Source organism: Trachemys scripta, chromosome 8 (genome assembly GCF_013100865.1).
Source record: "Trachemys scripta elegans isolate TJP31775 chromosome 8, CAS_Tse_1.0, whole genome shotgun sequence".
In the NCBI taxonomy this organism is placed as follows: domain Eukaryota; kingdom Metazoa; phylum Chordata; order Testudines; family Emydidae; genus Trachemys; species Trachemys scripta.
Genome location: NC_048305.1, coordinates 21,809,562 through 21,860,227, shown reverse-complemented (window position 1 = coordinate 21,860,227; position 50,666 = coordinate 21,809,562). Strand labels below are relative to the sequence as shown.

Below are 50,666 nucleotides of genomic sequence, written 5' to 3'. Positions count from 1 at the left end.
TAAGGTTTTGGGCAGTCAGGGTACAGGTAGGGGGTAGGGTCCTGGGGGACAGTTGGGGGGGTCTTAGGAAGGGGCAGTTAGGGGATAAGGAACAGGGAGGCTTAGGTAGGGGGTGGGGTTCTGGAGGGCAGTTAGGAGCAGGGGTCCCAGGAGGGGGCAGTCAGGGGACAGGGAGCAGAGGGGTTTAGATGGGTCAGGAGTTCTGGGGGGGGGCTGTCAGGGGGTGGGGGTGTGGATAAGGGTTGGGGCAGTCAGGGGACAGGTAGGGGGTAGGGTCCTAGGGGGCCAGTTAGGATGTGGGGAAGGTCTCAGGAGGAGGCAGTCAGGGGACAAGAGGCAGGGAGGCTTAGGGAGGGGGTGGAGTCCTGGGGGGCAGTCAGGGGACAAGGAGTGGGGGGAGGGTTGGGGGTTCTGAGGGGGTAGGAAGTGGGAGGGAGTGGAAGGGGCAGGGGCGGGGCTAAGACAGGATGGGGGCGGGGCTAGGACAGGGGCGGGGCTCCTCCCGTCCTCTTTTTTGATTGTTGAAATATGGTAACCCTAGACTTGATGGCTCAGGCCTAGCTGTGTAATAGGCCAAAACCAGAACCCAAACGCTTCTGAAGTTTGGGGAAGCTTGTATTCTGATCATCCCAACTATGAAATTAGTGCTTCAGCTTTTTCTTGAACACAGTACAGATATGGCATCTTATATACATTATAAAGGCAGCTCTGTCTATTTCTTCAAGCTCTGTTCAATATTGTGGAGTAGAAACTAGGGAAGGGCTTTGTCTTGGTTGATTAGGAATTTTTTTTAATGTGGCCACTGCATCAATTTGATCTTTTTGTGAATGGATTTTTAAACTGAATGGCATATGCACCCTCATGCCTCGGATGGGATCTCTTTTTAAACTGAAATAAATATATGAGAGAGAAAGAGTTTATTCTTATAAACAGCAATGTTAAAAAAACTGAAGAATAAAACTCCTTAATGAGGACACTAACACCCAGCTCTCCCTTAGCTTGGTTAAGCTACATAAGGCATTCACTAGACCTGGTCTGAAACACACCCAGTTAGCTTTCCACCTGTAACTAGTCTTCATCATCCCAAACCAGGGTCCAATGATTCGCTAATCAAGGGCCAGGATTGGTCCCCACATCTTCCCCTCCTCCCTCCCCCACCCTACCCCAGAAGGTATAAAACTATCACATTCCAGCTCATGCTCTCCCAGTTGTTACTGAGTGTCAGTTCCTAGGAAAAGCTTCTAGGTGGGGGGGAGAGAAGTAAATCCTAGGTTGCTAGGAGGAAAACACTGACTATTTAATTGAAATTAGACCTGGGGCTATAGATCCAACTTCTCACTGTGTTACAAAAACAAGCCAGGGTGTAAATGCTGCAGGGAGAGGCTCTGAGCAAAAAGCCCTCAGCAGAGCAGCCACTTCCTGCTGCAATTGGTTTCTCATCTACTTTCCTGAGGGAGAAGCAAAAACATATCATCCACTACGACCTTTGTTCCTTAAACTCCCTACAAGGAGAACTTTAAAGTATCTAAGGGATTTAAACCAACCCAGATGCTGCCTGGGCATAACTAGCAGTTGCACTGTTATCAACCTGTTGTAGCTCAGAAAGCTTTAAAGGAGCAGCCCCCCTGTTTAACATAGCCCTGGAGTGTTCAAGTAATTTTTTTTTTTTTTTTTTTTTTTTTTAGGGTAAGTCAGGGGACAGAGAGACTAGTGACAGACTGAGCAGCACCAGAAAGAGTACAGCTTTGTTCTGATCCGAATCCCAGGGATCTGATCTGCATGACAGTTCAGAGGGACCACAGGCCTGATCCAATATGGCAAGTCCTATGTAAAGCTTCAGAGAAAGGGCCCTCATGAAATGCCCCCACAGTCCTGTTGGTGTCCTTCGCGGTAGATCAAGGCAGGGCTCTGTTATAATGGAAATAAAACACATTCCTTTCTGACACAGACAGGCCCTGGATCTCTAGCTGCCAAGTTAGTGACATAGTCGACAAGCGCCACATGGGGTTTTCCTAAATTCTGGTCTTGGTGGTCCAACCGTGAAAGGGTCTGCTGACTATACCACGCTACCTGTTACATTTGATGCAGTATCTAAGGCTTTAATAGAAAGTTCTCTATGAAGGGGTCCTGCCTAACACTTTACCCAGATGCTCCATCAGTCCTAGCAGTGAGAGAGGCTGCCTGGAGCTGACTGTCACACAGGTTTGGTCAGGACTAATGTTCTAGCAGGATGAGTGCTAAGTAACCTTTACACGCTCCCTTGTATCTGCCAAGAAATGCAGGAAGCGAGGGAAGCCTGACTGATTTCCTAGGGCACTGATAATAAGCTAATCCTTGATCATTCCAGTTCAGCCCATCCTCCCCAGTGTGTGCATCCTCTCCTCTGGGATGTTTCCAGCACAGAAGCATCCAGACAGGGAAGGGACTTACGTAGGAACTGATGTCAAAATGGCCAATGCCCTAGAGCTACTTTAAATGCACAACTCAGAGATCCTGAGGGACAGCGAGTAATGTCAGAGCCAAACTACCACAGCGTTCAGTACCCACAGCACTTTCCCTGGGATGCCTTACAGCTAATAGGCCGTGCAATTTGGGATCATAACCCAGATGGCAAGTGTCAGAGAGACCCCAGGGACTCCAGTAATTGGCCACTGGGGCAAGGGCGCTATGCGACTCTTACCCACATTTGCTGTGAATGGAGATCATTTCCAGGCTCCTTTCTCAGAGATGGAATAAATCACTCCCCGGCTGAGGGATGCCTGCTCACCCGATAATACCCAGGGCCGGCCCTCTCTGCGGAATAAGATTTGTTTCTGAATGGTCTGTCTCTGCATGCAGAGGTGATTAATGTTCAGTTATGAATGTGCTAGAGCACCAGCAGCAGACTGTTCCCTTAGAAAGGGGTGTGAAGCCGCACGGGCCGGAAGGAAGGGGGCTGTTCCTCTTAGACACCAAAGCAAGATGAATATGTCACTCACCAACACGTAAGCACGGCCGGTGCTACCATTAAGGCAAACTAGGCGGTTGCCTAGGGCGCCAAGATTTGGGGGCGCCAAAAAGCGGTGCCTCCAATTTTTTTTTACAGCGTTCCTGGGCTGGGCTGCCAGCGGCACGCTGACATGTGTGGCTCAGACTCCCTCTCCCAGCACAGCAGCCGCTCCACTTCTCCTGCCTCCCAGGCTTGCGGCGCCAATCAGCTGTTTGGGGCCGCAAGCCTGGGAGGGGAGGAGAATTAGAGCGAGGGCGGCAGAGCAGAGGTGAGCTGGGGTGGGGAGCTGCCGCACAGCTCTCTGGGGAGGAGGAGCTGCCACAGGGGGGGCGCCTCAGGGCGGAGGCGGGGAGCTGCCACAGGGTTGGGGGGGCGCAAGGTGGAAGTTTCGCCTAGGGTGCGAAACTTCATTGCACCGGCCCTACACGTAAGGTCTGTGCCCTCTCCTTTGTGGCCTTGGACTATCGCCCTATCTGTAATTATCATGGAGATTTTCTAAATGGAGCTGAAGCTACCATACAGTCATGAAGTATTTAGTCTTTTTTGGTGTCAATGGGGCTGCAGTTCCGAACTAGGATGACCCTGCTTTAATCTGGCTTCCTCTTGTGTACATAGGGGTTATTTCGTTCAGTTTGTCCCCCACCCCTGCCAGTGTTACCAGCCTCAGCCTGCTGTTTGTCTGCTTCCCCAAAGCTACCTGGGTGCCTTCTTCCATACCACCCCCCAGTACATAACACACCCTTCTGCAAGATCGGTCCCCGCTCTGCCTTCAAATCCCTGCTGAAGACCCACCTCTCTCGTGATTTCTACAGCAAGCTAGCCAATTAATAGTAGCTAGGTTGGGTTTAATCTTAACAAAACAATACACCACCGAGATACCAAAATGTGGGCGCTCATGGCCTTCACCACTTTACCCCTTCATCTGCCCTTCAGCTGCCTACATCCAGCCTCTTTTAGATTGACGTGTTCAGGGCAAGGCTCAGATCACCCGTTCTATTTGCAGAGCTCACATTGTCTGAGCTACTAGAAACATACAAATCAGTATCATGAGTATGTTGGGGCTCTCTTTCTCATTGCATCATCAGAGACACGTGGAAATGGAGGATTAACAATAGGGGCATTCCCAGCAGACATAGGCTTAAAGCAGTGGTCCCCAAACTTTTTATCTCGTGCCCCCCTTTCCCGCTGTCCATGCCTGCCCCCAGCCTGGGCCAGGAGCAGAAACACGGCTCCGGGAGGGGGAGGGGGAGCATGGACAGGGTTAAGGGAGCTGAGACTTGGGCCATAGCTGGGGGCGAGACCAGGAGTGGAGCCTCGGCTGGGGGCCAAGGCCGTGCCCCCCTTGAACGTTCCTCCATGCCCCCCTACGGGGTGCGCCCCACAGTTTGGTGACCTCTGGCTTAAAGCCAGTGAGGCACTGGGCTAGTGCCAAGCTCAGTTTCCCAAACTTCCCCCAGTGAAATCTCATAGCCAGCTCATCTGCCATTTCCCTGACTGTGCAGAGGCTGTTTCTTCTTTCTATGGGCAGTTGTTGACGCATTGCTGTGAAATACCCATTCAGCATTCAGACAAGTGTACTGGACTCTCTGCTTAGGTAAAACATCCATTTCCTAAAGCTATGTGGCCCCCTAGGCTGACAACAAATTCATCTGTACTATACTGCATCAAGCTTGTGCCCATGAGTTATTAGGGCTGTTTGTTTCCTGCTGTGGTTTTATGATCCCAATGGGTCATAAATGCATTTAAAGTCTAACTAGGACAATTTAATTTCCCCCATAAAGTGGTCATGTAAGGAAGTAATGGCAGTGCTGTTCCAAAGGGGAAAAGGCTGTGTTCTTGTTACAAGAGACAAGATGCCACTAGTCTAAAGACTTGCTGACTCCGACCCGCCACCCCCCCAGACGCATGGAAGAGCTACCTCATTAGCTGATGTAACCTCCTTGGAAGAACTGCTCAGTGTTCCTGCTGGGAAAAAACTGGAGAAAAACAGCCCCCTCTGCCAATGATCCATCCCAGATCAGGACACATTGATCAGGATTCTGGGATGGGCAGTTAGGATCCTGCAGATCCCCCACTGGTGTGGAAGTTTTCAGTCAAGTTAATTTAATACCGACCGTGCATTACTTCAAGTCGCTGACTACATGACTTTGTGTGTTTGGGGGGGGGGGGGGACTTTAACCAATTCAAGGGAGGCAATAGACCACACAAACAAATTATTCTGATAGAACAGCTGATTGGTCTCTTTTTCTGATGCCTTTCAACCAAGACAGTTTCCTGCCAATCACCCGGGAGATTGTCTAGCATTGAGTTCCCCTGGGCTGGATCTTTCCCAAGTTTCATTCTCCTGTCTCTACTTAAATAAGGCAAGGGAAATGATTGCATGTTGAATGAACGGAAAATGTTGGAAAATTTTTCACAGACATCTCACTAAAGGAAAACTATCATGGTACCCGACAATATCAGGCCTCACAGCATGTATCATAAGAACATAAGTATGGCCATATTGGATCAGACCAAAGGTCCATCTAGCCCACTATCCTGTCTTCCGACAGTGGCCAATGCCAGGTGCTCCAGAGGAAATGAACAGAACAGGTAATCATCAAGTGATCGATCCCCTGTCTCCCATTCCCAACTTTTGGAAAATGGAGGCTAGGGACACCATCCCTGCCCATCCTGGCTAATAGCCATTGATGGACCTATCCTCCATGAATTTATCTAGTTCTTTTTTGAACCCTGTTATAGTCTGGGCCTTCACAACATCCTCTGGCAAGGAGTTCCACAGCTTGACTGTGCATTGTGTGAAAAAATACTTCCTTTGTTTATTTTAAACCTGCTGCCTATTAATTTCATTTGGTGACCCCTAGTTCTTGTGTTATGAGAAGGAGTAAATAACACTTCCTTATTTACTTTCTCCACACCAGTCATGATTTTATAGACCATCAGGGACATCTTAGCTCTCCCAAAAATAAGCATCAGCTGCTAGACCTGTGTCTCTTTTCCCAAGACAGGTAAGCAGTTTACCCAGGATGCTGCTTACCACTGAGATACAGATAAGAAGGAGGGCTTCACTACAGCCTGCCCAGCTGTCCCTTGTCTTATTCTAGATTGACCTTTGTCTCTGTGCTCTTTGACCCTCACTTCTCCCGGGCACCATGTAAACAGAACACTCCCTTCTCTTTGTGCCCAGGAGAGCAAGATGGTGGGCCATCCTTCTGTTCTACTTAAAAGCATACCCATCCTCCGCAGCATGTTGTGGTGTCATTCTGAAGTGCCACATATTTTCCTCACTCTGAGGAGAGATGGGTACCCAGGATTCTGGTGCTATTGCCCAGATCCACCCCATGGTATCTGAAAAGGGCATATATTTGAAAGGCAGCATGATGCTATTCACACCCAAGGAACCCAGACAAGCTGTGGTTTGTGTTGGTTATTGTTAAGGCTACGTTTATGTCACAGAGGTCATGGAAGTGACAGAATCTGTGACTTCCAGAGACCTCCATGACATTCTCTGCTTCAGCCCCTGGGGGCTGCGGGATTCCAGCTCGCAGCCAATGGGGCCCGGGCAGGGTTCCAGTGACAGGCAACAGCAGAGACAGGTGGCCCCCTGCAAGGTTCCAATGACAGGTGACTCCTGACGGGGCCCTCCTCAGGGTTCCAGGGATGGGCGACAGCCTCATGCCAGGGGGGGAGGGAAGAGGACTCCTTGGGTGAGCAGCTGGGGATGTCCCGCTTTCTCTTTGGGAAACATGGTCACTCTGCAGCTCCCAGCTGCCATGGGCAGAGCTTTCCCTCCCCTCTCCCCCACAGCTTCCAGCTGCCCTGGGCAGAGAGGGAACCCCACAGCTCCCAGCCACCACAGAGGTGGGGGAAACCACAGAGCCGTAGCAGCAAAAGTCACAGACAAGTCACGGCTTCTGTGAATTTTTGTTTATTGCCTGTGACCTGTCCATGACTTTTATTAAAAATAACCATGACAAAATCTTAGCCTTAGTTATGGTACAAGTGCTCCTGATTAAGATCTTCACCATGCAGGGAAGGTCACAGCTCCCCAGGAGCCTCTGACTTCTTTTCCTGCTGCTCTTTGTGGTGGGGACCCACCAATCACTTTGTATCACCATCCTTGAAGGGCTTTGTCTCTCCTCATGTGAATGATGACAGACCTCAGCAGCTGAAGCTTGAAGGCATTTGTTTCCCCAAGAAGTGGAAAGCCCTAAGCAACACTTACAGTGTAAACAAGACCTAGTGACTGAGCAAACTCAGGTTTCTAGCTGTTGCTTTTGTTTATTTAAAGGAAGGGAATCAACCTGGCAGTTTGGAGTTTTGTTGTTTGGCTTTGGTTGCTGTCAAGGAACTGATAAAGGGGATAGATTAGTGTGTTGGGAAGAGAGACGGCCACTCTATTAAATACACCCCCACACACTGTCCTTATCTGCTATTTTTATTTTAGCCTGTCATTTTCTTCTTCCCGTTCACTCTGTGTGTCAGCCTGTGAATAAAGCCACCCCGGGCTGTGTGTGGCACTTAACAGCTAGCACCATGACTATCACTCCATGCTGTGAAAGAGGGAATAAACAACACAATTTGTGCCACGAATGAACAAACCAACCTTTGACCACTGAAAAGCCCCTCTCAAAAGCTGGTCCAACCCCTGACATCCTACCTCCTCTTATCTCTCATTTTGACAGATTGTCTAAAGTGGTGAAGGGAACTAGTACACTCAGTGCGTAATCCTACCTTTTATCTGGTTTTCAGGAGGCAGTTCTTGGCTGGTTAGTGCCTTTGGAATGTTACTTTCTCTGATACATTTAGAGCTCATTGACTGTGAGCCAAGGACATTTTGGGTTGTGTGTTTCTCTTTAAGACCCATTTTTTGTGCAACTTCAGTGAATGGCATCATCCTTGAAGCGGATTTTGCTCCTACCTGTGCCTTCACCATGACTAATACATCTGTGCTGGTCTGTCTTGTTGTCCAATCTGAGAACCCAGAAGGGAATTCTTCTCTCAACTAGCTCAGAATTACTGCAGTACCGAATCCTCTAGTATTCACTAACTAGATGGGGCCTTTCCATGGACCTTGGTGGGAGGCAGGACTTTTCTGCAGACCCTGGCAAGAGCTGGGGCCTTTCCCCTGATTTTAGACCGTTCTGTCCTTAAATTCAATCCTATGCATGTTCCTATCATCATCACCCAATAACAGATGCTCCAGGACTTGGGGGAGCTGAATATGTGCAGGCACCACTAACCCCCTCCCCTCTGCTGTTCTCCAGATCTGCCAGCTTTCCTTGGGCAGATTTCACCAGGAAATGTCTCCTTGGCCCTCTGGCAACTAGGTAACCCTAGACAAAGGCAGGGGAAACAAAGGAGGTAACTGACGGCAAACAACCTCACCAGAGAAGTACTCAGGAGGAATATAGTTAGTGACTTCATGCAGGCACACTCCCTCTGGCTGCACACTCAGCAAGAGGGGGGGGAGTGTTTAAGGTGAGAGGGGTTCATCTTTCCTTTTTAGCCTCTTAACATTATATAAGCTATTACACAAAATATTCCCTGTTGTACCCAAGTCCCCTGCTGATGCTAGGAGTGCAGGTGGATCCATGGGGACACTGAAGATCTCCAGACATCTCTCATAAAAGCATGGAGGTTTGTCCCTGACCAGAAATTCCATCCCCCTAATGCCACACTGCTGCGCCTTGCTGTGTGTCCTCCCCACTGAGGTGGTAAGTGAAGCGATTGCTCTCTGAGAACCATCCCTAGGGAAGGTTTTGTATCCATACCATGCTGGATTTGTGCTTTCAAGTCCTCCCAGGGCCGGCTCCGGGCACCAGCATTCCAAGCAGGTGCTTGAGGCGGCAATCTGCAAGGGGCGGCAGTCCATGTGTTTTTGCCGCCCCAAGCAGCGTGCCGAATTGCCACCCGCAGATGGCGGGGGCAGTCAGTGTGCCGTTAGGGCGGCACGTGCGTTTCCACGGCAGCTGCAATTCGGCGGCATCTTCTATATTCAGCCGCCCATGGCGGCAATTCGGCGGCTGAAGACAGAAGCTGCCGCCGAATTGCCACCGCTGCGGAAACGCGTGTGCCGCCTTAACGGCACACGGACTGCCCCCGCCATCCACAGCAGCAATTCGGCGCGCTGCTTGGAACGGCAAAAACAGTAGAGCCAGCCCTGGGTCCTCCTTACATTGGGCCCTATCCAACTGCCATTGATGTCAGTGAAAAAACACCCTCATTGACTTCACTGGGAGTTGGATCCAGGCCCTGTGGGCGCAGCATTTTCAGGGGCTGTGCTGAACTTGTCCATCTGGAAATGTAATAATTTCCCATGCTATTCATGCTAATTATGATTAGAATTGGGCCTAGTTTTGACCCAAATCTGAACATCAACTAAGTGTATGAGGTGGGGGCGGTTGGATCTATGATTTTGGTCAAGGCCCATTGCCCCCTTTTGCTTACCCTGGCAGTGAAGTCACAATATAAAAATCTGTACAAATATAACTCAGCTAACAAAAGGGCTAATCAGATCTCTGACGTTGCTAAGGAACAATGTCCTGATTAGCCAATGACATCTTGTTCTGATGCTGTCGTGCCTCTGTCTTGTGTTTCATTGACTGAGTTTTGTATCAGTCTGTATCCAGCTGGGGAGCTTGGCTGAAATGTTTGCTGCTTGGAGAAGATTCCTGCTCCTGGAGCTGAATGTAGCCTGTTAATAAAGCAGCAGTCATGTTTCTATTCTGCCTCTGGGCTCTAAACTCAAGAAAAGTTACACTGTGTTTGTAGAATTCTTTTCAAGTTTATCCCAGCATAAAATACATTCCTTAAAAGACTCCTACTCTAAATTTCAAGGTGCCTGAACCAACTGTGTTCTTTTTTTACTGCACTGTCCGGTGGGAAATGTGCCCATTTTTCAGTACTTTAAACTCACTAAGTATTTGTGTCTTTAATACATTAAAGGGTCTTACTCTAGCAAAGCAAAACACCCCCACCAAATCAAAAATCCTTTATTTTCTCCCGCGATAATAAAAGGAAATCAATTGTTTGCAAATTTAACTCAAGAAGTGAATGCAATTATTTTATACCGCACTGGGGCATGGGGAAAATGTCACTCTAGCAAGATCCCGCATGACAGATCGCAACTGATGAGAGAGAAGCACAATTCTCATGGATCTCGATGTGTAATGCACTTATGCCCTCTGGTGACCAGCATGCCGTTAATGTCAATCGTGCACCAGGACCAGAGAATAAAATACCCCGGCAGAGTGAGGTGAGGATTTATTTTCTTTTATTTTTTCAAAGGAGATGACCGAAGAGGAAAAGAACAGGGGAGGCACTTAGCAGAGACGTAAATAAATAGGCTTCTTATCAATAACAGGATTCTGTGTCATTGCGCATTACACTGATCATTTTACTGGCTCTTTCCAAATGTCTCTCATTATGAGATAGGAGCATCAGAATTGCCAGACTGGATCAGATCCAAGGGCCATCCCATCCAGTATCCTGTCTTTGATGGTGGCCAGTACGAGATGCAATAGGCAGATGTGGGTCTGACATTAGGTCTCATCCTGATCACTGTACCCCTGAAGCATGAGGTTTAATTCAGATCCACCATTCATTCTAGACCTGGCTCCCTCATTGTGGCCCACTGTGCCCCAAAACAGTACCCTGGAACCCCCATATTCACCACTGTCATATAATTATGATATGTTTTGTACAAAGTATGCCTTGTGGGGTATCATTTTAAAAGTCTTGATCTGTTGAACATTAATATCCTCTTGGATGGTATATGCTATCATTGTATGGGAAGTTATGAAGTTTTAATAAGTGTGTGTTACTGAAATATGTTGTAAGGTTGGGAACACCCACAACCAGCCTTTCAAGTGCAACAATGGAGGAGCCAGATGTTCTGATGACCCATGAAAGGAATCCACACTCCCAAGGACTATCCCAGGAACCGTGTACAATCGAGACTTCTCACCGATAGCACATCGACAATGGAGACTGCTTGACCCGCAAACTGGAAGAAGCTATAAAAGAGGGAAAGTGACATCATCCTCTGTCCTCACTCCCCCCCCACTTCCACCCCACACACATACACAAATAAACACCTGGAAGCACATCTGGAGGAAAAAGACTGAATTGGGAAGGTGGTCCCAGGCTGGAAAGGAGCCTGTGTATTAAGAAACCATCTACCAGGGTGAGACACTGCTTGATTCATATCCTGTCTAGTTTATAGAACTCAGATTGCGATTTTACTTTTATTTCTGAGGTAACCAACTTTGATCTGCACGCTTATTACTTATAATCACTTAAAATCTATCTTTCTGTAGTTAATAAATCTGTTCCATATTTTACCTTAAAACAGTGCATTATGGTTGAAATGCTTGGGAAATCTGCTCAGGGCTGGTGCACATCCATTTTCCTTTGCAGAAGTGGTGGACCGAGTAATAAACTTACTCTGGTCAGGCTTCTGACCAAGGCAAGACAGTACAGCCTGGGGGTCCTAGGCTGGGGAGCTGGGAGAATTGACCAGAGCCTCTCTATTGTTGGTTCATGAGTGGCTAGCAAAAGCATTCATGTAACTCAGCTGGGTGTGTCCCTGTCTGTGTAAGTACAGAACCTGACAGAGGTTTGTGGCTTAACAACAACGTCACAGTATGGGAGGAAGCCCAGGTTGGAGGGACAGACGCTGGTCAATGGGCAATGAAGAATCAGGCCCAATGCTTATTGCAAACGTAGCAACAAAGCTTGTACAACATTTTATTTTTCCATTAGAAAATGTTATTTCATTGAAATTGAAATTTCTCACAGGAATGTGTCGATTTTGAGGAAATTTAGTTGTGGGGAGGGAAAGTTGAAAAAAAGCATTTCAATAAGATCCAAACATAAAGGTCAATATTTTCAGAATGGAGCATCTTGATTTTTCATTTTGAAAGACTTTTCATCTAGAATTTTCTTTTTTCAATGGCCAGTGACGGGACACTAGATGGGGAGGGCTCTGAATTACTACAGAGAATTTTTTCCCAGGTATCTGGGTGGTGGGTCTTGCCCACATTCTCAGGGTCTAACTGATCACTGTATTTGGAATTGGGAAGGAATTTTCCCTCGGGTCAGATTGACAGAGACCCTGGATGTTATGGGTGGCATGTCAACCACCTCTTCGGGGAGGCTAGCCCCCCATCCCTGCTCCTTCAACCGCCTGAGGCCCCGCTCCTTCAACCGCCTGATTCACCAGAATCCCTCCCTTCCCATCCACCGTGGCCAGAGAAGCCCTGGCCAAACTGGCCCAACCTCTGGGCTACACTTGCCGGCCCCAAGTGCTGGACCAACCCCCAGCCATGCCGGTTGGCCCCGAGCTGCCCCAGCCATGCCAGCCAGCCCCAAGCCGCCCCAGGTTGCCGGCTGGCCCTGAGCCACCTACTGGCCCAAGCTGCCCACTGGTCACTAGCCATACCCCAGCTCCAGGCTGCCGGCCGGAGTTGGACCACACCTGGCTTTGGGTGAGGGGGGGGGGCCTCAGGGTGGAGCGTGGGCAGGGTCACGGCCTGGGTTAGGGGAGATTTAGCCTTCTCTGGCCTTTGATACCCACTGTCCATGCAGGAAGGGTTTTGCCTTCCCCTGCGGCATAGGACATGGGTCATTTGCAGGTTTAAACTAGTGTAAATGGTGGATTCTCTGTACCATGAAGTCTTTAAACCATGATTTGAGCACGTCAGCAACTCAGCCAGAGCTTAGGGGTATATTATAGGCATGGGTGGGTGAGGTTCTGTGGCCTGCAATGTGCATGATGTCAGACTAGATGACCACGATGGTCCTTTCTGATCTTAAAGTCTATGAGTCTATTAAAATAAAATTTAATTAAATTTAAAAAGTCAAAATCCAAACAAAATATTTCGACTGTCCCAAAATGATTTTTTTGGTCAGACATTTCATTTCATGGAAAATTTTTGAAATTTTTTGTTTTTGTTTTGATTTGGAGCAGAACAAATTTTGAAATCTTGGAATTCCCTGCAAAATGGAAATTCCAATTCCCACATGGCTCTATGCATTTCTTGGTTAGCAAATCATTTGTGAACCAAACCTGGTTTCTGTTGATGCTTATTACCCGTAGTATTAGTTTTAACTAATAACTTTCAGCCTGTTAGACGCTATTTGGTATTTGTGCTGCATGATTGGCTAACTAAATCATGGGCCATTCCTGATTGGGTACGTGAGTTTTTAAAAAGGGGAATAATGAATAGTGAGTAAGATGTTTTGCTATGAATTGTGATAACATTAGTGAACTTTTTGAGATTTGTGAACATTGTCATGAATGCTCAGTAGTATCTGAACGTCCATATGTGATACATAATATGAACCCATGAATTGTACTGAGCTGGCACTGGTGTTTTTGTTTGCATAAATATTTGTAAATTGGGTTTTTTGTTATCAAGGCAACCAGCTCCACTCTTCTGGCTGCTACTACCTGAGAGTCCAGGGAGTAGGTAAGCACCAGAAAAATCAATCGCAGCCAACAAACCTCTATAACAGAGGAAGAGAGCCCCCTTCTGTCCAAGCGGGTGAAATTAAGTGCTTGTGGTGTTTGATTATGAATGCATCAGAGCTCATTAAAACATGCCAAGTATTTTTGCTGGAAAATTTGAAAACTATTTTCCCCCCATTTTTATCAAATTTTGCTATGAAAAAATTTCCATTTTTTTTTCCTACAAAAGACCAAAACCCCCAAAATGTTGAGTGTTCAAAAAAAGCCTTTTGGTTAAAAAACAAAAGATTTTTGTTTTTTAACTTTTAAACAGGAGCAGATTTACCATGAAACAAACTGTGCAGTGGCACAGGGCCCCCAATGACAGGGGGACCCCCAAAAGGCAGGACAAATATCTAACAACCTGCCCCCCAGTCCCGGCTGATGGCGCAGCAGGGCTCAGGCAGGCAGGCTAACTGTATGCCATGGCCGGTGGCCCCATGCCGTTCCTGGAAGCCAGCTGCTGGCATGTCTCTGCGTGCCCCAGGCGGGGGAAGGAGGGGCAACTCCGCGCACTGCCCCCGCCCTGGCAGCGCACGGAGACTCGCTATCCCCCTCCCCTCAAGGGGCGCACAGAGACGTGCCAGCAGCAGGGCTAAGGCAGCTCCGTGCTTGCTCTGCCTCCCTCCCTCCGCACCGTTTCACATCTGGAAGCGGCCGGCATGTCCCCGTGACCCCTGGGGGGAGCGTGTGTGCGTCTCCGCACACTGCCCCCTCCCCAAGCACCAAATCCGTAGCTCCTATTGACCAGGAACTGCGGCCAATAGGAGCTGTGGGGGCAGCGCCTGCAGGCAGCAGCGTGCGGAGATCCCCTGCTTCCCCCCACCTAGGAGCCGCTGCCAGAGGTATGTGTGTGTGTGTGTGTGTGCCGGTCACTTTGGGAGCCACGCCGCCGGAGGTAAGCGCCTGCCCCCCTCCCGCACCCCAACCCCCTGTCCCATCCCAGAGTCCACATCCTCCACCCAAACTTCCTCCCAGAGCCCACCCCCGCACCCTCTCCTGCACCCCAACTCCCTGCCCCAATCAAGGTACCTCACTTTATTTTCATTTACTTCCCATTACTTATAATATAGGAGGAGGATGAAGAGAAAAAAGAATGAAAAAGCCGGGGGGGGGGGGGGATAAGAGAGAATGTTCTTTTTCTTGGCTGGGTCCCAAGGGGGGAGCCCCAAAAATGAAGCTGTGCACAGGGCCCCACTAACTCTAAATCCGCCACTGCTTTTAAAGAAAGGAAAATTCCATCAAAAATGATTTTTTTCTTGAAAATTTTCATTTTTACAGAAGCCATATTTCATTGAAATTACATTTCTACAGAAAAATTCTGAGCAGTTCTAGAAAGCATGTACATTAATTCAACATCCTAAGGGCATAAGGGGTATTCGTTGCACAGCTGCATACCCACCTGATGGGTAAACTTGAAGACTGAACCCTTTCAAATGCCTTTCGATTCTCAGAGTTTGTCTATATAACATGGGGAATGTGACAGGCTAGCCTAGCCCAAACCCCAAAGGGTTAATGCAGCAGCCAATTAGCCCTGACCTCTAGAGGCAGCCAAAGGGGGAACAGCTGAGCGTGAGCTGGAGTCCTGCTCACAGGTCTGTGTGACTGTTGGTTATAACTGCTGTTTGTGTTTTGTGACTGCTGTTCCGTTCTGTTTGGACTCTATAAATTTTCATAAAGATGTCCCTGGAGAAAAGGGACTGAATGTTGTTTCCCTGGTTTCTTTTTATAGAATCATAGAATATCAGGGTTGGAAGGGACCTCAGGAGGTCATCTAGTCCAACCCCCTGCTCAGAGCAGGACCAATTCCTAACTAAATCATCCCTATTTGCGTAGCTGAAGTTGCGTATCTTAGGTCGACCCCCCCCCCCCAGTGTAGATCTAGCCTAAGACTCTCTTACTTCAGAATAAGAGCAGCCACACATGGAGTTAATCAGGAATAGTTAATTTGCTTTAGGCTACATCTACACTACAGGGGGGAGTAGATTTAAGATACGCAAATTCAGCTATGTGAATAGCGTAGCTGAATTCGACGTATCGCAGCCGACTTACCCCGCTGTGAGGACGGCGGCAAAATCGACCTCTGCGGCTTCCTGTCGACGGCGCTTACTCCCACCTCCGCTGGTGGAGTAAGAGCGTCGATTCGGGGATCGATTGTCGCGTCCCAACAGGATGCGATAAATCGATCCCCGAGAGGTCGATTTCTACCCGCCGATTCAGGCGGGTAGTGTAGACCTAGCCCGAGTCACATCCGACTCTTTTATGGATTAACTTCCATGTGTAGCCAAGCCTTAAATCCTGCTTTGTGGTGAGGTGGCTATTCCTGTTTGGTACTTTCCCAGCAGTCACAGATATTGCCTCACAATTGGTGGAGTAGTGGCAACAAGATTAGCAAATGCCCTTTTGAGCAATGTCACCAGTGGACAATACTCCATAGCAGGTTTTTAGAGGGGAGATGTATTTAGCTAACTGTCTCACTTTCATTTACTCAAAGGGAAATACAACCTTTTTGTAGTTCCCTACAGTATCTATCACTGCTGCACGCAGTAATGCTACTTTATATGAAAACACAGGTGTTCATATTTTCTAGTCGTTTGGCCGGTCTGACCCAATCAAAGCCAGGAAATTCAGAACTAGGGCTCCTCAAGTCACCCCACTGCATCCAGACACTGCAGGGCTGGAATTCTGAAACCAAATGACACTGCCCTCTGGCTCACTTTCCCCCTTCCCTGTTGCATTGTTTCAGCGCTCTGGCTTCCTTCTGTGGAACCCCATGACAACTTACCTCTGGTCTCACGAGGAGCAGGGGATGCCTTTGCGACAGCAGTGACAATGTACGTACACCTCCGTGACCATGAGCTACCTGAAGGGAGATCTTCTGCATTGCCAATATCAAAAGATTTTAATTGGTAAACAAGGGGAATTGTGCCAAAGGAATCTCTCTCTACTTCCTACTGTGTCTCCCCTCCAAGTGTGGAAGGAGTCCTCTTAGTGGGCCAGCCAAGGTGGGTCTTGCAGGGTAGACATAGCCAGGGATACCAATTACATCACAGTAACATTGTGAGAATTAAATAGTGTTACAAAGCACTATACTCTGAGTATACAGTTGTATTCAGAAATTTGGATAACACTATTCCACTCACTCCTCGGGAGGCATGGATCAGCGTTCACGTTGCACTCCATGACAGTACCCAGCCTGGGTTAGGGAAGCTAATGATCCAACCAGTGGATCAAACTGGGTGATGAATGCACCTGAGGCACCTTGCACATACGCTAAGAAGACTCACTCATCTCTTGCACTGAATTATGATCCAGTTTGGGGATTTGAGCCTGGTCAGTGGGGGTCATTTATGCACATTGCAAAACAACCACCTAATGTGTCATAAATGACCATATCTGCAGAGGAGATGCATAGTGGCATAGCAACATGGAGCACTGAAGGCTTCTGCCCATGCAGCATTAGCCAGGCACCTGCAATGAGCTCTTTCTAATACACTCTGATTCATGTTCATATAGAACTGTGTGTATATATAACATTAAACATAGGTGATTGTGCTATTACATTCTGAATATGAAAATGTTACTTTGTTACTAAATTTTTAACTAATTTAGGAAAAAAATTAGCTGACAAATTTGTCTGGATGAAAACTGCTGTCTAGAGAATAAGGACCCAGTGGCTCATGTAACATTTGTATCTGTACTTGCTTAATACCCAAATGAAAAGAGTTAAATATCAAGAACAGAAAAATTATAAACATCCTTGTTTTAAATGTGGACAAAAATGTTTATTAAAACTGATACAATTCTTGTGTTGATGATTTCTCCGCAGCCACTCTTTCATAAGGCACATTGGCATTAAAAAAATACTATCAGTACTGTTTAACAGCTGGAGATAATACAAAGAGTTTGACAATCTACAAAACAAACACAAACATTTTTTCTATAGTAAGGCAAAATACAGAGACTGACGAAATATAACCCACCATATACAAACGTTTGGTAAATTTGTACAGCTTTTTGGTGAAAAGTAAGATGTTCAAACACCAGGTCTCCTCTCTTTTGATGCACAGGCATAGTTTATGTTAACAAGTTACATGTGCAGAACGTAGTGAGACTAGATCACTTAATGGCTCTCCCCAGCTATCTAAAGTCTTCTAATCTTGATTTCTGGTTAATGTTGTAGATCATCAGGTCAGTATCAAAACATCCATTGTGCAAATAGTTTGTGGTAAAAAAATGTTATTTGGTTCGTAGTACAGTACCGTTCAAAACCTACATGTTAAACATAAAACATTTTTTGTAAAGTGGGAAGATCTACTTCCTATTGTGAAATGTTTGGCTACTTGAGGTCTTGTTTACTTAAATTTATCCCCAAATTTGAAAAGGGTAGTGATAAAACTTGTCATTTCCACTTAGGAAAATGTCGCTTTGATTTGTTGTGTGATACAAAATTCCAAAAGAAGAGTCCAATGAACCAAGAAGCTGGTAAGCCTCTCAGTCTCCACAATGAAGCTTTAGCTACCTTTGACCATTTCCCAGCCCATAACCCCCTCCCCCCCATAAAAGTTTTTCTTCCTAAAGCTAGAAGTTAGCTAATTAAAACAAAAACAGAGATAATTTTGGCAGTAAATCTAATCAATGCAAGCCTCTTAAATGCACTAACATTTTATATATTCCCAGTTTAGAGAGGCAGGCATCTGTCTGACATTACCTATGGAATATGAAGCACAAAGGTACTAACTACATCATCTCATTAAACAGTCTATCTTTGTTTTAAAAAGGAGTTATTTCACCTAACTCCAGGCCCAGTTTTCTATTATTTAATGGCATCAAAAGTAAAAGTGAGTCCAAAAATTAGTTTTCTGCTCAGGTTGGAGCTTGATTGGAACAGAGAACTGTTCACAGTGTATAAAGTAAAGCACATGCATAACCCCTTGTCTACACTTAAAAGTTTTGCTGCTTTAACTATGCCAACGTAGTTTAGGGTGGCAAAACTCCCCTAGTGTGGATGCAAGTGTACCATTATAAAAAACACTTATACCAGTATAGCATATTCGGATTCAGCAAAGCAAAATAAGATATAAACTATACTGATATAAAGGGCCTTACACCAGAATATCTCTGTCTACAGTAGGGCTTTTAGTGGCATAACTAGATCAGTATAAGAAAATGACCCCTTTCATGATACCTCACATAGATATGCCATTGAAACCTTTTAAGTGCAGGTTCTCCCACTGTAGTTAATCCACCTACCCAAGAGGCAGTAGCTAGTGCGGTCTACACGGGGGATTTGCTCAGCTTAACTATGTCACTCAGGCATGCTATGCAGCTGAGTCAACCTAACTTTTTAGAGTAGACCTGGCCTTTGTCATCATTTCATTGCCTCTCCGAAAGCAGAGAGAAAAAACCCTACATTGTCTGAGAGGATTCACTCAATGACCTAATGCAGGGGTAGTCAGTAGGCGGACCGCAGGACAAATCCAGACGACCAGACGCTTTTGAACGGACCCCAAAATCTTTTTACTTAGTATTATTTATTTTATTTAAATTATTTTCTCTGGAGTCTGGACCTTGACTATACATTGACAAAAAATAATTGACTACCCCTGACCCAATGGATCTCTTCTTGCTTTAAATTTCTATGGTCTTTTTCTAGCACTAAAAACCATGGAGATTTAGGATCCAATGCAGCCAGAATTCACAGTGGAGTTCAGCACGAGAGAAAGGTAAAATGGGATTTTTATTGAATCACAGTCCCTGGGTTCCAAATCCTTTTAGAGGTACCTTGCCACCTGTCATGTCTTGATTGAGCATGTTAGACTCACCGTCATATGATGAGTTTTAAACGGTTTGTTAGTAACTCAGACGGCAGCAACAATAGATATGGAGGTACCACTTGACACTTTGCCAGGCTTGGAGTATAACTTTCCATTGGTTGCTGCAACCTGACAGAGAGTGCAGGAGAAATGCAAGCCCAGCAGTCTAGGCCGGGAGAGCTGAGGGTACAGAATTATGCACAAATAAATAAGCCTGAAAACAAAGAAACCCTACTGTACATAGTACATATGTAATGAGACACTGTGACCCACACAGCAGCATTAAACAACAACTACTAGAGACCCTGCATTGTTCCTACACTGACTGTGGAATAAGGCACAGAGCTATGCACACATGGAGAAGCCAATTTCATAATAGCCTCCATAATAAAGACACTTATGATTTGACCTTCCTGGGCAACATATTATTTGTGATACTCTATAAAATTTCTCAAATCCTTACGCTGCCATGTGAGGGTACAGAACGTTCCCTCTGATCTAAAGATAGGGAGAAATTATGAATAATGGTATGTCTAGAGCTTTCAACTCCCTAACACCCAATAATTTCCTCCCCCTTTTCTTCAGGTGTCAGATTCATTTCTTCTTTTAAACTCTTCATCCAGGTGCTTTGGATCACAGTATCAAAAGATTTAGCATTGAAAATAAGAACATAAGAACGGCCATACTGGGTCAGTCCAAAAGTCCATCTAGCCCAGTATCCTGTCTACCGACAGTGGCCAATGCCAGGTGCCCCAGAGGGAATGAACAGAACAGGTAATCATCAAGTGATCTATCTCCTGTCACCCATTCCCAGCTTCTGGCAAACAGGGTAAAATGTGTAAAAGGTCATAGGTAACAGTAGTATCTCCAAAGACAATGGGTGTCCTATTCACAGTCAGTCATATGCTATCTCTTTTTACAATAAAACGTGGGAAACAAATGCCAAAATGGGTTATGGCCCACATTTTGCAATGAATTAGAAAAAAAAAAAATGGATGGGGCTGCAGTGATTTACAAGGAAATTATTCCACTGAGGGTCATTACAAACCACAAGACCAGGGTTAACAATGTGGTCATAAATCCAGGATTAAAATTAGTGCTATGTAACTCGCTGCAGTACATTTGTCATTTATTTTTATTAATAAGTAGATTGAAAACAGTTTGAGTTTCAAAACATTTAAACAACTAAAGCGTTTATTAGTGCAATACTTACATTAGGAGCAATTGAAATTGCTATAAATAGCAGCTCTAAGTAAAAGCAGAGATTAAGTCTCTTGGCAGGTATATAACTGAGACTGTGAATATTAATTTCCATAGTGCCATGTCATTAAAATGAATTAATGTGCTAATGATTTCATAATCCATCATTCAGATTGGTGATTGCTGTATTAAGGGTTTCTGGTATCAGAGTACTAAATTCTCAGCTGGTGTAGCTCAGCCTTGCTCTGGTCAAATGAATCTAGGCCGATTCACAACAAATGAGAATCTGGCCCAGAGTTTTGGAGGTATTATCTAGAATTATTGCTACAAGCTAGAGTGGAGGATATATTCTCACATGCTGACACAAATGATTTCCTCTTTTCTTTTATGTATCACTAAAGTACTAAAAGTCCAACATACACACACACACACACACAATTGGGTTTTAGTGCATTAGACCTTCTTCCTCATCAGTAGTGCAACAAGTACAGTAAATACCCTGGTAATTGTGTTTCACATAACATGCAAAATGGTAAACTCTAATCTTTATTTAGTGCCCATGTACACTTAAATGTATTATTTGTAGTTTTCCAGTTCTCTTTGTTGACATTTATCTATTTATCTTCTGAGTGGGGTTGTGTGTATTAATATACAACCTGCACATAAGCTATGGCCCTCAGGACACTTTTGTATTACACAAAATTGTTCAGAAGGGTGTATTTCTGTTTAGCTGCTGTTTTTTGTTTTGTCTATAATGGTATTTGGGTATAAGAGGAAAAAACCCATTGTTGTCCATGTAGAAGAATAGCACTTATTTGTGTCCAAATAACATGCATTTTAGTGGAACATAAATTAGTTCTAGATGTGTCTTAATCACACTGCATTAACAGCTTTAAACTGTATTTCCTGACCTTTTTATGGTTCTCTTATGAAAGCTAATAAGCAACAGTTTTGAACAAGTGTTCTGCAACTTTGTGGGAACCTCACACTTACTAGGAAGTGAAAGTATACCAAAGGACAATGTTTCTCCAACACTGGTCTGTTCTCCTGAAATATGTTGCTGTTCTAATCAGTATTTAAAACTAAACAGTTTAACATTTAACAGTTTAACGGGGGGGTTGGGATAAAATCAATGTTCCTGTCACACTTTATGGTCCTGTGAACAATCATATTGAAAGCAATTCAGTCAAGCCTCTGAGATGGCTGATATTGGGCTCTCTCATCATTTACTCTCATGCTTAGTTCCTCCTCTAGTGCTTAACCTCTACATTTATCAATATATGCTGGCTTTTTCTTCCTACAATATGTAAACATGCAGAGCCCCCTGCTGGAATATACAGGCTTTTACACTTAGTCTCAAGTCTTCAAGAAAGTGTCATTGTGCATACGATAAAATTGTTGTCTCTTGACATTAGCCTAAATGTTGTGAGCTATAGAAGCATGCTTAGGTTTCTAAGCGCTCTGGAGGCTTAACATTTTCCTACTGATGTCCAGACAAGAGCTACTCTTTCTTGTTGCAAAACTGATGCTTTACACTGCCAAGGAAATTTTTCCTGGAACTTCATGAAAAACTGACTTGAGGGGAGCATGGCCATGGAAACTACTGCAGGACAGCAGGATCTGGTCAATTGCAATTTCTTATCTAAACAACCCAAGCTCAAGCCTTTAAAACAGATGAATTTTGCTTGTATTTCCCTCTCTCAAAGCTGTGCAGGACTGTAAACTTTGTGGGAAGATCATAAATTGTATTCTTCTTAAATCCTCTGAAAAAAGGAACTAGTTTAGTGTAGTTTATTTGGGAATGCATTTTTGTACTCTTTGCATATAAAATAATTCTAATCTAATGTATCATGTATTCCTGAACTTACCTATAGTATTTTATGTTCTGGTCAATCAAGTACATTTCTCTGAAAAAATATTTAAAAAAAAAAAAAAAAAAAAAGCTTTAAACAGTGCTAAAGCTCTTAACTCAGGAACCTGAAAAATCCTCATCCGATCACACCTTGTCTAAATGCCTGTATGCTACCGCAGAAGATTTGAGGATTCTGAGTTCCAGTATTGCCAAGTCTTGTGATTCTATCACAAGTCTTGCGATATTTGGTGTTTTCTTAAAGCTCCTGCTCTTAGAGTCAAGTGATTACACAATCATCTCACATTCATGTTAAAAAATAAAGAAGTTTCAACCCCTCATGGTTGCAGAGAAAAGTTTGAAAATATGGACCAAGTATACCCTAGAGGCTCAGAAACCAGAAGACAAAATGTATTTTTATTTAACCTCCTAATTTTTAAGCCAGTCGTGATTTATTTATTTATTTAGTTATTGGAATGACTCTTGATTTTTGAATGTGTGGAGTTGGTGATCCAAATAAATAGAACTCAGCTGAAGATCTGTTACTGGTTTCCATTTCTTTTGTATTAACCCTTTCCTGTTACATAGAGACAGTTACTTTGCATGTGTGAAGGACAAGTTACTAGTTTCTACTGAACAGCACATGAAGTTTGCATTAAAATTGCAAAATTAGGGATGGGACGGATAATCTAAAAGGCCTTCTTCATTTCTGCTTGCAATATTGTGGTAGCTATGTTGGTCCCAGCCTATTAGAGAGACAAGGTAAAGAAGAGCTGGGGTGGCTTGTCTCTCACCAATAGAAGTTGGGTCAATAAAAGATATTACCTCACCCACCTTTTCAATTTCTAACATATATGATTCAACCTGCATGGCACACAATACTGACTGCAGGGGACAATCCTTTACAGAAAATAATAGATTAGGTCTAATTCCTATGATTCTGTAGGGCTCTGTCTATAGCATGCCACTGCTCTTAAGTGCTAGGCAAATAACTGAATAAAAGCAAATAATTAAATACAAGCATGAGTCAAAACAAAGAGGAGTACTTGTGGCACCTTAGAGACTAACAAATCTATTTGGGCATAAGTTTTCGTGGGCTAAAACCCACTTCATCAAGCTTTTGTGGACTAAAACCCACTTCATCAGATGAAGTAGGTTTTAGCCCACGAAAGCTTAAGCCCAAATAAATTTGTTAGTCTCTAAGGTGCCACAAGGACTCCTCGTTGTTTTTGCTGATACAGACTAAAACGCCTACCACCCTGAAACCTGTCAAGCATGAGTCAGGCTACACTGAGCCTGTCTTGCAGCTTCCCATCTATAATCCATTCCTGGTACTGTGCTCTAAAAATCTTTAAATAAAAATCTGTCAAGATTGTCCAAAGGAACTCAACATACAAAGACAAACTTCCCCGACAAACATACAGCCATGTGTGTAAATAAGAAAACCATTGCTCCAATCCTTATCTACTAGATAAGAGTAATAGGTGGCAAGGTCAGAGAGTAGGTGGCAAGGCATCTTTGGTTAGAAGTGGTTATGAGGAGTTACTTATTAAAGCATTTCATTCTGATCTGCCTGTATAATATATACCCAACTCATGCAAGGTAGAAAGGCATCAAGTTGTAAAAAAAAAAATTTCTGAAAAGACGCTTAAACTCTGTGCAATCAGAGGTGTAATCAAAGGTGTATGAACATACAGAGTACCTGCTCTGCAGATCTCTCCGATAACAGCAATAGAATGTGACAGTGAGATCAAATGTAATGCTTTCCCATTAGGGATGAAAACTCACACCCTCAGAGTCATGCACTCAGCCTGAACTCAAACAAATCAAGGCAGCAAGTCTCAGAGCCTGAGTCTACAGACTTGGGCTTGTGCTAAAACACTAAAAATAGACATTCCAGCTCAGGCTGGAGCTTGGGCTCTGAAACCCAAGGCAAGGGGGATTCAGAGCCTGAGCTCCGGCCCGAACTCAAACATCTATACTGCTGGTTTTAGCATCATAGTGCGAGCCCAAATCTGCAGACCCAGGCTCTGAGACTCGCTGTCTTGATTTCAAATCACTCCGAGTCCTGAAGTTCTTTCAGTGCCTGACTTGCTGCATACGTAACATGCACAAGTCACACACCTCAAGGAATCTACTTATCACTTCCTTTTTCTCAGAGTGAACTGAGTGTAACTCTTTGTGAAAGTCAGGCCCAGGTCCTCATCCAGCAAAAAAATCTCTCTCCATTGTCATGTCAGAGAACAACCCAACAGAGCTGGGTATCTGTTCCTGCTCACTCATTCCTTGGCCAGCACAAGGACTGAGTGATATGGAGGCAGGGCCGGCTCTAACTTTTTTGCCACCCCAGGCAAAAAAGAAGAGTGCCGCCCCGCCATAACACCCCCCCTGCCCCAGCGCCACGCCGCCGACCCCACCCCCACTGCCGCGCCGCCCAACCCCTCCCCCCTCCGAGCGCCGCATTGGGCCACCCAAACCCCTGCCTCCACACACCCCCCAAGCGCCACACCGGGCCACCCAAACCCCCGCCCCCCGAGTGCCGTGCCACCCAACCCCATTTCCCCCCCGAGCGCCGGGCCGGGCAAACCCCCGAGCGCCACGCCAGGCCGGCCAAACCCCCACCCCGAGTGCCTCACCAGGCCGGACCACCCAATCCCCCCAATCGCTACGCTGCACCACCCAAACCCCCGGAGCACCAGGCCAGGCCGCCAAAGCCCACGCCCTCCCCAGCACCGGGCCACCGAAACACCTCCCGCGCTGCCCGGCCAAAACAAAACAAAAAATCCCTCAAGGGCCGCCCCGCCGAACAAAAAAAAAATAAAAACCCACCGTGAGTGCTCCCCGCCACCCCAACATTGACCGCCCCTTCTAAGGTCCCCCCCCTTCTAAGGTGCCGCCCCAAGCACGTGCTTGGTCGGCGGGTGCCTGGAGCCAGCCCTGTAAGGAGGCAGCATGCCCAGTCCTGGAACTGGGGAGGAAAAGTGTAGTTGCCTCAAACTATGCACTAAGGGGAAGCACTGACAGCTGTCAAAGGAAGTCCAACCCAGAAAGATGGTGGCTGTAATAAAGGTCTCGGGGATGCAGATCTAAATGTGGGGTAAATACTGGGATATGGAGAGCCCAACAGGGAATACACAGAAGGATCATGAAAAACATTGGTTTAACAAGTTAATCACGATCACATTGAGGATGCCTATATTCAGCACTACTTATATATATGAAATCACCCTATCCAGTAGGGCAAGATTAAAGCATTAAAGCACACTGTATGCGCTACACTACAGTTTTTGAACAATATCCCTGTACTTTGGTGCATTTTACCTATGTGAGTGCACGCACATTATGTATACATCCACAATTTTTTTCCCTCAGCCTACACACAATTGTTGCCTTCCCAGCACCCATTTTGCTTATGTGCACCCAATGCAAAGTCCACAGCCTGGTGCACACTGTGGAAGAGGAGGTTCTGTTCCTCTTTTTTAAAGTACTCTCCCCGGTGCAGGGAACTCCTCACAGAGGCATTGCACTGGGCCAGCAGCACCTGGATGCCTATCTCCCCATAATCTTTGCAGATCTCTTTAAGCGTGTGGATCCCGGCTGTGTCCAAGAACTGTATTGCGCAACAGTCAATCACCAGGGTGTGAAACACCAGTGGCTCGGTGACAAGCTGCACTGCGACGTCCACCTGGCTGCCACCAGAATTCACCATTTTCTCTTTAAGCATTCGCTTTGCTGCCTTCTTCTTGGCTGCCTTCACCCAGGCTGGGTTGACTCCAGTCCGCTTATACAGAGTGGATTTAAAGCATTCTTTGTTGATATAGTAGAGAGGCGCTTCGAAACGGAAAACCACGATGCCTGGCTTAGTCTTCAGGTTCTTGTAGGCAGACAGGGATTCATACATTTCAGTCTCTACCACCCAGCCGAGCAACGGTGCCTCTGGTCTCTGAGTCCTCACAATGACGCACAGCATCGAGAAGCAGACACCAATCAGCAGGCCAATTTCAGTACTTAGCAGTGCCGAAGCGGCCATTGTGACTAACCAGATCACTGTGTCCACTTTGCTCAGATGCCACATTTTGGGAAGATCCCTGAACTTCCGCAGGGCTCCTCTGAGGTTCACAATGGTTATGACCCCCAGGACACATTTCTGAAGGGAGTAAAAGAGAGGCGCAATCAAAAGCAGAACTAATAGGATGACCAACGCCGTCACCACCCCAGAGATCTGAGTTCTGCAGCCCGTTGACTCTTTGACAAGAGTCTTGGCAAGAGCTGCACTAGTTGTGAAGCAGTGGAAGAAAGAGGGAATAATGTTGCAAAAGCCAATGGCGTACATTTCTTGATTGGCCTTAACTGTGTAACCATGCTTCTTGGCAAACATCTCTGAGAGGGACACAGTGATAGCAAAGCCAATAATGGCTATGGCAACAGCATCCATCGCCACGCTAGGAATCAGATCCCATTTGGGTGGCTGGGGTGGCAGGAACCCAGTTGGAATGTGTCCAGCAACACTAGAGCCATAATTCTCCTTCAGCTTCCCAAAGTGAGATGCCAGCGTAGCTGCCACAACCACAACCAGTTCAATGGGTATGGGGGCCTTGAGCCTGGATTTAAAGTGCTCATTCAGCTCTTTGGTTGGGATGAGGACAAGGAGACACAAGAAGCTGGTGATGAGGTCGCAGATGTTGGTCTTGTGGATGTTTTTGAAGATGTTTATCCAAGTGGTTATGAGGGAGCCAATGCCATTGCTGCGTGGAATGTCCAGGCCCAGGAGATACTTCGCTTGGGATGTTAGGATAGTAAAGGAGGCACCTGTGACAAATCCGCCGAGTAAGGAATCAGAGAGGTACACTGAGACAAAGCCCACCTGAAAGAAGCCCATAGCAACCTGAAAGGAATCAACCACACACAATAGATTAGAGTACAAATCTTAGCATTATGGAAATTAGCAGGAAAGTTAGATAATGTAGGTAATACAGCACAATATGTGACTTTGCAGGATATTGTACCATCTGATGAGCAAAATGAAATGCAAGCCAGAATCCCTAGCCACTCATTTATGCATCAGCTTTAAATGAGATGCATAATTGCTAATCAGACATTGGCTTTCAGACAAGGTCTTCATTTTTTGAACTCATTTCTAGATCATGGTTTCTTTCAACTCTCAGTAATAGCTTAAAGGATAAGAGAGGAAACACAGGAAAAAAGCTTTTTTACATTTTTGGTAACTTTTGTTGCTTCTCCCTCAAATTTTTGAAAGCCCCTTGGCTTTAGGCCTTACAGAAGCCCAGCGCTGATGTTCGAGTCTCTCTTGCATGTCTCCTCGTAGCCTGCAATAAGTTATCAACCCAGTCATTTACCAGCTTGCCCTTTTCACTGACTAACCCATGGCATGTCTAATTCAGCAAAAGAGTACAGAAACTCCCGCAATGCCTAGGTTACACAAGTAAAAGTAAATTTTTAAAAGTATCTTTTTATTCATATTTATGAATTCTGGTTCCAATTAAATCTTTGGTGCTGTCTATAGTCAGCTCATGATGGACAGATGCACAGATTCCTGCAGTCCCCTGTATGTACACAGCCACAGTGGTGGTGGCTAAGTGTCCCTGCTTCCCCATTTAACTTTCTGTAAGTTAAACACAGGCCTCCCTTACAACCAAGCTCAGTTATTTCTCCCTTTGAACACCCAACTAAAAGCCCTTTAATGCTTTTCACCAGCCAAACTGGGCTTTTCCGTGCTGGTATCTTAGAAACTGCCATGCCAGGATCCCACAAGCTGCCAGCTATGGTACTTTTATACTACTTGGCTCAAACAAAGTCACACGTGTCATCAGGTAGCAGAGGCAACACAAAGAAAATATAGGCCTGGCTGGAAACTGGCCTAACTGCATAAGACCTGCATAAATTTACTGAGAAGAAGGATGTCTTGAGGTTTGACACTGGACTGGGACTCGAGGGCTGAGTTCAGTTCCTGACTCTATCACCGACTCCCTATGTAACCTTGGAAAAGTCACTCAACTCCTCTCTTTCATAGTTTCTTGTCTATAAAATGAGGATAATAATACTTCCTCTCCCTCACCCTCTCTCTCTCTTGTCTACTTAGACTGCAAGCAACCTTGGAGCAGAGCTTGTCTTTTATTATGTGTCTGTATACAATAGAACCTCAGAGTTACAAACACCAGAGTTACAAACTGATTAGTCAACCACACACCTCATTTGGAACCGGAAGTACACAATCCAGCAGCAGCAGAGACCAAAAAAAAAAAAAAAGCAAATATAGTACAGTACTGAGTTTAAACATAAACTACTAAAGAAATAAGGGAAAGTTTGTCAAAGCTCTTCTTTAAAGGAAGGAAACTGTTTCTGTGCTTGTTTCATTTACATTAAGGCTACGTCTTCACTACCCGCCTGAATCGACGGGTAGAAATCGATCTCTTGGGGATCGAATTATCACATCTCGTCGGACCCTTAACCAGAAGAGCAATGTGGGACACTACTGCTATAAACAACACTGCCACTGTCTCTAGGCTGGTCTCAGAAGGCTTCAGTAAAGAGTTAAACTACAGCTAAGAGGAGAGGAAGAGAATTAGAAGCATTTCCACAGAATATCCATTTACCCTGCCCCCTCTTACCTGATAAACTCCAGCTATGAAGGTCACCGTGGCTCCCACAGTAATTGCATAGCAACTTCTATCACATAACAGCGGTTGTGACATCTGGTTCACAGCCAAAGTGGTGGTATTTACATAACTGACCATATCTCTCTGAAGGCCACTATGAACACTGGGCTCTATGTCATACCCAGCTCTCTGTACCTCACGATCCACCACCTGTCCCACCATCAGGCAAAGCACCCCAAAAATACCAACTGATATATGACGAGAGGTACCAAATAGGAAATAAATAATGCTGGCAAAAAAGGATGTGTAAAGACCATATATAGGTTCCTGACCGGCCAATAGGGAATAGGCAATGGACTGTGGGACCAGCAGGATGCCCACTATCACACCAGACATTATATCTCCCAGGATGTACTCCCTCAGTTTATATTTGGGGAGCCACTGCAAGACAGGGAGAAAACTGAAAATCAGGTCTTTAACTTTGGCTGGGGTGCAGCTGCAAGTTTTCTTCATTTTCTTGACCAGAAGTGCCTTCATATCAATGCTCGTCTCTTGAGGCTCCAGGAACATCATGGGTTGAAAAATGTGTTGGTCATCCTCTCCCTCTGCCATTTCAGATGCTGATTGGACATGGTTGAGTTCCACTTCTGCTGCCATCCTGAAAGCTCCCTACCAACACAAACATAATCAGGTAAGTCAGTTAACCTTAAACTAATTTATCGATTATTCCAGACTTCTTTTTTTTTTTTTTAATGGCAGTGAATTTAATTCTCATGAAAGGCAAGGACTAATAGTACTAGCTTAAGCCAACAATTGTACAAGCAAGGTCTCTGCAAATGTTCCACACGACCTGTTGTGATACAACTCAATCTTGCCCAGCAGCATCAGCTGTTATTCCCGTCCTCAGCCAGGCATAGGTGGCTTTATAAACCTAATCTGATTCCTTTTATTGTCACTAAAATAAACTTTGTTTATGATCAGACAGAGCCCCTCCATGAATATGACTCTGATTAAAACACAGCTATGCACGTACTGCAAGAAGAGAACATGCTTCTTTTCGTGTAATCAGCCCAACTGTGACATATGCACACCACCATAACGACACTTTTTCTTGGAGCACCTTCCTTGATGAGTTCACTCACGGTTTCTGGTCTATTCTATTCAGCAAAATTAGAAACAGTAGGCTGTACGAGCTGAACATTCATTACAATTCAGTTTGTGAACCACACCCATTGCAACTCAATTTCTGGTATAGCAGTTGAGGTCTAAGTCTTTCATTAATGTTTTCTTTCCAGTGCAGTTAGGATGCCAGCCAGTTATACTGGAGCTTCACTTGTTATCTAAAAAGCAGCAATCTTTATCCAAATGGTTTTGTTTCAGCCCGTGATATAGCACAGGAACACTTTGCATGCACTTTTCCATTTTTTTTTTTTTTTTTAAGAAAAAGAAAGTTTGGATTTCAAGCAAATTATATCCAATCAAAGGAACAGAAACAAGCATCTTAACTGGAAATATGGGTACTAGATGACATGATGCTCCCACCAACAGGTTTCTCCTACTGTAGATTGAACTGCAGACGATATATGAGCAAGGTGATCATAATAAAGAACATTCTTATAATAAAAACTTGCTTCCTCAATTTGTGAAAGCAAAATAGTTGAGCAGACAAGCAAATCAAAAACAACCTGAAAAAGACATCTCTAAAGATATGTCTTCACATCCCGTATCGGCGGGTAGCACTCAATTTATCTGGAATTGATATATTGCGTCTCGTTAAGACGAGATATATCGATCCCCGAACGGGCCCACCGTAAACTCCGGAACTCCACCAGAGCTAGCGGCGGTAGCGCAGTCGACAGGGGAGCCGCGGCCGTCAATCCCGTGCTGTGTGGACCCCAGGTAATTCGATCCAAGATACTTCGACTTCAGCTACGCGAAGTTGCGTATCTTGGATCGATCCCCCCCCAGTGTAGACCAGCCCTAACACGTATGCAATTTGGCGCTTTCTTCTGCTTCAGAGCCTTTTGCAAACATTACTTCCTTCACAGACGGCTAGCAAGGATGAATTAAATATTATCACTCATATTTTACATAGGGTGAAACTCAGCCAGAAACTGACTTGCTCAATGCCACAAAGGAGTCAGAGTCAGAGGTGGTTTTAGAAGTCCAGAGTTTCTAGCTCCCAGTCCTCCACCTTCAAAACCAGATCACACCTCTTTACCAGGTTAGCTCTACTAATAACAAAAACAGAATCATAGAATATCAGGGTTAGAAGGGACCTCAGGAGATCATCTAGTCCAACCTCCTGCTCAAAGCAGGACCAATCCCCAGACAGATTTTTGCCCCAGATCCCTAAATTGCCCCCTCAAGGATTGAACTCACAACCCTGGGTTTAGCAGGCCAATGTTCAAACCACTGAGCTATCCCTCCTCCTCCTCCTCATTTATGTAGTAATTTGCACCTTTAATGTGTAGTTCAGACATTAACAAATGCAGAACTCATATTCTACGTAATGTCAACTTCTGAATTAATTAGCAGAAGCGTATTTGAGATAGGCTTGCTGAGAATATATTACAGGATTCTCACTGGGAATTCTTTCACCTTATTAACACTTTGCAAAGAGCTATAAAATGTTTATTACTACTACTACTTCAGGATGAATCTCTTAGAAACTGTGTACACGTGGGTGAAGCAGGAGTCAGACTTTGGAGTTTAGACAGCTTGTTTCTCCTATGGTCTGTTACAAGACACTGCTCTTTGGAGTTGTGGAAATGGTTCAGCTGTGGAACTAATTTCAGTTTACAGGGCGCATTATCTACACCTCTTCATTCTGTGTTTGAAGGCTCTTAAGCAGGGGTGGTCAACGTGCAGTCCACTGGCCTCTAATGCCATGGTCCATGTCCATAGTTGTGTTTAATAGTCTGTTAATGCAGACAAACAACTCAGACTAATTGTCTCTAGGACGTTCAGGCAGGATTTGGGTGATAATTTTGACAATGCCAAAAAACGTAAATGGTGAAGTATCTGCTTTCTTGAACTACCCAGACCTGCCCATCGCACCAGAAGCCGTGATAGCATTTAATCTTCAAAGTGGCCTCCATTTCCAACTAGCAGTATTCAATGCACATCTATAATGAAGTTCCAATTAGGAATCAATATATTCTTATTAGTTCAGTTACTCCATATTACACTGCAATGTATTTCACTTTGGATCTTCTGTTTTGTATTAACCTCCAGTGATTGCACCACCAAACTTGAACTATTCCATTGTTCAATAGCAATGGAAGGTTATAATATTTTGATCAATGATATTGAACTGGGTCAGTTCAAGTACACATTCAAGTTCTTAGAGAGCAGAGTATTTTAGCCACCTGACACCCATTGAAACCAATTAACTAATCCACTCAGAGATCCAGTGCAATTCTAATTTTAGGGGTATATTTTCAAAGTACCCGATTTTTTTTCTGTAAATAAAAACAAAGACAAAAGGACGACTAAAAGCCATGGCCATAATAAAAAGGGCATGAGGGAAAGGCCTCAGCCTCAGTCAGCTAAATCCTCAAAGAGAGATTTGGAATTATTGAGAAACTGAAATAGCTATTTGGTAAATTTCCTCTCTCTGCATATAAAGAGGACTGGTTGGGTTTCTGCATGAAGTGTCTGTATGGTGGTTTGGGCAGAGGGAAGAAGTGGAGGGGGTGGGGAGACAAAGGAGAAACACAGAGAAAAACCACAAATACTTCATTGAAAGAAGAAACCCAAGTCACTGACAGACTGGGCTAGTCACACTTTTGAACGGAACATCCCACACACATTTATGACAGTGAATACCACAAGGTATTTAGCCTGCAGCTCAGCCCAACGTGAGATACTTATTCCAATTAGTCCAACTGTAAAGTTAAACTGAAAAGATTTCACAAACTCCACAGTCAAAAGCCTACAAACTTAACTGGTGTTTCCTGCAATGCTAGGTGCATGAGAAATACAACAGACAGACAAGAAACACAGAATAGACTATAGTGAGCACAGCGTAAATATTAGGAATAGAAAGACAGACTCATCAGTGTGGTCATTACTGCAATTGGTTACAAAAATATTTCATAACCATTTTATGTAAAGAATCATCTATCCAAGCACTTCCATGTGTCAGCGTGCTGAACGTCTAGTACTTGCTGATACACTCCAGTGAACAAAGACATTATTACATGGAACTAACTGCCTGCAAAAGTCAAACAGACCTAAATAATGTCCATCATCAGTGATTTCATTTTACATCTATTATTATCAAATTGTGGGGGGGGGGAACCCACACACCGCAAAAAAATCCAAACAACCCTTAGGTAAAGCAATGTTAAGTTTGCAATTTTAAACACAAAAATGTATAGGAAATGAAAAAATATGGTTCTGGGAGCAACATTAAATTTATCTGCATTGCACACGCTGTATTTTAAGGTACACACTGAACAGTGTAATTATCCCAAAATGCTTCTGTGCAATGTGGGTGAGTTAATGTTGCTGTGAGAATGCTAATTTTTGCATTTCCTGACTGTTCAAATATGCAGCCTTATTGATTTAGTTTGTTTCTGTTTTGTTTTTTGTTTTGTTTTTTAAAAAGGGAAAGGGGAGAACAACAACTTCAAGAAATAGAAAGTACCAGATGACTGGTAGATAGCTAATGCAATGCTGATTTTTTTTAAAGGCTCCAGAGGCAATCCTGGCAATTACAGGCCAGTAAACCTAACTTCAGTATCAGGCAAATTGACTGAAAGAGCAAAGAGCAGAATTATCAGACACATAGGTGAATACAGTATGTTGTGGAAGAGTCAAAGGGAGATCATGCCTCACCAATCTATTAAAATTCTTTGAAGGGGTCATCAAACATGTGGACAGGGTGATCCAGTGGATAGAGTATACTTGGACTTTGTGAAAGCTTTTGACAAGGTCCCTCACCAAAGACTCTTAAGCAAAATAGGCAATCATAGGAGAAGAGGGAAGGTCCTCTAATGGATCAGTAGCTGGTTAAAAGAAAGGAAACAAAGGGTAGGAATAAATGGTCAGTTTTCACAGTGGAAAGGTAAATAGTGGGGTCCCCCAAGGATCTGTACTGGGACTAGTGCTGTTCAACATATTCAATAATGATCCAGAAAAAGGGGTAAACAGAGAGATGGCAAAGTTTGCAGATGATACAAAATTACTCAAGATAAGTCCAAAGCTGACTGCAAAGAGTTACTTAGGGATCTCACAAAACTGGGTGACTGGGCAACAAAATATCAGATGAAACTGAATGTTGATAACTAGGAAATAAGGCACATTGGAAAACATAATCCCAACTATACGTACAAAATAAAGGGGTCTAAATTAGCTGTTTCCACCCAAGAAAGAGATCTTGGGGTTAGTTCTTTGAAAATACCTGTTCAATGTGCAGCAGCAGTCAAAAAAGCTAATAGGGTGTTAGGAACTATTAGGAAGATAATAAAACAGAAAATATCATAATGCCATTTGTGATTGGGTGGACTAGGCCAAAAGGCCCCCTGCTGGAGGCCTCAGGGTTCTGCCACACCCATCCCAGGGAAGAAGCAGTGGAGAGGTCCTCCAAGCAGGCTACAGTGGCTGCAGGGGAAGCAGCCAATCAGGGCCCAGGAGGGCCATATAAAAGGAATTGCAGCATAGTGCTTAGTTGCTGCTAGGAGCAGGAGAAGAAAGGACTGCAGGCCTGAAAGAGTAGCAGTGCCATGGATGGTTTGCTAGCAGGGACTGGGGGAGCATTGAGGGAGCTCCTGGCTGGTTGCTAGGACGGAGCAGGGACTGAGTCTGGGGAAGGCTGCAGGAAGATAGCGTCTCTAGGGAGGAATCCCTGGGGATAGAGCCCCATACCAAGGCTGAACTACCTAAAGACCAAAGCCCAGGAAGGACTAGAGAGAGACACCACCAGAAGGGCACTGAGATAGGCCCCGGTGGACTATATACCCTGGAAGGGAGTTGTGTTGGTTAACAGGCAGACCGTGTGACTGAACCTGAGCACTGTCACTGACAAACCCACCTGAGAACCACCAAAGGGGGTCACCAGAACTAAAGAACACAGACATGCCTAACTAGAAGGGGGCACTTGAGAGGTGGGTGCCAACCCTGTTACACCACTATATAAATCCATGCTATACCTGCATGTTTAATGGCATGCAGTTCTGGTCACCCCATTTAAAAAAAAAAATAGAATTGGAAAAAGTACAGGCAAGGGCAATAAAAATGATTAGGGGTATGGAACAACTTCCCTATGAGGAGAGATTAAAAAGACCTGGGACTGTTCAGCTTAGAAGAGAGACAACTAAACAGGGGATATGATAGAGGTCTATAAAATCATGAATGGTGTGGAGAAAGTGAATAAGGAAGTGTTATTTACCCCTTCACATAACACAAGAACCCAATGAAATTAGTAGACAGCAGGTTTAAAACAAACATAAGGAAATACTTCACACGATGCACTGTCAACCTGTGGACCTCATTGCCAGGGGAGGTTCTGAAGGCCAAAATTTAACTGCGTCGAAAATAGAATTAGATAAATTCCTGGAAGATAGGTCCATAAATATCTATTAGCCAAGATGGCCAGGAACACAACCCCATGGTCTGGGTGTCTCTAAACCTCTGACTGCCAGAAGCTGGGAATGGAAGATAGATGATGGATCACTCGATAAATTGCCCTGTTCCGTTCATTCCTTTTGAAGCATCTGGCACCAGCCAATGTCAGAAGACAGGATACTGGGCTAGATGGACCACTGGTCTGACCCAGTACAGCCATTCTTATGTTGTGAGCCTCAGAGCGACTAGCTGGAGCTTCTCCCACACGGGAGCATGTCAATCAACAAACCCTTTATTTAGCAGCAAAGGCAACACTGTAAGACTTGTTTTCCTATCTCCACCTATCAGCAGGAGGGATACATCACTCGCTTTTTGGGCAGGCACAAAAAGACAACAGTGGAAGTATGTTTTCTCTCATTTATACACATACTCAAATGGCTGAATGGATTTTAATTCAAGCTTTCAAGAGACTCTCACCTTTGGCCTGAGTCCAAGAATGGAAAGTTTCAACCCAAAAAGGTTGAAAAAGCTGTGAGTGAAAAGAGGATTACTGTGGACGCGGAGCTGCAGCCTTTACTATAATATTCACAGCTATATCCAATACCTGTATTTTTTTAAATCCTCCAAACAATACCACTGAAGATAAACATGATAATTAGAAGTTAATGTAATATGATAACCATGTGACTCATTATTATTGTAGATTTAAGCATTAGTCGCATGAGATGACAAATTAAATAACTCTTGGCCTCTTGCAAATTACATGAGTTGCAAAGCTGGTTTGTTAACCACTAAATCAAACAGAATAGAGGTTTTTGTGCATCCGAAAGCACACATGACCCTTTCTTTGGCAACAGAATTGGGGGAAACTGTCTCCAATTATATTTTTCTTCAAATCTTCCACTTAGCACTGTTGCAGCTGAGGAGATTAGAAATAATGGTGAAAACACCAACAGCTAGTCTATACTAGCCAGCCACAATTCTACGACCAGTAGAGCTTACCAGTGCTAGTGCAATGGTGGTTAATTTTAAGAAAAATGCATAGGAAGACACAGACAATTCACCACAAATACTATTATTATTATTATATTCAATGAAATCTGTGTCAACCAGTTAAATTAGTAGATTAATGTCGGTCAATCAGAAGTGAATTGATTCATGAAAGTGCGGTTTACAAAAAAGCCTGATCTTCTGTGAACAATCATTGAATCCAGAAATAAAAAATACCTATTAGGTCCTGTGACCCACTGAGGCACAGTGTCCTGTCTCGGTCACCTCCCTAACATTTCAGGGTTGTTCTCTATTTACTAACATTTTGCCAAGTCTAGTTTTCAAATGTTCCAAGTAATGAGACAAAGAGGAAAACAGTAGCTTATTTATGACTAAATGAAACCCAATACAAGTCCATTTCTGAAGACTACAGTGCAACTTTTTTATGTTTGTTACAAAGGCTTTCTTTTCACTTAACTGTTATAAAAACAAACACCTGCCCAGCACAGTGTCCAGTGACAGCACTATATGCTCTAACATGGGGAATCCAAATTTAGGTTCCACATTCATAGGTGTTGAAACTAGAGGTGCTGGGGGTGCTGCCGCACTCCCTGGCTTGAAGTGGTTTCCATCATATAGAGGATTTACACTTTGGTTCAATGGCTCTCAGCAACCCCACTATACAAATCGTTCCAGCAGCCCTGCCCACATTAACTGGCTGGGGTGTGCTTCATTTTAGACCCAAATATACATCCATCTTACATTTAACATGAGGGCGTCCCCTCTTAATTACTCTAGACGTGTAAATCCACAAACCAGAGTCTATTAAATCTCCATCTAAACTATAGTATCACTATTGTTCTGATCTAATACATCCCTAATGATTCTGAACTTCTCCCTTATGCTAGTCTCATATCTGGCAGGATAACACTAAGATTATCATAAAGAACTATGACTATACACAGTTATTTGATAATGCCTTCCATTCAATATCTTTAAATGCTTTATAAACATTGATTAATTAAGCCTCATAACAACTCTGTGAAGAATGTATTCTGATCCCTATTTTTCAACAGGGAAATTTACAAAGAGTAAGTTACCCAAGGTCACACAGCAAGTCAGTTCCAAAAGAGACCTTAGAATTCATGACCCTTGCCTCATCCAGCACCCACTTGATGACGTGCCCTCCTACATGGTATTGCAAAATTCTAGTTGGCTGTTATTTATAGCATGTGCACATAAAACAAATACTTAAAGTCAGCAAGGATAAACAGTGTATGTGTCTACAGTATGCACTATAAGCATGTGATTGAAGCCTTTTATTCCAATTGATCTGTCCACAATTAAGAACTAAGAATCATTCTGCCAAAACCCTTTTATGAATGAATACAGTAAAATGCTGACATTTTGTTTTTCAAGTTAATCTCCAAACTACTTATAACTGTTACAAACTTCTTAAACAGGCTCACTATTTTCCTACATCACAGTAATCTAAATCTCTCTCATCCCCTCTTCTCCAAAAATCACAGAGGGCTGGCAGCAACCTTGGAGTTATTCCTAATTTCTGTCAGAAAACTCTGAAATGACAGCTAACTATATTATTTATTCTTGTTCGGTATTCTTGGATTCAGACATCCTAAGTGACATCTGTTTATACATCTTTCGACCATTATATAATGTCTAGACAGCAAAATCATGGTCTAAGGGAAAATGATTTTGCTGGTAAATTGTGGTCATACTAGTGGACTGACTTACACAAAGTCTTTGTATGCATCTGTATAACAGCTTTCCTTATGTGGTGTGAAAAGGATCTTTCATCAAAAAGATAGGCATTGCCTATAAGAGTGAAAGGACACTGGGTAGTGGCAGAATTTTTATCCAGTTACACTCATTTCTGACGAAAAATGCTGCTCTGTATTATTTCTGTAACCAGTCAGCCCAAGCCAACTAGCATAAAACTTGAATTCTTTCCGTTCAGGGCTAGAGGACAAGAAAACTTCAGTTAAGTACAGCGAGCACAGCATTTCATTTCAGAAAAGGAGTTTCCAAAGTCTGTTTACTTTGAGAAGACGTTATTTTTATATGACCAATTTCCATGCACAGAATTCAGTCTTACCAGTTCCTTTCAGCCTGAATATGGTCTTTGAGGAGTGCTTAATTGCTTCAGATCCATTACAAATGCTGTGAAGTAAGAGAAACGGTCATAGATATCCCTCTGTCATGAAAGATTTACCACAAGCACCGGTCTTAAAATCAGATAAGGGGACGTTTTCTAGTTGTGCAAGCTTAAAATTTGTACAATATCCAGATTACATATAAGTCAGTTTAAAAAGACAGGGTATTCATTTTCCCCTTTTACTAAACCATTAGCTGCAATCTGCCTAGTAGACTAGCCTCATGGAACCAGGAACTGCAGCAAGCGGTCTCTGCTGGTGTGGATTTCCATGTAACCGTCCCAGAGCATGGTCACTTTGACAGTGAGAGAACAGTAACGGGAATATTAACTCACTTATGTGCTCAAACAATTCATTACAACCTTAAACTCAAGTCAAGTTTGCGCTTACAAGCAGAAAGAAAATCCTGCTTGCTTTCCAAAATCCAGACTCCAGATCTCAAGATTGGCTACCTAAACTATATGTGCACAAACACCCACTTAAATGTGCAAACACCCAGTTTTGTGCACCAACAGTTGTGCAGTTTTATGTAGCCACTTTTAAACACTAAAAGCTAATTTATACTTGAAAGTTCTTTCTGATTAATGCATGGTGTGAATTTAAAGTTCAATAGCTATTCCTGTGTAACTCAGTTTGTAGACACACTTATTCCAAAATAAGAGCCCTGAGTGCACAAGCAAACTTCCTAAAGAGAAGTTTGGATTTTCAAAGGCACCCAAGTCCTATTGAAATTAATTAGGAGTTACGGCCTAACAATTTTAGGCTCCCTGGAAAATCCAGCCTAAAATGTCTAAGTGTAAAAGCAATACTTTGGAAAACATGCCCTTTCACCTGTAGTTATTGGAAGCAAAAACTACCCTGTACCAAACAGTCCATCCAGGCCTGCCAACAGCAATTCCGTGCCCCAGGGCAGAACAGTCAATGGGCCCCCAGGCCCGGCGTGGAGTCGCCACATGGGCGCGGAGCTGGACCACGTGCGGCGGCTGGAGCACACACGCACAAGCCACGCCCACATGGACGCAGTCTGCCTGACATTTGGGCGGTGCTGCGCCTGCCCTGGCTGGTGCCCAGTGAGCTGCTGCCAGCTGCGCTGCTTGGCACGCTCTTTCGGCACGGCCAGGGCTTCCACATACCCGCCCGGCTGCCTTCACCGCCACTGGTACAACCACACACGTGCCTAGGAGGCCTGCGGCCCACCCAAGCGATTTAAAAGGGTCCCCGCGCCCTTTTAAATCGCCTGGGCCCCTGGGCAATTGTCCCCTTTGCCCCCTGCGTTGGTGGGCCTGAGTCCATCCACAATTGTAGAGGGACTGGGGGAATCCAATGTCACTGAAATTATGAGAAGACAGCTACTGCAGTAACATTCCAGAACCAATATAAAGATCATGTGTGTAAAAGATTGAGCTCAAATTCTTGCAAAAAAAAACGTGAAATTCTCCTATGAAGCATACCAGTTACTGTTTTGATCAGTAACCCTAATTCTGTGCTGGTTAGACCACTCAGAAGAGATACAGGCTCAAATTCAGCAACATACTTTAACATACGTCTAACTTTAGGCAAATGTGTAGTTCCATTGAATTCTGAACTAGGCCATAAATAGGCACCTCTGTGTTGTCCCAGTAACAATATGACATTTCAGCAATAAATTTGGGAGCTGAATTCAGGCAATGTTTCCTTACTTCCATGATGCTCACAAACACTTACCCAGTAGAGCATGAGGGCGAATGGGGTGTGTGTGTGTGTCTGGTCTTTGTCTATTTCAAATGTAATATTAAAGGGTGAACAGTGTCTTCCTCTGCATCTAATACAGTAACCGGATGGCTCATCTATGAGAACATGGCTGTACATATACCATGGACAGAGATGACTTCCCTGTCAGACCTGAGAGCTGGATTTATTCTGTAGATGTTTGAGTTTAGTCTCCAGGACTGTAAATCTAGAACTTTTCATCAGACCAAGCTTGCTATGATCTAAAAGAAACATTTCTAACTAAAACAAAAGCTTTTGTATGGACCAGGGAAGGAAAAGCAGCAATTCATCTCTTAAATAGGACCTCTCTCTAGCCCACTGTTAGTCAGGCAAGTTAAACAGATACATAGTGCTACAGTCATGTGCAGATTCTGCATAAAACACCAGCAGGGGAGGTTCTCCCCAAAGAAATTTCCTGGCCCGTTTAAGGCCAGCTCACATCACATGGCCCTCTCTGACTAAATGCTGGGAATGTCCCAGCTCCACCAGAAAAAAGAGAAGCTGTTTAGTTTTCACATGAACAGAAGACATCTGTAAATGAATCCTGCCAGACACTGAACTGAACAAACTAGCACACAGAAAGCCAACATTTACCTTGGATAAAGGATAGGTGAGGGGGTGGAGGAGGAGAATAAACATGGTGAGAAGTGAAACAGATCAAACAAAAAAATCCAAACATTTTTTTTTTCTTAAGCTTGAATGTCTTCTATCCACGGTCACAGCCGTACTCTCTTTGAGACAGTGTCCCATCTTGATACACTAGGGCTGTTGAGGCTTGTTTTTCTCATTTTAGAAGCCAACATAAATGTATTATTTATGTTTTTCAAGATGACAGTAAATTACAATGAGGTTATAATAATACCTAGCTCTTATAAAGCACTTTTCATCAGTAGATCTCAAAGCATTTTACCAAGGAAGTCAGTATCATTATCCCCACTTTACAGATGGGGAAAACTCTGGCAGAAAGGGAAGTGACCCAGGCCTAGCAAGCTGTGGCAGAACTGGGAATAAAACCCAGGTCTCATCAGACTCAGGCCACGTTGCCTCGTACAGAATATATCTGCAGAATTCGGTTTAATACTGCTTTTTAAAAAAGGAATGTTTTTTATAATGCATGTACAGCAGAAAAAAAATAGAAATCCCATGTTTATTTACAGAGTTGGACAATTTTATCAAGCGCCTCAGCCCTACCTTTTTTGATCAGGTTTGACATTGCAGTTCCTACCAACAGTGAAATTATTTCTTTTTAAATCACCAATTTGATCTTTCCCCACTTAAACTATCAGAATTTAACTGACCAGGATCTAAAATAGGAAGGGACCGGTGCCTTCTGCATCTTCCCTTCTCTCCAAATCTAGTACTTATCAGTCCCACTACAGCTCCAGGCACTCAATCTGCCACTGTGATACTCTTATCTATTTTCAAGTCTAATCTATAAACTTAGTCTCGCTTGCCTTTGTCTCTCTCAAACAGATCTTTCTGCTGTTATTTCTTATTTAGCCCTGGAAGGTGTTTTGGAATAAAGTAACCAGATGAGTCAAGTTCTATTCAAAACCAGTGATGAGTTTGCACCAATATCGTAAATTTCAACGACCTTAAACTCCAGATTTCATATCTCACATGAGTAAACCAAACAGACCAGTTTTTCATAGAGTTTAAATCTATAATAATAGATAATCTTTAAATACCACTGCCCCTCCTAATTTCACCCCAGCCTGGACCAAGCAAAATGGTTGTCAGAGAGGGGGAACCACCATTCAGGATTATTATCAATTATTAAGACGCCTGGCAGAAGTTTATAAGTGGGTTAGACAGAGCAGGGATGCGACGAGCTGGGACAGCAAGCAGTTCTGGCAATGGAGGCTCTATGTATAAGGCACTGGGGGACTGAAGGAGAACAAGGCAGGGAGGATTTTTGGACAGAGCAGATTTGGAGGCTTAGTTATAGAAGCGCTGACAAAGTTAATTGAGACGTCTGACAACAATTCAGAGTGAGACCAACTCTCCCCGAGTGCGTCGCCTACATCCCCAACAGGATCCCCAACCCCCTCTCCTTGGGGTCCACCACCGAAGCAGCCCCCTTCTCGGGGTGTTTTCCCCATTGCCAGGGGGATCCCTGGCCCCGCATTCCCCCCGGGGTGTCTCCCTTTCCCACTCCCCAAGACCCCCCTCCCGCTGCTCTCCCTGGGGCTCGCGCACCCCATCAGGATCCCTGTCTTGACGCTCTCCCCGGGGCGCATCCCCCCTGCGCGGGGACTCCCCACTCTCCCCGGGGCGGCCCCACCGGGACCCCCTCTTACCCCTCCCCCCACCGGAGCCCCTCGCTAAGCCGCCCGCGCACCCCGCTCCCAGCAGGGGTCACTCACCCGGCCGCCCCGCTCCCAGCGCCGGGGCATAAACTCGGATCCCGCCCGCGCCGAGCTCAGCGGCCGGTCCGGAGCGGGGGGGGGCGGGCCCAGCCGCAAGCCCCGCCTCCTCCTCCTGCCCGCCCCCCCGCCGGCGCAGGGCCCCGAGCGAGGGGGAGGGAGACAGCGGCCCCGTGGCCCGATGGGCGGGGAGGGAAGAGGAAGAGAGGAGGAGGGGCCAGGGCAGAAGCGGGCGGGGTAGAAGAGGAGGAGAAGGGGACGGGCAGGGCAGAGGGAGGAGAAAGGGTCGTTCCCCTTTAGGGATCCCTCCCTGGCCAGATGGGGGCAGGGGGAGCAGCTTCTCCTGGGAACAGCCAAAGCCTACACCCCTTCCTTCCCCCATGACAAACAGGCAAGGAAGTGGCACGTTGGGAGAAGGGATGGGACCACACAGTGCCACGGGTAGGGGTGCCAAGAGGGCCCATGCTGAGAACCCCCGTCACAACCCCAGCCCCAGGTCTGGCTTTCAGGCCTCCTGGATTGACCTAAGTGACATTCCTCATGTGCCACTTTGTCGCTCATAACAGAAGGAGTGGTGGGGAGGAAGAGATAGGCCTGTCTGTCTGTCTTTACACTGGGGAACCTTGTCCTGTACATAACACTAAGGCCAGGGCTACAGCAGAAACATATTGCCGGCTTAGCCATACTGGTATAGCCATACCGGCAAACCCTCCTAGTGGAAACACATCTTATACCGGCAAAAGAGTGCTTCTGCACCTGTTCCCCACGTGAAATAATCTGTGCCAGGAAAAGAACTTGTATGCTACTATAACTGTCAGTATAGAAACGTTGTTTAAAAAAATCACACCCCTAAACTGGCAAAAATTTCTAGTGTAGACCTAACCTAAGGGCGAGATACAAACCAGCACCTCTTGCAGCAAATTCAGTGTTTGGGCCAATGCTGAATCTTTAGTCCCCGCACACACAAACCCTTTGGCATTAGTTCTTGGGTGTACACAAGAGAATCAGAGGATGTGTTGTATTAGATTAGACAATTGCTGCTTGCTTCATGGTACGCTTTATGCCCTGTGTGTAGAAAAACTATGTCATCACAAGATCTTGTGAACAACATCACATCACTCTAACTATCTCCCTTGTCCCAAATGCAATATGGACAGGAAGAAACCTTGTTCACCTCAAAAAAGTAACAATTCATGGGGTGCTAAACTAGAGCAATACAGATTGTAATGGTAAATAACCCCAAATCTTGTCAAATGAGAAAATTTCTGGGGAATGGTTGGGACTCTGAGATCACATGTCCATTGTCTCCTAGAGTATGACTATATTACAAAGCAGTACTGCAGCTATGCAACTGCTGTAGAGTAGACACTTGCTACACGGACGGAAGGGGTTTTTCCATTGCTGTAGTAAATCTGCCTCATTAAGAGGCAGTAGCTGGGTCAACAGAAGAATTCTTCCATCAACCTATCGGTTGGTTTAACTACATCTCTTAGGGGCAGGGCTGACGAGAGGGGGAGAAGCCGGTACAAATTACCAGGGCCTGGCGGTCCGGAAGGGGGCCCAGGCCCCGGCTTCCCCCTCCGCCCCCCGTCGGCCCTGTTTAGCTGGTCCAGGGCCCGGCAGTCCGGAAGGGGGCCTGGCGGTTTGGAAGGGGGCCCGGGGCCCGGCTTCCCCCCCTCTTGTTGGCCCTATTTAGCCAGTCCGCCTTTGCCGGGGGCCCCGAAAAAATTTTTTCACTGGGGCCCGAACCCACTCTCGGCAGCCCAGCTTAGGGGTGTGAGCAACCTAGCTAGTTTGACATAAGTTTTAGGTGTAGGACCAGGACAGAATGTATCAGAACGTATGACAAAGTTCTGCCTCATGCAGATGGTTTCTTAACTGCCAACAGACATTGCAGAAGAATGACCAGTGGACCAGAATAAAAGAGGAAGACAAGAGAACGGAGGATTACAAAGGAAACAATTACGAGGTTTGCAGAAGAAGGAGTAGGCAAAAAAACTGAAAACCAACACTGCAGAATAACACACTACTGCTTGGGTAAGACATGGGGCTGACAAAAAAACTTCTCAGCTTCCAATAAACCAGCCATGGTATGCAAGAAGAATTGGCACATGGAGCTGATCAAAACATTTCATAAGTCTGGGCCAAATCGTGAAATCTGCAAAGCACTTGCATCCCTCACTGATATCAAAAAGAGTTGAGAGTGCTCAGGATTTGGCTCACTGCAGAGGTAATAATAATACTTTCAGCTTTACCTTTCAAAGTGTGATTACTTCCTAGCATGTCCTGGACTCCCACGAGGGCTGAAGAATTCTCATACAAAGCGTGATGCACTGGCACTAATCTTTCTGAAGAAAACGACCAACTGATTAATTCGAGTTTGAGAACCAATTAAATCATCCTCATCCTTTTAATTTATAAGATTAATCATTTATTGCTAACAAACAGATAAAAGAATCTAAAATTTTCCCATATCGCTCACATTTAAAGATACTTCAGTAATTCCTTAAAGAGAAAATGGTCTCATTTTGCACTAGGATACCATAAATATTCACAGAAATGTCAAATGCCTTTTGAAATCTTACAAAGCTATTTGCCTCAGTGTCATTGAACTGTCTTGAAAACATTCTGTTTTCTCCTTGTCCCTCCTAACCATGAACCAGAGATAGGCATAGCATAATTCAATTATTATTTTTTAATAATTTTGATAGGTAATATCAGTGTTAGTTTTGAAGCATTCTTTTTATTTTTAACACTTTAAATTTTCACAGTTGTGCAAAATTATGGAAGGGGGGGTCCAACAATTATTTAATAATAGTAGACACTGAAATTAAAAAGTTAAAATTTTATAACTGCTAACACAAACTATCGACAGCACGTCAAAATATAAAAACTAAATATTTTTAAATCAAACTGATAAGTTCTTAGGCAGCATTTTTCTTACTTTGCCTGTCTATAAATTTCTATTATTATAGATGGAAATATTTTTTCATCAGTTTGTGTGAAATTAACATTTACCAATAAAAATCAAATCCTTCCAAGCCAAACCACAGCGAATCTTTGACATTTTACACATTCAAAACCACTAGTCTTCTAGTATTCTGTGTTTTTTGCTTTGGAATGTTTGGGTTGAATCCAGCCCCACTTACCTTTTCGGCTGGGTTTGCATGGAAAAGCATGAATGCAGTCCCTGAAACTGAGTGTTGCCTAATATTTGTTTTTCAGATGCAGCCTTGAACTGCCAAAGATCAGTCGCGTTCAATGTGCAAGAATAAGGAAGGTGCCAACAACTCTAGGTCTACTGACTCCCCACCCATGTCTTGTCTTGTGATATTATGCAAGGGCTGAAAGAGCCACTTTTGCTTAACTGTATAGATTAAAATGATACATTTAATATTGTCCTTTCCTAAGGCTCTAAACATGTACAATGGTAATTGATAGTTGTGTCGCAGGGCAGAGAAAAAGGTGTCTGACCAGATTTTTCACTCTTGACCAAAAATAAATAAAGATGAAATGTGCTGATTATTTCTTTGAGTGGTAGATGTTTAATGTACTGCCTTGATTGTTTACTGTACCACACTGATAAGGTCTCAGCTGGAGTACTGTGTCCAGTTCTGGGCGCCACATTTCAGGAAAGATGTAGACCAGGGTTCGGCAACCTTTGGCACACAGCCCGTCAAGGAATTCCGTTGGCGGGCTGGGACGGTTTGTTTACCTGCAGCATCTGCAGGTTTGGCCGATCGCAGCTCCCACTGGCCACTGTTCGCCGTTCCAGGCCAATGGGGGCTGTGGGAAGTGGCGCCCCCCCCCTTTAATGGCATCAGCAGCAGCACTATTCCTGGTTCCTCCTGGAGACTGGTCCTGCTGGTGATTTTCATATGGGTTTTAACTGAGCATGAAGTGTATGGGGACTCCAAGACTAGAGCTGTGAGAATAACAGATTTTTTGGTTTGGTGGCAAGTCTTGAAATATTAGAAAAAAATTCATTTTAGATCAACGTCAAACAATTTATTTTAAATACTCAGCAAATCAAAAAATTAAAAAATGTTTTCAGTTCCATGAACTATTATGTTTTGTTTTGAATTTTGAAATTGTTAAAGAAAATTTCAAACCAATTCATTTCAAATTGAAAAATCACAATATTTCATTTCTAAAAGGAAAAAAACAAAACATTTCAGTTATTTCAGAACTTTTTTTGTTTTTAGTTAGGGGTTTTTTTTTCAACTGAAACAATTTGGCAAAATTGACACAAATTCACAAATTGGTGTGTTGGTCGAGCCATAATCTAAATTTTTCACCAAAAAAAGTTTCAACCAAAACATTTTGCCCAGCTCTATCCAAGACTGGTAGTTCAATCCCAGTAAAGAGTGGCAGCTATTATAAAAGCACTAAGAGACAGATCTTTATGGAGTGACTCTACAAAACCCAAATGAGAAACTACAGCATTTTCACCTTCTCCCTAGAGAGGTTAACCATAGATGAATTTGGCCTATCAACTGAATTGTGTCAGCTAAAGAGGAATACAGAAATAATATTTGCTGGAATTGCAAAGCAAACAAACAAACAAAAAATTCTCCAGATTGAATGTTTTGAATTCTGGCTGTACAGTGTTTTTATATTTGGTAAAAATCACAACATAAATATTTAAAGATTAGGCAACTAGCCTCCATCTGTTTTTCCTTCAGCAGCTTTGTATGGTATCAGGTTCTATAGTTAATATATGTGTGTGTTAACAGGACTTTTGTCCCAGGGAAGATCTGGTTACTTTTCTTACATTTTAGTGCCATGCAGCTGTAATCTTCAGTATTTGATCTAGGGTATATTGATGTGTAACCCACACACCTCCTCGATGTGGTGTTCTGTCCCATCTAGTGGCACCGAGACCACTTAAAAAGAGAGATAAAATGAGTCTGCTATACAGCCTTAGCTAGCAGCCAGTTGGGTTTTAGCAGTAGAGGATCATGTATTAAGCTGCAGAGGTCTCCGGTTCAATCCTGCCTGATAACGACCGGGGTCTGTTGATGTTACAGATGCACAGTGTAGTAAGATGAGGCCCTGAAACATAAATCCTAATCAGAGGCCCGGTATGAGGCCTAAGGCCTGAACTAAAGTAATCGTAAAGACTTTGCTAACATAAAGCAAAGTTAAGCTGTGAGCCAGAAGCTGGCAAGGAAAGGGCTGATGTTGCAAAAAGATACATACCTAAAAGGTACTGGACACTAGAGATACCAGAACACTCCAATACTTGCACATTCCAAACACATAACAAAGAACAAGCTGACCCATCCTAAAGACACGGGCAAGAGGGTAATATGATGGATAGAGTTGTTTTGTTCGAACCAACATGTACAAGGTGAGAGGCGGCAACTTGCTACGTAGTGGGGTTGCACCTCAATACGTCAGGAGTGATGTATAACTTGTTTGTACCTGTGTATAAGAATACATCCCTGGGGCAGTATCTCTGTCCAGCCTAGGGGACAGTGGAGTGTCCCACCACTGACTGAGCTGTGTCCATTGTCAGGGAGCACATATGTACTAGCAGAACTGTAGACATCTGATCCGGGGAGCTAGAGACTGTATTTCGTTTGATAATAAACCTGGATGGGTGCCTTCGTACCTTATCAGAGTCTGTGGTCATTGGGGGTTCTCTCAGGGTCTGCTGTGTCAGCTATCTGTGCAGAGCCGGGGCAGCACACAGAGGGAACACATGCACGCAGCCAACTGTTATCAACATAGAACAGAGCAGAGCACCACACTGGTGGCGTCTGACAACACACAGGTCCCTTCTCTCTCTCCCCCATGCTCTTCTCCTAGAATATTGTTTGTGCACTGTTTTTAGGAACAGTTACGGATATTAAATAGCACCTGTCATGCCCAAACTATTGGAGCTCATTGTATTTACACCATGGTGGGATTTTGGGGAGACAAAAGTGGGAGAGGAGAAACCTCATTTAACAGCATGCATTAATTGCCTCTTAAATATCAGCTAGGCCATACCAAAATGTTCCTAAAGGACAGAGCTTCGAGGCTATTAGTGTACCTGGTTTCATCCAGTGAACCCCATGACAATCATCACCCTTTACAAGATCACCTTTGTGTGGCACTCAAAAGCCTATTTCCCATCTGTTTTGCCAAGCCAGCATGGTAGGTGTGTCAGGTGGTCCAGGGGTTCATTTTGGCTGCCTATTCAAAGCTAATGTATCGGAACCTCTTGGCTCTGGATGTTGGCTCTTTCTGATGCGAGCTCCCAGTTTTGGCTAGAGCCCAGATACTTTGGGAACAGCCTCTCTCATAGCATTTTGCCATTTCCGTTTGCAGTAACTGCAACTGCAGAAAGTGAAGAGGTACATACGCATTTTAAAATAGAATGAAAATATTGCTTGAACCCACAGGAAAACTGCAGGCTTGGGTTCTATTCAGTTTTAATTGGGGGTGAAGGTTCAGCTTGTTTTATCTGAAGCAGCTCCCTCATCCCTAGATACCAAGAGGGCGGGGCACAATTATGTCCTTTGAGCCTTGCAGTAAAATGAGGGAAGACATTTCAAAAGGTTGAAGTTTCAATTTGGGTCAGTCACCCATCTTAGGAAGTAAATCAGCCAATGCTACCGGCATCCATTGATATGTAGGGCTGGAGGCTAGGAATTGCATGCACAAGCGCGTGCATGGCTTGCTGTTCACTGAATCAGGTACACAGGATGTGTTTATAGCAGGTACAAACATGCATGCTCATCTATGCAAACTGGTTGGGGGTTTTTCACTCAAAAAATAGAGGGGAGGGGAAGAAGGATGGGGGAGGTCACAAATAATGGTTCATTAGTAGGCTCGTCGAAGAAAATTTTGTGCTGCTGTAACGCCGACAGACCCCGGTCGTCGGATTGAACCGGGGACCCCTGGAGCTTAGTGCATGAGCTAAAAGCCAACTGGCTGTTGGCAAAGGCTGTAGAGCAGACTCAGTTAACTCTCTCTAAGTGGTCTCAGTGCCACTAGATGGGACAGAACGCCACATCCAGGAGGTGTGTGGGTTACATACTTCCCCTAGCTGAGGAAGCCCCTCAGCTTCAGAGACTTCCCAGTTGAAATCCCGGACAAGCCCCCACTTGTAACACCAACAGACCCCAGTTGTCAGCGGGCAGGATCAAACCGGGAACTTCTGGAGCTTAGTGCATGAGCCTCTGCTGCAGGGGTCGGCAACCTTTCAGAAGGGGTGTGCTGAGTCTTCATTTATTCACTCTCATTTAAGGTTTTGTGTGCCAGTAACCAGGGCTGGCTCCAGGCACCAGCCTGGCAAGCAGGTGCTTGGGGCGGCCACTCCGGAGGGGGAGCGGCACATCCAGCTATTCGGCGGCAATTTGGCGGATGGTCCCTCACTCCTGCTCGGAGCGAAGGACCTCCCGCTGAATTGCCGCCGCAGATCGTGGCTTTGGGGGGGTGGGGAGGTGTTGGGGTTTTTTTGGGCTGCTTGCGGCGGCCAAAACTCTGGAGCCGGCCCTGCCAGTAACATTTAAACATTTTTAGAAGGTCTCTTTCTAGAAGTCTATAATATAGAACTAAACTATTGTTGTATGTAAAGTAAATAAGGTTTTTAAAATGTTTAAGAAGCTTCATTTAAAATTAAATTAAAATGCAGAGCCCCCCCCGGACCGGTGGTCAGGACCCGGGCAGGGTGAGTGCCACTGAAAATCAGCTCGCGTGCCGCCTTCGGCACGCGTGCCATACAGGGCCGGCTCTGGCTTTTTGGCCACCCCAAGCAAAAAAAAAAAAAAAAAACACCTGCAGGGCGGCCGGAACACGGGGGGAGGGGGGCCAGAGGGGGGGGGGGGGGGGGGGGGG

General features: G+C 44.6%; 1 protein-coding gene and 1 long non-coding RNA gene across 3 annotated transcripts; one reads left to right on the top strand and one right to left on the bottom strand.

Annotated features, from left to right (window-relative positions):
- Positions 1 to 25,234: 25,234 nt before the first annotated feature.
- SLC26A2 (solute carrier family 26 member 2) lies at positions 25,235 to 42,918 on the bottom strand. The gene is made up of 3 exons (XM_034780206.1): positions 42,837 to 42,918; positions 28,997 to 29,653; positions 25,235 to 27,252 (listed from the first exon to the last, which is right to left on the bottom strand). Exons 1-3 carry the CDS (start codon positions 42,864 to 42,866, stop codon positions 25,741 to 25,743), a joined length of 2,199 nt encoding a protein of 732 aa, XP_034636097.1. The 5' UTR covers positions 42,867 to 42,918; the 3' UTR covers positions 25,235 to 25,740.
- Positions 29,593 to 46,323, top strand: LOC117882170. 2 transcript variants are annotated; one of them, XR_004646940.1, is made up of 3 exons: positions 29,593 to 29,675; positions 44,725 to 44,873; positions 46,062 to 46,323. It is a non-coding gene; the product is annotated as an uncharacterized LOC117882170 (long non-coding RNA). The 2 variants fall into 2 exon arrangements; XR_004646941.1 differs by lacking the exon at positions 29,593 to 29,675 and adding an exon at positions 43,992 to 44,065.
- The last annotated feature ends 4,343 nt before the right edge of the window (positions 46,324 to 50,666 follow it).

Bases quoted from the DNA above. Each gene is read 5' to 3' on its own strand.
- SLC26A2 (XM_034780206.1), bottom strand. From the start codon at position 42,866: ATGCCCCGGCGCTGGGAGCGGGGCGGCCGG. The intron at 29,654-42,836 runs GTGAGTGACCCC...TTGTGTTGGTAG, and splicing joins GCTGGGAGCGGGGCGGCCGG to GGAGCTTTCAGGATGGCAGC. The intron at 27,253-28,996 runs GTAAGAGGGGGC...GATTCCTTTCAG, and splicing joins TCATAGCTGGAGTTTATCAG to GTTGCTATGGGCTTCTTTCA.